The sequence below is a fragment of the Apteryx rowi genome, unplaced genomic scaffold (assembly GCF_003343035.1).
Source record: "Apteryx rowi isolate R43461 unplaced genomic scaffold, aptRow1 scaffold_422, whole genome shotgun sequence".
NCBI classification, from domain to species: domain Eukaryota; kingdom Metazoa; phylum Chordata; class Aves; order Apterygiformes; family Apterygidae; genus Apteryx; species Apteryx rowi.
In genome coordinates this window covers 609381-681469 of record NW_020450671.1, presented here as the reverse complement: position 1 = coordinate 681469, position 72089 = coordinate 609381, and the positions used below count along the sequence as shown (strand labels likewise).

The following is a 72089-nucleotide window of genomic DNA, read 5'->3' as shown; positions in this document are numbered from 1 at the left end:
CCAGAATAAATGATCAAAGTGAGGAATTTGTGCTGAAAACATGGCTAGTGCCTAAGTTTCCCAGGAGATTTAACTTTGTGCAAAATTGTTAGCAAGAGGGCATTGAGGTAGTAAAAAAAAAAAAAAAAAAAAAATGAAGCAAATGTTAAAATTTCAGATCAGGGTAAGTCTGTGCAACCTTTAACTCAAAAACATTATGACAAGTTTTCTTAACATTTTGAAGAAACATTTTGCTTTTTCTCCATGGTAAACATGCCACTTTAAAAACATGGCAATATTTTGGGGGCGTGATATAGGGCATGTAAAATAAACTGGTATCAGACTTCAGGGACACGCTTAGCACATCTGCAAAGTGGGTGGTTGAGGCCTAAAAGGGAAGAGCATTTGGAGGGCCAAAAGACCGTCTGAGGGATGGAAGCACTCTTTCGACATCTTGAAGAGGGAACACAGGATGAGTGAATGACATCAACGAGCAGGATGGACCACGTATGTTGTTTTTCATTCCATCTGAGGGATTTTCTGCCTAAAAATTGGGGTCCCTCAGAAAACTCAGCAAATCTGATGCCTGTAATCTTGCGTGAAAGTCTGGGCCAAGTAACTATGCCCACGGGTAGCTGGGTAAGCAGTCACTTTAATCAAATCTTCTCCTAAGAAAAAAAAGYTGAACATTTAGATACCATATGGGCTCTAATTTTGGTCATTCCTGAATACATACTTAGGAGTGTTAGATTGTAATTTTACAACTTCTCCAAAGCAAAGAAAGACCACTGCATGCTTGCACTGTCCTTCTGGAGAGCCAGAAAATGAATTACTGATCAAGTAATTGTACCTCTGTTTCTATTTTGTTCCTGGAGGCAGAGGAGAAAATAAGCATGTTCAGTTCTTGCAACGTAGCAGTTTAATAATCTTTTGCAGTCAGTGCCCAAAAAGAAGAGCAGAGATCTTTTTGCTACTTCTTTTATGCATATTCACAGAAGGGGATATTAGGCAAATAGTTCCTGATATTCCAGCTTCGAAGAACATGTTTGAACAAGACCAAGCACTGAATGAGTAAAGGAAACAGCAACTCTTTTCTTTTGCTAGGCATTTAAAGCACAGTGACAATCTCATCCTTCCCTGCTAAGTGTCTGAAAAATCTCTTCTGACTCTATTTATGTGGTGTCTGGCATGTAGCTTTACCTGTGGCTGTTCCACTTGTTTGGACCAGACAGCAGAAATAATTTATACTTTATTTTTTAAATGTTATTGAGAGCTTGTGAACCTTTTACCAAGAAAAGAAAAAAATATGTAAGTGCTTTACTTGGAAAAAATTGTACAGTTCTAGAAACTCCTTTTATTTGTTACCCTTGTTACTTAAAAGCATTTGATTTGAATGTTTCCTGAGTGTGTCCAGCAGATTTAGCACCTTGAAAACATGTCTATGTAGACTGCTTCAGCACTTAGTTTTTAATAATGTTTGTCACGCTAGCTTGGCAGGGGTGTGACAGAAGCTAACTCCCAGCAGCTGTCTATAGAGAGTATTGACCTGCACATCTGTTCAATAACTTAGACATGCACTATTAGAAAAATTGACTCTAAGTATCCCAAGAGCACTTTAAAAAGATTTAAATTACTTAAAAATCTCTATCATCTTGTTTATCAAGAAGTACAGAGGAGGAGGAAAATCTCTAGGTAGGGGAAAAAAATGCAGCTATTGTACTATATTTTTCAGGGCTGCTTTAATTTAATTTTCTTGCCGGTATTCATTGCAACATTAGAAGAGCTCTTCAGTAATACAGGGTGATGATCAGCCACCATCTTTGTGAAAAGGCCAGATTCTCTCTTAAGAAACTGCAAATAAGGTCTTGTATAGGGCATTTTAATGGAAGGGTCATTCACATATTCAAACATCACTCTTTATGCAGAGCTCAGTGCTGTGCACTTACTTGGAACACCAGAAGTTTTAAAACAACAGTATGATTCATGTTTTTATATTCATTTTGTTGCTGCTTTTCAGCTTTTTTTCCTGTTGCTTTGAACATTTTGCAGTGTTTCTACATAATTCTCTATAATTGTCTTTTTTCTTAAAGCATTCAATAAACTAATGATTGTGTAATTCTCTGCTTGTTTTCCCTGATTTTAATCAGCAAATTAACGTTGTATGAAACTAGAGTTAATTATATAATTCTACTAATCTGCCTGTGTGCAAAATATGGATAGATCTCAAAGTTTGTTGACAGAACATGAATGCTTTAAAATCATGCTTTAAGTGAATAGTACTTGTGTACTGCATTATGCCATATGGGTTGTGCTTGCAAAAACTACAAAGGACAATGCATGTTTAACTTCTTCTTTTCTAAAAGAAAATAGTCAACCATCTTTTTATGTAAAAATAGCTGTGGACTTGCAAACAAATACGGATGTCCTCAACTTTACGTACAGGTAGAGATCCACGATGTCATTATCTTAACAGTGTTAGTAGCTATGATACTAAGAAGAGGCTGAAGAATACAATACTTTTTTAACACCCAGACTACTTCCTGTAGGAGCAGTTTCTAGACTAGCTTCCTGTAGAAACACCAGGGGAATTGTTCTGCAGTGGTCTAAAATATGGAGGAGCTACAGTGCTTTATGGTGGCCTCAGCAGTWCTCCTCTATTCATCCTATTTCTCGGGGCACTGAGTGCCTCAGCAGGCTCTACCACCTCCTTTCGCCTGCTCTAAGAAGCCTGTGCTCAGGCCAGCTCTGAGATGGTGCAGCTATGTGGCCCTGAGGCAGGCTGCTTGAGAAAAGTCCTCTCAAGAGTGACTAAGAGCTGAAAGCAGCCATGCTGGGCTTCACTCTGATATTCCAGCTTCACTCAGGAGCTGCACTGAAGCTCATGCCCTTGTCCGTGGCCCCTGCCTGAGCTATGCTGCAAGTATACCTGGGCCTGGCCATACACCTTGCTGCTCCTGACCTGCTGACTTGATTTTCCAGCTTGATCTCAGATCTACTTCATCACCATTGACTTGCCTGGTGATCGCTGGACTCTTTGCTGACCCTTTCTGCTCTCCAGCCTGCTCCTCTCTTCTTGCTCGGTATGGTGGGGCTGCACCCATGTCAGTGAGGATGTTGCCCTCCCTGCCTTTTGGCCACCCATGACTCTGGCTCACCTTTCTTTGAAGAGCAGACCAGTCCTGCTGCTTCCTGATGCTATTTGACAGTTTTATGACAACTTGGGACCTCTCCCAACAGAACCCTGCCACAATCCTCCAGCAAGGTCAACTGAGTTGACTTGTAAAGGAGTAAGAGCTGCTCAGTACTGGATCTCTGGAACAGTCTGACCCACAGGACATTCCCAGGATTAGGCCCCTCAGGTAGATTTTATGAGACCACCTCTCTGGATAAATGCCAACATATTTGCAAAGCCTTTATATTCTGAAATATATCTCTCCTATTTGAAAATACAGTAAATAAACACGTCTTTGATACAGTTCAGTAGAGATCAAGGTTACAAATTGCAGCAATTTTCCTATTATAACTGCAGAATACAAATAAACAATATGTAAACTCCTCAAGGACAACATTTAATTATGTTGCATACCATGATAGACGGGAAAACTGAACAAGCTCATTTTAGCTCTTATCTCTTAAGCAAATTTAGTACAATGACTGGCAAAGTCCATTGTGTTGCTGGAGAAGATAGTAGATTAAATCATCTAGGACTTGTAAATTAAGCAGTACACATTTTAAAAACAATGGATCTATATTATGGTGACTGAAAGACTGTATTTGCTTCACAAAAATTTGCTTTGCTATATTATAACTTAAACAAAATGAACCAAAAATAGTGAATAATAGGTTCCAAATAAGTACATTTATAGAGTAACTTGACAAACAGAAATTGGCCAGGGAGCCAAAATTACACAGAGAATTATCCCGAATGTAGCCAGAAGATCTCATGATTTAAATGTTAGTTTTCAAACAAGGTATTGGGTATTAGATTTGTGGGTTCATAAACAATGCAAGATAGGAAGGAGAAAGAATTCAGCCCACAAAGTACTTGGAGTTCAGATTTTTTGAGAGTACTTCTAAACCATGCTTAGTATTCCAGAGGATACAGTATGAATTACTGTTTACTGAATTACTGAATATTGTCTGGATCAATGGTTTAAGATTTTTCTTCTTCTGAAGATTTTCTTTATAGGATCAATAAAATTGTTCATTTTTAAATTATCCAAAAGTAACTAATAGATTTTTGCCTGTGTTACTAGACTCAAGTGAAAATTCATTTCTGCAAATTTTCCTCCTTATTCTGTATAGGTGGTAAATACAATGGTGTTTTAGAGGAATTCAGAGAGAACCCTGACTKGAAGGCTTCAGATCTTGGTTGCTCTGTTCTTTGACTATTCATGTATTTTATGAGTTGTTCTGACAACATATATTTTCATCAAAGGTGTATTTTATGAACTTCTCACTGGCAATTTACAGTAAGTATTTGACTGTACAAACTGCAATCACTCATACACTTTGTTGCATGTCATTTCTGTTAGCTGTTTACAAAATAAGACACTAATTTCTRAGGCAAATATTCCAGCATGTGAACCTTACAGTTAGTTCATTCGACTATTTAGACATATGATTTCAACATTTTCTTCCCCCCAAAAATGTAAATTAATACAGAAAACAGCTATAAAGAGATGCAGGGACAGACTTAACAGAAATCTTTAAGCTATCTGAGTGATCACTGCTGGAGAAGAACTGATAAAAGGTAGAATAGAACTTTTTATGTTCAAAGCATGCTGCGTTCCTTCCTAGATTGTTTGTTTTATTATGATAGTCTTTGTTTTTGGTCTACAAAAAACACCTTTAATATTTTTAATTAAACATCTATGGGATTTTTTTTTACCACCTCCTGAAATAATGTGAATCTTCTTTCCTAGCTGGTAATGAAAAGCAATTAGATTCTTCTGCCCCATTTGATTTATATGAGAATCTCCACAAGGTTGTAGCATTACAAGGGCTATGATACAGGTACAAAAGAGCCATTCATTGTATTGCCACACAGTAAAAAAGCACTTGCATAAATATTCATTACATTCCATTTTTTTACATAATAAGAAGAATTCCATCTGTCACCCTCACTGTAGTTTACATTCCCGGTTTTATATTCTCTATTTTAAAGCAAATAGTGAAAGTAACATGCCACCAGCATAACACTGCAYAGATTGAAATTAAACTACCCAGTATAGCATGCTGTCTAAACTAAACTCATGTAAAGGAGAATGTTTAGGAACAGATTAGCATTCCTATTCTCTCCTCTCAGTAGTGATTTGTGCTGACATGGTAACATCAGCTGAATCCAAGGGCAAGATTTTCTGCACGCTCCTTGGAGCATGCTGTTTTTCAATTTTTGAAATGTTCACAGGTCTGACATGGTTATCCCCTGAGTTTCCTGGTAGCTATRCTACTGCAGAGAGAACCAGCCATTTACACAATCTTTAGTATAGAGCAGGGAGAACTGCTTTCTAGCTGTGCTATATTTAGAGGAAGGGTTCACTGAAAATTAGTACCTGTAATAGAAGACCTGAAGCTCTAGGTGCCTTGAAGGCCTGCTGGAAATAGTCTTTGGCTCAGCATAAAGGTAGTACTGATATTCCCTAGAGCCCAGCATAATCACAAACAAAATATTCTTATGTTCTTGACAAAGTACATCCCCCAAAAAATCAAACTGCTCCAGATCTCTTCCTTGGCTGAAGGAACAATGGCCTGCTCAGAGGCATCATCCACTTCCTCTTCTTGACCAGATGGCCTCTAACATTCTCCCTCCATGATGTCTACGACGTCTTTGATAAAATAACCAGTTATTGAAGAAAGGCCCAGTAAATGACCTAGCTACCACGTTCCCTTGTAAACATTCTTCCTCTCTCTTTATAGCCCAATGAATCTTGACATCTTTTTTGCACTGTGACACAGCATTATGAGGGAGGGTAGATAAGTGTCCTTCATTAATTTAAATGACTTGTAGCACAGTACTAAAGATGTATTTCTGGAAGGATGTAGGTTAGAGCACATTCTCAGAGAAGCTGGTCCTCCCACTTCCTTAGCAAGTGTAGGCTACTTCTAGTAGGCTACTTCTGAAAGGGAGGGCAGTTTTTCCCCTAGCCATATTCTAAAAAGAAATAAGTTGTCATAATTGTGTTTTTTAAGAAGCCCAGTCCCTCTGCTGTGCATTTGGGATGCGCTAAGATCTCTGCTTCTGATAGCTACTTGCTGGACACTGAACCAAACTGGGCACTGAATTACTTAACCATTCCATTAGTCGAGTCTGGTCACATAAAAAAGGGGTACTCTAGGCACTAGAGGAATTTTGAGTTAAAAAGGGAAAAAAACACCACCAMCAACAAAAGATGTTCACAGGTTCAAGACTAAGCAGCTGCCTTTTGGGTGGAAGAAGGGGAGAGAAGTTCAGGTTGCAGTTTTTAATTTGGTACTTAACTCTGTCACAGAAGCCATAAGTCCTGTTTCTGGATTTTATTATAAAGCTTTGTCTGCATTACAGAGTTTCATCCATCAAGACTCTACAAGCACACTTGCATCTGAAGAACCTGTGCTCCATCCCGGCATGGATGGAAAGCTAGCAGAAGCTTTTCTGMCTTTTTATGACTCTGACATAAACTAAGATAAAAATAAAACAGAACTTTTGTCATAACTCTGTTCATGGGAGTTTTGGTAGCAGCATGATGCCAGTTAGGTGGGGTGAACTTTTCATATCCCCAAATAACATATCTGGGCTGGAAGAAGCTCTGTGGTGTTGACCTCACCTATGCTCTTGATAAGATGATCCAGTGGCTCAGAAGGGCACAGACAAAGGAATATGTATTGAATGGTCACAGTTACTTTATTTTTTAAATAAAAATATTAAAGGAAAACAAGATGAAAGGAAGAGCTGGCCAGAGTGGAAAGTGCCTCTGGTCATGCTTAAGTGCAGACCACATATAGGGTTGTCCTGAGAGCTATCTCTAACAGCAAAGTGGAAAAGGCTGGAACAGATGCTGTCATTCTGCCTACAGGCAAATAGGATTTAAGAAATCAGTGAAATTCAAATGGACAAGAAATCCATTTCTTGGTGTCAGCTACATGCACCAGAAAGAAGAAAGGGGAGAGAGAAAGATACAGATTGAGCCTGACACTTTGTAAATGTATTTGGGACATGTAGGCAATATTAGGAGAAGTAAGTGTTATCTGTAGCTAGGCTGGCTGTGCAAGCTTAGTCAGCCTTAGCAGTGATTCCCAAGTATGCAATCCATTAGCCACCCCTCCACACACATGCATGCACCCACACCCACACTTGACAGTGAACATGAAAACAAATTGCAGAAGGGTGCTGAAAACTGCTAAATCACCCTAAATCATGCAGGTGTTCAAGGGCAGGTGAAAACTGTATATTTCAATGATGGGTACAATGATTATGGCCAGCAGTCCTGACATCTGTGTTCTGTCATGCTACAGTGGGAAAAAGAAGACATTGCATCTGAGCACTGTGACTGAGACTTAAAGGAAGTGAGGTGCTTTAGAGAATCTAGGAATGTAGAGAATACAGAAAAGGTCATCTGAGTACTCCTGCTTATCCTTCCTCAGAGCCTTGCCCTCAACAGAATTGGCTGACCCCATATTCAAAGTGGTGAAAGGAATGTGCTTATACACAGCAGCCCTAATCTGACTTTGAAGCAAAAAGTACAATAGGATTTCAAATGCTATTGTAAGAATAATAGAAATATGAAATAGCACAGGAGCCAGCTTAAAATGTCTGAGGGATTCAAACCTTTATGCTCCAGGTTATTCTGTTATACATCAATTACTAATTRCCTGGGTTAAAAAAGAAGCTTTCTGGAGATATGTTGTAGTATAATTATTCATTATCACAGAATCACAGAATGGTGGAGGTTGGAAGGGACCTCTGGAGATCATCTAATCCAACCCCCCTGCTCATGCACAGTCACCTAGAACACGTTGCACAGGATTGTGTCCAGGTGGGTTTTGAATATCTCCAGAGAAGGAGACTCCACAACCCCTCTGGGCAACCTGCTCCAGGGCTCTGTCACCCTCACAGGAAAGAAGTTTTTCCTCATGTTCAGATGGAACTGCCTGTGTTTCAGTTTGTGCCCGTTGCCTCTTGTCCTGTCGCTGGGCACCACTGAGAAGAGTCTAGTCCCATCCTCTTGACATTCTCCCTTTAGATATTTGTACACATTGAAAAGATCCCTTGTCAGCCTTCTCTTCTCCAAGCTAAACAGGCCAAGCTCTCTCAGCCTTTCCTCATAAGAGAGATGCTCCCGTCCCCTAATCATCTTTGTAGCCCTTCGCTGGACTCGCTCCAGTAGCTCCATGTCTCTCTTGTACTGGGRAGCCCAGAACTGGACRCAGTACTCCAGATGTGGCCTCAGCAGGGCTGAGTAGAGGGGGAGAATCACCTCCCTCSACCTGCTGGCAACACCCTTCCTGATGCACCCCAGGAGATCATTGGCCTTYTTGGCCACAAGGSCACATTGCTGCCTCATGCTTAACTTGGTGTCCACCAGCACTCCCAGGTCCTTCTCKGCAGAGCTGCTTTCCAGCAGGTCAACCCCCAACCTGTMCTGGTGCMTGGGGTTATTCCTCCCCAGGTGCAGGACCCTGCACTTGCCTTTGTTGAACTTCATGAGGTTCCTCTCCGCCCACCTCTCCAGCCTGTCCAGGTCTCTCTGAATGGCAGCACAGCCCTCTGGTGTATCGGCCACTCCTCCCAGTTTTGTATCGTCGGCAAACTTGCTGAGGGTGCACTCTGTCCCTTCATCCAGGTCATTGATGAAGAAGTTGAACAAGACTGGACCCAGTACTGGCCCCTGGAGATATAATTATATTATAATTATATGTATTATTATAATTATATAGTTATTATAATTATATTATAATTATATGACCCCTGGAATATAATTATATTATAATTATATGTACTTACTATTGTAAGGATATTGTGAGGAATCTGTACATGTACCCTTAGCATCTAGGACAGGCTGTATACAATACTCATGTGAATTTGTTTTTTGCCTTTTCCTGTTTGTAGTGTACTTCTGCTGTACACAGGACAAGATTTTTTACAAAATAAAAACCAATCGTAGAAAATAATTATTCAAGCAAACAGACTAGGATATACACTTTGGACACAGAAGTACACCATTTTCATTCAAATTTTCAAATTTGCATTACTGTGTTTTACAGCCTTCTCTCTTTTTTTAAATATCTGGCAGAAACTGGTAAATTGCACACCATTAGGAATGTGAAACTACTCCCAGACTGCAGTTTGTACTCTCCCAGTCTGAGAGTATTTTGTTATGTAATGGTTATGTAAACACTTGATGCCAAGTATTTGGTTTTACTCTGAAACCCTGCTGATGTCTCAGGAAATGGAATAAATTTGGTTCCAATCTGTTCCTTTCCTCTTGGCTAGAGGAAAGACTACAGTGTCATAGCACTATATTTAAATATATTTCAGGATTTACTTCCTGTAACATGCAAATGTTACTTTCTTGCTGTTTGCATTTGTTGTACCCTTAAATGCCAAAACATCATTAAACATGATTCTGCAAATGTTGCTCAGCTGTTCCCAAAAACAAAGAACAAGTCTGGGCATATATTTAAAATTGACAAAAACCCTGAGGTCATACAAAGAAGAGTTAACCTTTTATGATGTAAAGAGCATAGTAGGATTCAAAATGCTATCTGAAGATTAACAAATTGATTAGCAGACTTTGGAGATAACTTAAAATTTTGCATCGCTCTTCCTGGTAATCCTCTGGGATGATTTGCAAAGATAAGGGTTACTTTCAAGAACAAAGGTTAAGTTATAGAACTCTGCATTATTATACATTAGCTCAGGAATGACTTTGCTATTAACACCACAAACTGATCAGTGTATTGAACATCCAAGAAATYTGAGCCTAGATATCTAGGCTTACATACTTAGATCTTATCTGAAGTAGTTGTATGTTTTTTAAGTACACTGAATTTATTGCAGTTCCTAAACACCTTGTGCATATAATATAGTGGACTGTAGCAGAAGGGGATGTTGCTAAGGAGCTCTCTTTTGCTTTTACCAGGTAAAGCTAAGACTGGAAGCTATAATTTTTTTTTCTCTTCCTGGCTCCTCATATGCAGCTTTCACTACAATAACGTCTCCTTTTTGTGAATCCATTCTGTGAAACCACTAGTGAAACATGACAGAGAATAACATGAACATATAATGTATGTCTTGACTACAGTATAGAAAACAACTCATTCTTCCAGTTGCTTCTTATCACAGTTACTTTAGGATGTTTTGTACCATCCATTGTCCTTGCTTTCTGGAGGAACTACTGAGAACATTTAAAAGAATTGTGAGCGCTGACCATTGGTGCTAACGGCCTGTGTATGAGCAATTTTCAGAGAGAAAAAAGCCACCCACAGCCAGCCAGTAGGAAATATTAAAAATGGCATGTCTCACCCAGATGCATAAGAGAAAGTATTTGTGGCCTTACTTTGCAATGAAGTACAGTGGTCACTGTATTTTCCTAAGAGTTTTGGCGCTTAGTCTGAGAGATTTCAAACTCTTAACTCTCAAAAGACTGCCATAACTCCCTATCTTGTAAGGCATTCTCTGGCTCTGTGACATGAAGACTTTCTTGGCTAGAGAAGCTATTTTTCAGATCTTGGGATCTGTCCTGTATCATCCAAATGTAACCTGTACAACAAGAACAAGAATGAAGGACTCTCCTTCATCACCAGCAACTACTCTCATTGCTTGTATTGCTTGACCTGGTTTTAAAAGAAATGACAAACACCTTTGCTCTCAACCCAAGCTATGTCTGTAGTCCTGCAGTTAGAACAGGCTCCTGGGAAACAGGAGAATGGATAAGGAAACCGGATGCTCAGAAGCAGCTAGGTATCAGGGCTCTCACCTCCTGTTTGAATAGTGTAATTACAGCACTCTTAGTAAAACTCGGCATCTCTTCTACCACCTGTGTTTTGTGTTGGACTGAATAGCTGTGCCTATACCATTAAATAAAATTTACTCACAACCACTGTGTGTTGCTGCTGCTGCCAGCTAACAGAGAATGGCCTGCAGCCACGCTGTTAAGCTCTCTTACCATCCAGAACAGGTTCACATCCAAACTGCCCTTTAGAAATGCCTATAGATCGCCCTGATGGTCAAACCATGCCCAGGAATTGTTGGGAGTGTGGAGGGAGTAAGTTTCAGGAGGTAGTAACTAACACAGGCCAAAAGTGTGCCAGGGCCATTAACACATTAACAGCACAGATTATCCAGTTGCAGTGCCTGGGAATGTTTCTTGACATCATTTGTTTTACGTATATGAATGTAGCCTCAGAGGGCAATCGGGAAACAGGAGATTTCAATTTTGCTCCATTATGTATAGAGAGGGTGCAGGGAAACTAGGCTTAGTTAGGTGCCTAAGACTAGGAGGTATGAATCCAGGCCTAGCTGCCTACCTGGGACCGGGACAGCAGGCTGGGACATTCGGGAGCATACATGGGATCTCAAGTTTAAATGTCAAGAAAATTTTGCTGACTCAAGCTGAAGTTTTTAAATTTTTTACTTCTAGATAGAGTTACCCAAGTCCTGACAGGACCAAGCACACAGCAGGTGCACTTGTGCTCAGTTCATGACTGTGCTTTGTCAGAATCAGAAACTATCTTCTATCCATGACTGGATTTGGCAGATGTTTTCTGAAAACTCTATCACATGCCCAACATATCAACCCTGATGGCAGATGTTGTTCTCTCTTTATGCTGAATCTGAGACAGGTTTTGCAGCCCATGTAGAGCTTTGTGCCAAAGCAGCCAGCCTGCAATTCTGTGACTGCAGTATAGATATACCTCAGGGGAGCTGCAGGCTTTTCTCATCAGTCTTTTCCATCCATTTTACTAAACAAATGAATTAACTGACTCTGAAATACTCTGAAATAAAGGTCTCCTTGGGTAGCCAGTTGCCCTTAACTTACCGGCTTCTCTGAGAATTGACATTGCTTTGGATCGCTCAGAGCATACTCAGCACCTTGCAGTACTGTGCCCTAAATGATTACTGTGGGTGTGAATTGAATGTAAACAAAGCAAGGCCTATGACGTTATGAAATTTCTGTTGTAGATATATTTTTAAAAGGTCTTACAGAAGCAAGTGCAATCCATTACAACACATGAGAAAATCAGACATCTGTTGAGAAACATAACATCAATCTGGATTCAGCAGTTTGGCTTCAGAGTCACATCTGACAAAGATCAGTGGGGAGAACAAATCTGTAGCTGATGATTAAGTAAGTAGTGAGCATTTTGTTTGTAACAGAGCGGAAGACCTTCAAATCCAAGGTCAGTGAAAACAGAAAAACACATAATTATTAGGGGCTGTGCATATGATTGYGACAGAGTGATTACCAGAGGGGTAAAAAAAAAGAAAACTTAAAAGACCTGAAATTTCAGTCAACAGCTATCAAGAAATATCTACAGTTGAAGTCTGTTTTTATATACATTTATACTAGAATAGACATTTTCTACATCAGCCAACAGGGAAATTGAATATACTATCATGAAAACAACCTATTCCAAAGCCATAAAAAACATATTTCAAGTAATATTGAAAACCTTAAATTAAATAAAATAATCAATTCTGACAAGAACTGTAATAGCAGTACCATATAACATTTTGAAGCTCTAATTCAGAATTTACTGAATAGGCATTTTATTTATTAACTAATTTTGCATTTAAATCAATAACTATTTTTAATTAAGGCAGCCTTATAAGAAAATAAAGAAACTTGACTCAATTTAATTTTGGTTCTGGAAAATCACAGCTACAGTTCAGCAAATATGATGAGAAAGAATCCATTATCAGGATGTTTCCCCCATTCTGTTCTTACCTTTCACTAGTACTTCCCCAGATTTGATTTTAATGAGGTTGTGTCTTCATGTGTTCATTTATTCCTGTAAGCTTGGTTGCTTGTCCAGCAGCAGGGAGCGAATTCCTTTCTTCTATGATCACTTGTTTAGCCTTACCTCAACTTAGGCATGGCCCAGCTTTCTAGATGATTTCTGCTGAGAAAAGCTGATGTAGTTTGAGACTGCTCCCCCCACACAGACAGATAGCTGAACTATATAGCTGAGCACATGGTAAAAAGTTAACCACGGCCACACAGACTATATCTACACCAGCAGCCTTAGAGTCAGAGAAGAGTTTTATTATTATTATTATTATTATTATTATTATTATTATTATCATGCTTTAAGTAGTATGGCTCAGATTGCATCCATATAGCTAAACTCTCTTTTTCTCAGAAAACATGGTGGCCTCATTCATACTGACTTTGTGAGCAGTCTTTGGCCCATGGTACTCCCTGAACCATACTTGGATATTGTCTGGAAGAATTTTAGGTGTCATGGACCAAAACTGTGAAAAGTAACACGCTAAAATTTAAACAGTGCAGATGATTGCATGCCACTGCACAAGCTGTGGATGGTATGTTTAATGCTATATTCATAGTTAGTAAGACACGACATAGAGAACGCTCATATTCCAAGTCACAATTGCTTCCTAAAATAGGTCTTACAATGAAACAGTTATAAATTGGCTTTTACACAAAGACAATATAAAAGATTAGATCTCAGGATTGTGACTGTCTGTCTACTGCTATGTGAAGAACCCTTCAGTCCAGTTTTGTAATCACCCAGTGCTGCAGCTTCTGAGTGCTCGGGTTTTCTTTGTACGACAGTCAGTGAACACCAAAGTCTCCATCAATATGGAGAAGGATTCAGCCGAAGTGTGTACTCAGACCTAGAAGCTGGGAAGTACCCTGGTCCTTCAGCAGCAACATAAACCTACTGACATTACAATGGCTTCCAGTACAATAATCTAGTACTCAATCACAGAAAATAAACACCAAGAAAAAAAAAAAATTTAAAATATAGAGACTAGTTTTTGATGCAAACACAGTGTTTGTAAGAAGGCTCCTCAMGTCACTCAGATGTTCCTGAAGTCCATGGATAGGATTACATGCAAGCCTAGGTATCTGCTTTTATTTAGGTCTCTGCAAAACCTCAGTCTGACAGAATCAAATTTGGGCAAATTGTACCTATCATTTACATGACTACCTCCAGTAAAATGAGACAAAACTAAACAGGCTTCAAACCATAGTCTGTAATGAGTCCACTTTTGTACCTTTTTCCCTCTCTTTCTTTCCTTAGCTCAGCATCAACAGCAATACAGTGAGATTTTCATATGCTAGTCTCTGCTTTGTAGGATATATCACACATGGTAGACTTTCAGTTTTTGTGCTCTGCTTGTAAACCAAAACTTCACTGAAGAGTCTCCCAGCAACTGCCCTCATTCTCTGAGCACTGAGATATGACAGACAGYGGCATACATGGCAAAGTCTCATATTACTACATTTTTATTCCTTTTACAATGTAAAACAGACCATTTATTAGTATAGTCTGAAGATTTATAAATAATATAATGATAGTTTGAGGAAGTTCTCTATTTATTAGATAATAATCATATTCAGGTTAATCTCTGAGGCCAAAAGCCTCAGAGTTTATTAGAGCAGGATAGGATTATTACTGCTAAATTATCTGGAAGCAACCTGAAGCTATCATTAGGATGAAATTTTAATTAAATATTCAATTGTAAATGACATTAAAAAGACTAGCATTAAATGAGCTATCAGATTAGAAGTAAAAAAAGTAAAACTTGGTTTAAATTGTAATTCTATTTTTTGTCTCTTTTTGTTCTCTTCCTCTTCATGTTTTCTGCATTTATTTTCCCTTGCTTTCTCTTTTTATTCCATTTACCTCCCTCCACTCCTGAACCTAATTTGAGCCCTTTTCAGCCACAAAAATGTAATATATTTGGAATGAGATATTCACATCATCTACTTTGTTCTAAACCTTCTCCTGAAGGTCTGCCTCACCAGTAACTATGTGAAGAACCCAGGAACCAATATTTTGAGTTTCTTCATAACACCATTTTTAGATACATAACATGAAAATCATGCAAATATTCCTTCATTATTTATTAGAATTGAGGTGGGACATTAAGGCTGGGATTTCCAAATAAGAAGAAATGTTGCCAACAAACGCTATTTTGGATAGCATTGTCCATCTGTAGATCTCAGTACTCTATAAAGGAGAATCTGTATTATTAGTSTCAAATGCCATAGCTGAAGCCTGAGGCACAAAACAGGGAAATGTCTTTCTAAAAGCCATGCTGAAGATGTGTCCCAGAGTCAGGAACAGGGTTCTCAACTCTAAATCATCAGTCTAATTCCTCATATACTAGACCCAATATCCTCTCCTAGCAAAGTAATATCATAGCTGTTTTGCTTGATAGAAAGGCATAAAGAAGGTCAATATGAGTCTTTTTTTTCCCAAAAGCATGTAAGCATTTTGAAGAATTTGGCCATAAACTATGTGTGCATATCTATGTGTGTGTGTGTATGTGTTGTGTATGTGTGCACGTGCATTATTAGTACATTTTTCTTTTCTTTGTGTAATGCTTTGATTGTTCCAACGGTTAGGAGGCGAAAGCTCAGCAAATATCTTAACATTGTGGATGCAGAGGATACAGCCAAGCAATTAGAAAGGTCACAGTGTATTTATGAGATATGTATTATAGACATGCATTATGCAAATAAGGTATCACATTCAGAAAACAAGAACTGCATCACTTAAGGAAAAAAGTGTATAGGTGTGTATCAATATCTGTAAGGAATGTCTGTTTCTGTGTATGGAAGTTCTGTGTTTGATTGGTCTGGACAATTCAGTATTGCTGATGATGCACTTAAACAGAAATAAATACAGTTCATTTCTGTAGTAGACTATACTAGCGTTTTGAATGTTTACTTGTCTTTTTGCTAATTTGCAGGTTTTAATTATGTGCGATGAGATATCCATTTGCAAGGTTCTGCTAAGCGCAGTATATTCCTCTTTTCTGCATTCTATTAAAAAAGATCATTCTAAATGATCTTTTGCAACATTTTTTGAGAAAAAGCACTATATTTTGGAAGTGAAATGATGTTAACTTAGCTGCCCACACATTTTTAATGCCTCAAGTGTTGTCTGAATTATTAAATAGTTCTTGTTGTTTAAACTGTGGATACTCTTAWTTAGATGAAAAGGTATAAACTAGCCAATTTATTTTTCTTAAGATATAACTTAAAGGGGGAAAAAAAAAGGAATTTAAACCATTCTCCAAATACCTTCTCAATTATGAGACAGAAATATATAATAATTTAATGGGATCTTTGCAAAATATTATATGAAACCCTCTAGGCACTACATATTTTTACAGTAAATGCTGCTGACACTCCACTTAACCAGAGCAATTTAATATATCTCTGTTAATTACTGAATAGATTGCTGAGATTTGCATAGACTATAGTTTGAGGCATTAATTGATTATCAGTTAACAGGAACTAAMAAATAAGAATGTTATTCTAATCAAACTATCAATAGCTGTTACAAGTGTTTTTTCTTGACCACAGTTTGACTTACAGTTTGCTGGTACTTGTATATTGTATTTGTTTCCATTCCACTTTCTTCATCTTTCTGGCCTATGTCAATTACATAATCTTTGGTGAAAAAAATATTTACTCCTCTCTTTTATAGAAGGCAGGGYTGCTTACCTTGCTGCTGGCCCCATTCTATCTGAAGACACTTCCAGGAACTGCCTGGGAAGAAGGTGAAACAGCACCCAGCTCCAAACTGCCCTCTCCTCAGAGTTCTCAGGCCTTGCCCCTCTTGCACACCTGGGTAAGTGCTGAACTGATATGACCTGGGAGCTCCAGAGTTGCTGAATATGTGCAGATAGTGTGGTGCTGCACAAGGCAGGTTGTTCTCCTGAGTGCGAGCCCTCCTGTACACGYGCAGTAGTTCAGTCCTGCGTACAGGCATTGCCTTTGATGCCTCCAGGGTACACAATCTTCTTGCACCCCTAGYGAACAGCTATCCTGTATATGTGCTATAAGCTCAATGTTTCCAACAGGCATTACAGCTATTGCTCATATACAAGTTAATGATTCTACATGTGGGCCATTAACACTGGGATTCCTATGAAGCCATGGCTCCATTGTGCRTTCTCAGTAAACTTATCATATGGCATAGGAGGAGCTGTGGTACACAGCTCTCTCCTCTGTCTGAAAAGGTGGCAATAAACCTGGTATGTTTCTGAAACAGAAAATTGCACAGATTTCATTCTTGCTTGATCCTCAGGCACTGCAGTCCTAAAATACCATGATTACTAGTAATGATAAATAGCAATGAGCTGGCAGTAGCAACCTCAACACTTTACTTACAATATGAACCACAACTCCAGACTAAGCTTCATCTGGACTCAGCAACAAAACCAGCAGAGCTTGTAAAAACATCAAAATTATTTAAACACATTTAAAAAAAGAGAGCAAACTGAAGAACTTGGCTATAATTAGGAGCTAAATAAAAGGCTGTAAAAGACACAAAGAATTAAATGAGTCTCTATATCTATATAAAAAGTATCTACAAATTAGTATCTGTGTGCATAAAGCTACTCTATATTTATGTCTAAAAAGCCATTCATTTAAAAGCTCAATGAGCACAATCAACTATGATTAACACATACAACCAATAACTGCTTACAGTATGCAAGACAGAGTAACATGCTAAAGACATTTAAATGCACAGTACACAATGACCAAATAATTCAGTTCATCATAAGCTATGCTAGGAAAGATGAAACACACCTGGAAATGCAAAAAAGCAGGGCTATTTTATACAAACTGTTTCTGCTCTTATGCAATAGTTCTGGTAACAAGCTATCCATTGTAAAATCATCCACTTAGCAACCTGAGCAAAGAAGGCACAAAGGGAGGAAATGGAAATTGTCATATGAAATTATGTTCTCTTTCCAAATTCTGAGTGTGTCAGCTGCAAACTTCTCAGGAGGCTTTCCCAGTTTTTCCTCATACTTAGTCTAAGYCAGTAATTCAGTTCTGCTGTTTTCTAATGCCCTCCGGGCTCATGACTGCTGCTTCTCTCTCTGTGACACAGGCCTCAGTTGAACCCAACTAATCCCTACAGATTTGAATTCCTGAGTGTATGGACTCAATAAATTGTGCAACCATTGCTATTTCCACAAAGTAAACACTGGCTACAGTGCAGCAGTACTTCTCACTATACTTGCTGTTCTTTCATTTTTCTGACAGTTCATGCCTCAGCCTTATCCTACATCTTTTAATCTGCTTCCTTAGTTCCTCCCACCTGTATTCTGACAGAGTTTCTGAATTCCACTGCACATTTTTTTGTCCATAATGTATTTATCTGAAGTGCTATCTGTGAGCTAGTCTTGTTCATGCATTAAATGCAAATGAGTATGTGGGAAGGATCCCAGTTCAGAATTTTGTTCTTACTAGAAGGTTAATACCTAACCAAAAATTTAAAAAAGCAAAGAACTGTTCTTTCGCTTTAAGCTATTAGCAATTCAAGGTMATATTAATCCTGCACTTGAAACTGGATTTGTCATGCCAGCAAAAATTCTTGTGCTACAGTACAAATTCTTACTTTATAGACTGCAACCATAGGATTTAGTCACGCAGCTAGAGGGCCAATTCTCCCAGGCAATATGTTACACTTCAGTGCTGGAGTTAGCTTCCAGGAGCACAAGCCACCGCGGTTTATACATTAGTGAATGGTCCTCTTTTCTATCAAAGAAAGGACAAGCAGTAATTCTGAATTTATGTTAAAGACCTACTCTTCCACTCCAGCAGGCCCTACCCTTTGTTGCTCACTATAGTAATTTTAGATATTAGAAAATTAAAAAAAACTTGAAAATCCTAAGGGTCAACTGCAAAGTAGGCAGGAAGCAGCAAGAGTGGGAGCTGGTGTGGGGCAGTGAGACAGGAATGGGAAAAGCAGYAAGGCTAGACATGGCAAGCCCTCTCCCCTGTGGACTACAATAGCAGGGCATGAGATAGAAAAGACAAAGGGAAGTTCTTCAGACACCTGAAATGGTGGCTGCAGCTCCATAAGAAGCAATTCTAAGACAACCTTTTCCTAGTATGATCTGCTCATGCAATTTGCACTATTCCCTGAGGCCCTCTGGGCCCCTTATTTCTATCTGCGCTTAGGGAACTGCACTATTTACTTCTCATCCATCTCAGCTGCCCAGCCAGTATAATTATTGTATCTGCTGCTAAAATAGTTCTACTAGCATCATTTTTTCTAGAYTAGGCAAAAAAAGTTGTACTGGTTAGACCACCTATATTCTTGTGCAACAGCATCTAAACCACAGTTTTACCTGAAGTATTACAGCAGCAGCAATGTCAGGCATCTCCAGCCAACATTTCTGTCTGTGAGCATTTTGGCTTATGAAGCCTAGTTATGCTTTAGCAGTATCTAGATGAACATGTGACACTGGCAAGGTTCCCATATTGCTATGCACAAAAATCATCATGAACAACAGTCCTTGTCTGCAAAAATGGTTTTGACATCTGAATAAATCAGACAGCCAAACCATAATAGATAAGGATATTCTGAGTCCTATCTCAGTATCCAAATAAAAAAAAAAGCAAAAAAAAAAAGCACCCTTCCTCTAAGAATCTCACCAAGAGACATTACATGGTTATTTTTCTGTATTCAGGGTGCAATAAAATATGTAAAGATGGAAAGTGAGGGGGAAGGAGTTATAGGAAACATTTATGAACAACATAGCCTCTAATTCCATGAATTTGGATTAATAATGGAAAATCACCATTTCAGAACTAGTCAAGAAGTTAATGCRTATCTTGCACTAAAACATCTCTGGTAGCATCAGATTTACACTACATATTGACATTAAACTCTCTCCTTGCCAATTTTGGCAGAGAAGGCAACATCATCTCCCATTTCTGTTAATTGTTTCTGTTCYCATCTGCTCTATACATCAGTCAATTCAAAATTGGCTGCTGCGCACTCCTTGCTTTTTTTTTTTTTTTTTTAGTTCCCTGCGGAAGAGCTTCTTTTCCCCACCTCAGCCATCTTCCTTGTGACAAACTTGATGTGGGTGCGTGTTGGCTTCCAAAGTACATGCCCTGAATGCATTCAAGTCTTCCTCCTGCTCCTTGTGGAAGCAAACTATGAGCTGAAGATTTACCCATGCTGTTCATTGCAGGCTACATCTTTCCATCCACTACTCAGTAGTTTTCACAGGAAGGTAGGTATGGGGAAAAAGTGCCTTTTTTTGTTTTAGTAGAGTGTTGGTTATTGCAACATGATAATGACATTTGAGTTTTGTTCAGTTGATTTCTATCTTTGATTTCAAAATATTAAATGCTGTGTCTAATCTTAATGTCACTTTGTTTTTGAGGCTGACATTATACTGGTGCTGGCTCAGGTAAGCCAGCTATTTCACCTTCATCATATTGTTTCTCTGCCATGTGGATTTGTGGACTCACATCTTTGATTCAGGGATTTTTTTTTTGTCCTGCATTAAGTGGTTTTGATCCTTGTTTATCTCTTATTTYGCTAGATGGTCTGTCTATATACCTTCCCGGGGCTTTGCCTAATTCTGGTGTTATCAGCAAACAGTAAATGCATGAAAGCTGAGCATGCCATTGTTTATAAACTGAAATTTTAGATTTTATTGTAGTTAAAAAGAAAAGCACATGAATGTTGCACCTAGCCACCCCTGTAAGCTTTCTGCTGACTAGAAACTAGTAGGATTAAAAATATGGTTTAAGAAAACAAAATAAATATTACTCAATTACTCTTTATTTGTTCCAATTTTAAATGATTTGGGCTGCTACTTCCATGCCGTACATAACATGCCAAGTATTCATACTGCCCAAATATAAGCTGGCATCTCTCTTCTTTTAGAAGATGTTAGAAAATTTGTTTAGGGCCTAAACCGAAGCTCAAAATCACAATTAGGCCCAAATTTTCTAATGTGTTGTATACATTACATATTAGCACTTCATAATTTTTTAACTAATGGAATGATTGTGAGCAGTAAGTTAAGCACAGAAATTCTTTATCATGTGATAGCTTTATTTTGTACATTTCACTGGCAGAAAACAAGAATCAAAAATCTAAATATTCTGTATTCACTGTTCATGCACTTTCTTCAGTGGGCTTTCTTCACTAAAGGCAGAATACTGGCAGACAGGAAAAGCTTTCCTAATCATATTGAGGACAAACATTTTGCAAGCTGGTTCTAAGATACTTATGTATTAAATCACAAGACTAACTGAAAAATTCCATCTATTTTTGAATTAACAGAAACCTGGTACAGAAAGGTATTTCAGATTCTGAATTACAAAAAGAGATGCAAGTCCCTGTAGCCATATATTATCATTTGGTAAAGAATGCAGAGAGCAACATGAATATCACTGGAAAAGCACATTGCTTCAGTTTCATCATTATTCATGTGTTTATTGAGTAGATTTGGTTGTATCATACTTAGCAATATAATATTGCAGTGAAAAATTTTCTATTTGCACATTTYCAGGGAGATAAAAGTATGAATTGATCTTTTCAAATGCTGAACAACGCCTCATYCCCCCAGTTTATTGCACATACTCACGCTGCATCTATGGGATGTACAATCCTTCTCTCCTTTTTGATACAAATAAAATAAAACCAATATAGATCCCTACAGTGAACAAACAAGTACTTACACTAAGGAGAGCACACATGGGGATGGAAAGAATTAATTGTGTACCTCGGATTAAGAATGTGGATACTTTTTACCTGAATAAGGATGAAATGAAAAAGGAGAAAATAAGTAGAACCAAAAAAAAAAAAAAAAAGGAATTATTTTACTATAGAAAAACACTCTATAGATAAGTTGTAGTAAAACTTAAGAACACCATTTCTTAAATCCTTAATAAGCACATGGTTCTTTTACCAATAACCAAACATCTTTTCTAGTTTCAGAAATTGTTAAAATAGTACTGAGTGGCATTTTCTGAGATTATTCAAGAAATTTGTTATAAGCAATCTCATTTTTACTTTTAGTGACACCTGAACTTTTCCCCATTAAACTTCAGTTTTACATAATGATGACTAATTTACATGTGTTCAACATGCTAATTATAGCACTGCCATTCATAAAACTAGTTGTTTTTTACAGTTGCCTATTTTCAGAATTTATAAATATGAAAAATATTTCCAAATCTGACATTTAGTTGACAGAGTTGCTAGACTAATCATTAGTTTTTGTAGTTAAAATGCCTCTGAATAAATCAGAAATTTGGTTGAAAACATCTGATTTAGAATTTGTTGAAAGTGAGTAGTTTCAGGTTGCTCCTGTGAAGCTATGTTCAAATGAAGACTTATTACCATTTCCAATCCCATTGAATTTATTTATTCTGGAAAATGAGATTTAATTTTTCACCATTCAGATGCAGTTGAAGATGGCTTAAGACATGTTTTATCTTATGGTAAAATAATCTAGAATTGATCCCACAGTCACTTTGTCACAAATGGTAACTAGCAGTTAGCAGTCTTCTGAGGTCAGTTTTCTGACCATTATAACTAAATAATTTAATTTTTTTCTTTTCATGGGCTGAGATTAGTCACAGGCCAATTTGCAGAACTGCAGAAATATTGCAGAAAGACTTTATGAAACTCAATGACTAGGAGATGAAATGGCAGATGAAATTCAGTGCAGAGAGATATAAACGAGCGTGCAGGGGAAAAACAATGGTTAATTTGTACAAAGTTGGCTGATAATGAGCCTGCCCTTTGCTAAGCAGAGGAGAAATTTTGGGTATATGAAGACAAGTTTACCAGACTGCAGTCTCTGTGCTGGATCCCCTGGAGCTTTATGACTAGTAGTACTCTGTTTGTCCCCTTCATTATCTTTATAGTTCATATTAAAAGGCCCCCTAACTCTTCAGAGTGTCTCTGCTAAGTTCCAAGGGTTAACTTGCTATGGTCTAACTGGTCATCTATAGCACCAGGCTGAAGAAGCTAGTGGAGGGTAGGATGAATTTTTCTGTTACATGTGGGGTCTATTTCCATCTCCTCTTTCCCTTACATGGTAGATGAACTGCAACATCATAATCCCTTGGACGCCTTCAAGAAAATATGGCACTAGTTGGTAGAGCATGCTTGATGTTCCTATGAGGTTCCATAGTTCCAAGCCAACAACTTTCAGCCTCACACTTAAAAACAACAACAACAACAACCAACCTCCCCCTATTCATTAGCTGCTACCACAGATTCATTCCTCCTCTCTTCTGTACTTCTGAGTATCAGCCTTAATTTCAGAAAAAAGCTTAAGCCATTTCTTCTTCCCACAAAGAAATGACTATTACAAAATACCTAAACAAGTATATTAAGTAGGACTTGTATAGGAGGACCTTCTACAAATACTTTATCTCGCCTTCTGGCAGTCAACTGTTCAGGGACTTTTTGAGCCAGAAGTTGCACCTGGACCAGTGTTAAGTAGACAAAGTTTGATTAATGCTACATGAGTTTTTACCTACTGTACTGGATTTCTACAACATCCTGTGGCAATGAGTTTGACAATTTAACCATACTGAATGAAAAAAAAAATCCCTTCTGTTTAAATATGCTATCAGAAAATTTAATTAGATGTCCCTGTTTTGTTCTAAGGAACTGAAAATTGTTCTCTATTCATTTCCTTCCTACCACACAGGAATCCTAGTCCTTCATCATATTCTGAAGCATTTTTTTTCTTTTTGAAGCTGACTATTCTTAGTATTTTCTGTYGTTTAGCTATATTAAAGATTTTGATCGGTATAATAATTTGAAATTACATTATATAGGCTGTATAAAACCCATAGACTTAGTCTGACTACTCTTTTTTATCTGTTTTTCTCACTTTTATGCAGCTTACCTTTTCAATAATGCAGTATCACTTTTATGGATTTTTAAAGTTTTCGCTTCATGCTTCTTTTATAATGGTTTCATAAAAAAAGAAGTGTACAAASAGATGCAACAAGTTTCAAGGGCTAGTAGATCAGGAAGCTTGCCAAAGTCTAGATCTAAATAGAAAAGCAGATGATCCCTTAGTACCTTAACAGTAAGACTAATGCCAATTTCTTTCATCTGTACTTTCAAACATGTTCTTGAAAGTAGATCCTTCACACGCTTACCTGGAATAAAATTTATGCACTCGCAAAAAAGCRTATGGGAGGCAATATAAGGACTGCTGTGTTTCCTGCAGGGCATGTTGCTGACTACTTAATTCTCCCCCCTAAATCTTCATGTTGCTATCAAGAGATTCACATTGCTTTCCAAGATTATAATCTTCTTCTGAGCTCATGCTCAGATATAAATATTCATTGTTATATAACAAATATTTTGATTAGTCATGGTGATATTATGAGATATTGCACTGGTGAAATATCATCTAGGCAAATAAATTCATATTTATCAAACTTTAACTGGGTATCTGATCTTAATGAATCTTACTTTCTGAAGTAGATCCTTAAAAAGTATTTTCTACCACAGTATATGAGACTTTTCCAAGAAGCTTCTATTAAAATAACAGCAGACTGCTAGTCTAATTTTTCACTAGTATTCCAAAAAACAACTGGAGTTCTGGTTTGTTCTTTATTTGTTGAAGCACACTGCAGTTTGAGAAATCAGAGCATTGAGAGATCATGCTGTGTTTCCATAGCAATGACTTCAAGTTATAAAACCAACTCTGAAGACCAGGATCCTACTTTCAGATGTGCACTGCCCATTTCCATGTATTGAAAAGAAAAAAAAAAGCCACAGTGGTTGTGTTAGCTCTACGCAAAGCTAGTAACAGATCTCTAAAAAGGTCTTTTATATATACACATTCTAAATAAATAGAAATGTTCCTTATATATGAACAAAGCAGAGAGTAGAAGCATTTAAAAAAAATTTACTAGCGTTACTCTCTGAAAATGGTTAATCCTCTGTGAACGCAAGAGCAGAGATAAACTATTTAAGCAAAATAGGTTTAGCCTTCTCTAACATGCATTTTTAGAGACAGTCACCCCACACTTTTGTAGCATTAAAGATATTTATGTTAAGAACACTTAATAATAAAACAAATATGCTTAAATGGAAAAGTCTCTAACTATGTGAAGTTCAGTAAATATATGTCCACACTGTTAGATAAAAGATGATAGAGAGTAAACTTGGGTTCCTGACTTCTGATTAGCCACACAGTGCTTAATTGTTAGGGCCAAGAAGGGAGGTATTTTGGATGTCTCCAAGAACACTAACAGGCATGGTTCTGGGAACAGTTTCTTTCTGTCAGCATAGACAAAACTCCAGGAAACTTCTCTTCCCATACAAGGGCAGAGTTATATTTTTCATTAAAAAAAAAGGCAAATATTGTGTGTATAGTAATAGATCTCTTAAAGAGATGTATTTTTAGTAAGATTAGAATGTTTAAGAAAATTAAATAGTCTCCATTTTTAATGTGATAACTCAGCTTTGAATAGCAGCAGTGATAGATTATACATAAAAAAGTTCCCATCACTTTCATTATGATAGCATCATACTGTATAATATAAAWTTTTTTTCTCAACTGTGAGTTAACAGAAAGCCCCCAAAAGACTTGAATGGAATCAAGATTTTAACCTCAAATTATCCATTAAACAGTGCTGATGTTTAAGTCAAAAATCCCCACTGAAAGGTAGCATAGTTGTTTTAGCAGAAGTTTGGAATCAGAAAATACATCTCCTTTAGCAGGCCTCCCTATCCACCCATTTTTTACTGCTGTAACACTTTTAAGAAACATACCTAGATTTATGAAGGTGCATGACGTAACATCATGCCTGCTTACTTTGGAAAGACAAAATACATTAAAACAATTTCAAAACTAGTTCAGGACTTGGGTTCAGTTGTACCAGTATTTATATTTGCATCTACAACCTAGGCTTTTAGGATATTATGTATACAAAAACTTTATAAACCTGCTCACTGCTGCCTGGAGAGAAAGAAAAAAAACCCATCATACTTGCTTGACCAGATCATTAGTGGAAAAGGATGAAGAATTACTAAGGAGAGTTAAAAGAACACTTCAGCTACAGATTCAACAGAGGCTTTAGAATACTGATTTTTCTAGTTCTCCTCTCCTTTATTGATTTGCCAGTTTTCTTAAATTCATGGTATCTGCCTGTGCTAGGCAATACTGTGTAATTAACAGATCACTACAATAAGAGCATGCTCATCCAGCCTCCTAGACCTCAGCTAGTATTTCCACACAGCGCTATGCAATCTAGCTGTTTCAGGGCTACCTTGTGTATCTCTAATGTGAGAGGATTACTAGATTAGTTAAGAAACACAGCCTGGATAGCACCATCTAGTTACTCTGTATTGGGCCCAGTTTCGTGAGAGTTTCTTTCAAAGGGATCCACAGTTTTGAGTCAGGATGTGATTCAAGGTTTCATGTGTGAAAATAATAACAAAAAAMCCCATCCATTTGCAACATCTAAAAYGTCATCTACCATGAATTTAAGTCCACATAGCTCAATAATGCAGTTGTATGGAAAAACTGGAAGTCTCTTCCTCAAGATCGCATAAATTATGCAAAAAATTAGTTCACAAAAATTAGATCTAGGATGAATTGCAGAATTAAATTTATTCTAATCCATACAAAAAAAGCCTGTCACATTTTAAGAGTCTGGTGGCATTGCTGATTATATTTGATACACAAAAAACATTTTATATTACAGCAGCATACTTTACTCAAGACGAAGTTCCATCACTGCAGTGTTCAAAAAGAAAACATAGCTGTATTGAATTGAAACAACACCCCTTTCATTGACATTGCTATCTTCATTTTCTGAGAGTCAGCATAACATACTTGATCACTTCCCAATTTAAAAAGTGAAACAACCTTATTTTTGTTACCCTGGAATAATAAACAGGAGGAACTATCACTACATGTCACAAGACAACAATTGTATCTGCCAGCAAAATCTACTCCCTATTGAGTATTTACTAGCGTTTACCTTTTTTTAAAATGATTTTAAGTAGCAAGCTTCCAACATTTCTCAATTTCTCAGCTTACTGTGAAGATGCATACTCTGCTAATCAACCTAGAACTACTTTYTGTATTTATTTTCACTTATTTTCAATTTTATTTTAGTAAATAATCTTTCTTGTTTTATTCAATAACTGCATGCAAACTTCTATTTTTACCTCTTCTTCACTGTCACCAAGTCTAAGTATCCAACTTGGCCTTCAACGACACAAACCTACCAAGTTCTGATTATCTGACATTTATCTCCTCACCACAAGCTCTTCATTTATCAGTATTCTCATGGTATTTTTTTTTTATGCCACTAAATAGAACCTTAAGAAACGAAGACTATAGGCAGGTGTTTTTACTGTATTGTCTCCTATAGCTACACTCCTATAGCTACCCTTTCCAGCTGAGGAAAAAAATATATGTGAAGACAGTCCTCCTTCCTTATGTTTCACACACAGGACTTACTGAACATACATTTACATGTTGAATAAAAAGACCAGAGGAGCTAAACAAAAAAGACATTAACTCTTGTTTCATTGTTATCTCTACATACATTTACATGTTGAATAAAAAGACCAGAGGAGCTAAACAGAAAAGACATTAACTCTTGTTTCATTGTTATCTCTAATACTTCTCAGTACTAAGTTTAGATGAAGTGACATGACATGAAACCCCTTAAGAGATATTTTATCGACTAGAACAGAAAAGTACTTCACAATCCCCTACTAAAGCATCAATTATATAGCAAGGTATTTATATAAATTCAAATTTCAAGTACACTTTGTGTTGATTACTTTYTGCATTTCCTGACAAACATGCATTTTTTTTTTTTTAACTATACAAAATCATTTGTATTGTATAGCAAAATATTCTACCTTAACTACAGTGGTAAGTCACTTATGTGACAGACAAAACTTGAAGGGGGTGAAATTATTAAACATTTTAAAATACCATGATTCATATATAGAARTATATAGTAATATATGTTTCGATTAATTTTACCCTATTTCTTACCAAGTTTACTGGGAATAACAAAACATACCTTTCAAACAGTAAGAGGATAATTTCACACAAATCTTTTGCTAACTTATGTAAACTGGCAACCCTTACATTCTTGATAGTTTTTCTACCTGAAGAGCATCATATACAATCAGAAGGCAACAACTACTTCTTGGACACCATCCTAGTATTTACTTGTAAACCCTTCTATCGTAAGACTAATTTTATGTGTGCCCATCCATCTTAAACTCCTGTTGAAACTGTAAACTTCAGTTTCACTTTGTCAAAAAACATTAGTACCTAAAGACACAAAGACATCTGTGCATTATGCACTAGTGAACTTAGTAGCTTATCTAGATATAATACAAATAGGCCTAAAATTTCAGCAGTCTTGCCTGTCTAAAAAATAAAAAATAAATGTTGTGATAGGTCTGTTTCCAGTCTTATGCAAATCTAAACCCATATTGTGATAGAGAAGTAGAAATTCACTTTCTAAACTCATACTATTCAAAAAGTGTTATCATACACTCCATTTAAATCACACTTTTTTGGCATTCATTTATTTTTCAGGAAAGTGTTGAATACATGAGCAACTAGGGTCTTTTTCATAAACATCACTGGAAGTTAGAAACACTGCTTATGGGAAAAAGAACTGTAGACTAGATTCTCCTACATTTAATACAAGGATATAGTACTTTAAAAGAATGACTTTATACGCATATACACACACACACACAATTATTTTTATATGTGCGTGCAAGTAAATGCATCTCTGTCACAGCCAGTTATTAAAGCAACTCAAATGTATTTTATTTATCCATGTTCAATACATAAAGATATGTCATCCATTTACAATAAAATCATATCTATACAATATTGAATTTGTATCAGGCACTTCTGCAGTACCAGTAATTTTGTAGATTATCTTTACCAAAGAATACAATTATGAAGTCTTATAATTAGAGTCACTTTAAAAGTTTAYGCAACACTTAGCATGTCGGTCAAAAGTAACAGATGACAAGGAAAGGAATGAAATATTGACGTCATTTTTTCAAGTAGAAGGACCAGGACCAATACTATAATATACCTCAAAGACTGGCAGAGAGATTTTTAGATTACATTCAGTGGTATATAATTTGTCTGTAAATAGTTTATTTCCCCTTTAGTATTTAGGTACACAAGATTCACAAAAAAAGCCCTAACACAGCATGTCTTTGTCCACGTGCACAGAGATATATTCTCCTACCAGGAACACAGTCCTGCAAACACTAACTCCTGTAAAACATTTTCAAGAGAACCCAAGAGCCCTATGCAAAATATGTGAATTCAAGTTATGTACAGTGTTCAGTCTCATAATAAACATAGGTTCACCAAGGATCTTTCTGCTTAAACAACATGTTAAGAGACACATCACTGGCATCTCAAAAGAAAGGCATTAGACAAACGTGATTAACACCAGTACAGAAACTACATTCACAATAATCTACTGCTTGCCACAGAAGTAACAGCATATGCACATGCTCTTTCCCTTGAAATAAAATTCAGTACAAGTTTATAGCTCTGAGAAACATGCACTACCATATAAGATTTAATATAAATTTTGATTTCAGATAAGATTTATTAAGCTTCAGTTCTGAGACAGTTCACAGAACTAAAACAGTTTATTTGCGAACAATTAACAGAACCAGAAGTGAACCTATAAAGCTTCATTTAAAAGCAAGTTATCTATCACCACACAGACYTGCTACCTGTCTCAAGAGATCATTTCCCCCGCTTATTTACCCTGGGCCTAATCAGGCAGCAGTATGAAATGAATAGTTTCAGGTATTTCTATATGGGCAAAGATATAGCATAGCATGATCTCTATTTAAATTTCCCACAGTGTTTCTTGCCTAATCCACATAAATGTAGAATATCACTTACAGTAAAGTTATGACAATATGAGTCAACTGCAATTAATCAGTGCAATGACATTAATAGTAACCATTACATTTTTTAAAAAAATTAGTCAGGAAAAAACAGGGATGTTAAGACAACAGCAAAGTGAGATAGAATCTAGGTATTCCCTTAGATTCCATTTAAGAACTCAACTCATACAAACATTCTTCCCTCTCTCCTGATTTTGGTTGCATATTGTTTTTTTTATTTATTTTTTGTTTTTTTTTAGAAAGGAACTACAAAGCTTGGCGCAATCACCTTCTAAATCCATTCATCATCATTCATCATTACCCCATCTGTCCACTCGTAACAGAGAATCTTATTTCTTTGCATTTTTGCAAATCTTCTCCCATTTATATTTTTAATTACATTTCCAACAAACTATTATGACTGTAGCCAGTAGTCCGTAAGCGAAACTCTTCTATCCCCTAAAACATGAAATAGCACTAATATTTAAGTACAAAAAAAGTATTGGGTAAGGAGGTCGGGTAGCTCTGGCGGCTGCTATTCCACCATCTCTCTAGAGGATCCTCAAATTAAATTCTAAACTCTGAAATACATTTCTCAAGTTGCATATTTAGATTGTAAAACATACTAAGCACATTAGAATACAGTAAAGTGCTCAGCAGCAATCAGTTTCTAGGCACTTAATTTTCATTCTTTTCAGCAGAAATTCAGTAAATTATTCTAAAGATCCTATCAGACACCTATATGTCATAGCCCATACCACTTTATGGCAAGGGTTAAAATATACCTTTATCACAATTATACAAGTCTTTGCAAGTAATGAAGAGCTATTACACAGTTAACATAAATCATATTTTAAATAAAGAAAAATCATCTCAGTTCTACAAAACTCTGCAGAAACATTTGAAATTTATTGTGATCAGCAACACAAGAAGCAACTGTAACCTTCATGAACAGAGAAAAACAGTCACTGGGCAAAGTAAGAAGCTGAAAGCTGAGTGCAAAGTTGTCAAGACTAGTAAACAGTTCAGGCAAGTACACTGAGAAAAGCCTGGCAGAGGACAAAAGTTTGAGCAGGGAAAATAAAAAGACTTGTCCTTTCAAAAGGTTTGAATTCAGAATAATCATTTATAACATATGCTTTCCTAGACACTCCAAAAAGCTAGATCATCCCCTTACATTTAAAATAAGTGAGCTCTCTGGACTGTAAATGAATACAAATATAACAAACTATAAAAACAAATTATGTATAGCTATTTAAGAGATTTATATTAAAAACGGATAAATCAGTTTCCTTAACTAAAGGACAGAGTGGTTAACCTGGAAGGGGTAAAAGCCTAACAAGTGCTTCATATGTTTCAGCCATAATTGTGACACTGTTGTAAGTCATACCAATATCTACTTCAATTTACCCACCTGAGAATAAGTAAAACAAAGTAATAGTAGACATTTCAAAAAAGCACTTTGAAGTATTCAGAAACACAATATGAAAAAGCAAAAAATTATGAAGAGATATTAATAAGACCACAATAACTCCAGAGGTGCACTTCAACATGCCAGGTTATATATGTCAGCCAATTTAKGTACTTCTGATGCAGCTTACATGACACCTCATCTCTTTAGTAACTGCAGAGAAATCAAACTGAGATTAAAGATACATAAACAAATCTTTTTCATATTAGAAGGACTAAAAATATTTGTAGTAACTTGTTTAAATTTATTTAGAATAACACAGGTTCAGGAAAGAAACAAACTTTTTTTTTTTTAACCCACAAGTCCCTATATTCATGTTACAACTTCATGGACAGACTAATGTGAGTAATTGAGTAAACAGTGAGAGCAATTACTCTGAGTAATTACTGTGGGTAATGAGTAAAGAGTTCTGCTGAAATCAATAAGATTCTAGTTGCCACAACATTTCCAGCTACACCACAGAAACAGTACTAGTAGAAAAACATACACGCACACGGATGCGCACAAAAATCAAAGAAAATCATTTTGCTACAGATTAAACACTTGTTGCAAATGGACAAAATATTGCAATTCCTCCTAGTCCAAAGTTTGGGACTTGTTCTACGAAGTCCTACAGAAAATGCCAAAAAATGCGTCCCTGAAGAGATGTATCCATGTGACTTGATACCTTGAAGGTCCACTAAGAAAAACAGCAAACAGCCACTTAAAACATTTGAAAACTGAGACTCTTAGGTCTGAAAGAGTACTGGAAAGTACTCTAATGAAAAGCAGTAGTGGAAAAAAGTGAAAAAAGTAATTTCAGGCTGGAAAGTACTAATTTCCAGCCATGCCATAGGTAGTATTGGTGGGGAGTTTATCTGAATGGTACCCCATTTTGGTTTCTACTGTCCTTGGATATTGGAACAACTATATGAAAAATAAAAATCTCAGATTTCAAATTAGTTATGGGTAAATGCTTCTGTTATTACTGAACTACATTTCTCCTAAATCACAAAAGAAAAAGCATATCCTAAAATTAACCGTAAACTAGTAAAATATTTACTAATTTCAGAATTTTTWAAAATTTTTTTCAAACGCACTAGATCCATGCCTGTGATCAGTTAACAGACATCTTCTAACACTGGAACTGTTAGCATATTTTCCCATTTTCAGCATTGCCCTACCCCCCCAACCCCCTGCCCCCCAATCTTTTCCGTTCTCAGTTTTAGCCAAAATTTTTTTAATTCAAAGTAAAATAGAAAAATCTCTGTGCAATTGCTCAGTATACAGTAATCTGCAGAAGGCTGCATTATGTACTGAACAAAATAAATGAAATTAAACCAAAAAGCTTTCAGCAGCTCTTCGGAACTGAACCAGGAAGGATTTGGAACTGGACAAGGTGGTAWTTATGAAGGGGAACCATGCTTAACCAACCTGATAGCCTTCTATGATGAGATGACTGGTTTGGTGAACGAGGGGAGAGGAGTGGATATTGTTCACCTTGACTTTAATAAGACTTTTGACACTGTCTCCCATAACATCCTCATAGACAAGCTGATAAAAGTGCAGGCTAGATAAGTAGTCAGTGAGGCAGACTGAAAACTGACTGAACTGCCAGGCTCAGAGGCTGTGATCAGAGGCACAAAGTCCAGCTGAAGGCCAGTCACTAGCAGTGTCCGCCATGGGTCGATACTGGGGCCAAAACTGTTTGATGTCTTCATTAATGATCTGGATGATGGGATCAAATGCACCCTCAGCAAGTTTGCAGATGATACAAACCTGGGAGGAGTGGCTGATACACCAGAKGGYTGTGCTGCTATGCAGAGTGACCTGGACAAGCTGGAGAAATGGGCAGAGGGGAACCTCATGAAGTTCAGTAAAGGCAAGTGCAGAGTTCTGCACCTGGGGAGAAATAATCCCAGGTACCAGTACATGCCGGGGGGGCCAAACAGCTGGAGAGCAGCTCTGCCGAGAAGGACCTGGGGTCCCTGATGGACAAGTTGAATACGGACCAGCAATGTGCCCCTGCGGGCAGAAAAGGCTAATGGCATCTTGCGCTGCATTAGGTAGATCGTTGCCAGCAGGTCGAGGGAGGTGATCCTTCCCCTCTACTCAGTACTGGTCAGGCCACATCTGGAGTACTGTGTCCAGTTCTGGGCTCCCCAATACAAGACAGACACAGATCTGCTGGAGCAAGTCCAGCAAAGGGCCACAAAGACGATTAAAGGACTGGAGCATTGCTTGTACRAGAAGAAGCTGAGAGAGCTGGGCCTGTTTAGCCTGGAGAAGAGAAGGCTCAGGGAAATTCTTATCAATAGGTATAAATACCTGATGGGAGGGTCTAAAGATGATGGGGCCAAACTCTTCTCAGTGGTGCCCAGTGACAGGATGAGAGGCAACGGGCATAGACTGAAACACAGGAAATTCCACTTGAACATAAGAAAAACTTCTTTACTGCGAGGGTAGCTGAACATTGAAACAGGTTTCCTGGAGAGGCTGTGGAGTCCGCACCCTTGGAGATATTTGAAACCCAACTGGACATGGTCCTGGGCAGCCCGTTCTAGCTGACCCTGCGAGAGCAATGGGGATGGACCAGATGATCTCCTGAGGTCCCTTCCAACCTCAACTATTTTGTGATTCTGTGAATCTTTTAAATATACTTTTCTTCATTTAAATAAAATCTATTGAAGTCACACCACATATACCACTTTGGTGTTTTTACTACAAACTTGCCATGTATCAATATCTCTAAGTGCAAAGCATACAAACAGTAGACATTGATCATTCCATGCGCTACAGGCATGTATCCTGCAAGAAGCTATCAAGACAAAATCTAGCTTATAGCGTTACCTTGAATAGAAAGGCATCTATATGAATAAAGGAAGTAAATATGCCAAATTTTTCTTCGACTTCAGTCATGTATGAGTTATTCAATGCAGATGAACCGTAAGCTCAGCATGCAAGTAATGGATTAAAAAAAAGCAAGCAAGCATTTCCCTGAATATCCTCAAACATCCAATAAGCTGGAAATGTCAATATTGCTCATTAATTTTTTACTCCTCAATACTCAAATTCAGTAGTAATGCATATACATTCAAAGAATAAAACAATTTGAACATATCTATAATAGAAGACATTTAATAACAGATTTTTCAGCTCAATTTCTGTCTCAATGTATTTGATGTGTTAAGAAAGAACTGCAGTAGCAATAGCTCACATAAGCCACTGTTCTTTCTCTTTTCTATACTTCTCAGACCACTTTTGAGTGAGCTCTAAGTAAACATTTGGTTTATGAGGCTTATAATCAAGGTAAACTACCTGTCCAGTCCGTTTTGGGACAGCTTTTTCAATCTGCGTTCCTTCATGCCACTCATTAAAAGATGTGATAGAAATAATTTCTGGTCGCACCAAAAGGGCTGCACTAAAGGCAGTTTCATAGTACTTTCCATTGACACGATTACGAGTATTGTGGTTGTTCCATGGTCGGATACTGGTATCAATATATCCTGGCCCCACACTTGGAATAAACATTAAGTTGTTACTATCACAGAAGGCTTTTAAACTTGCCCAATTATGATGAGATGAGCCATAAGAGAAGCCATTRGTGGCAAAGTATGTGTACATTCCATCAAAGCCACTTCTGTGAATATCACGCTTATGTCTTTCTTCCACTAGAAGTGCAATGAATAATCCATCATATGGAGTATTTCGAATAGTCTGGGATCCAGAAACAGTTAGCAGATTTGCCCATATTTCAGGAATTGTTACGTAAGAGTCATAAACATAAAACATGGGAAGAAATCTGCCTGTGCTGGTCTTACGCCTGTAAAAGGCTGGATGGCCTCCATATCTATAAAGCAAACAAGTACTGTTAAGTATTAAGACAAAATTTACCAGTTGTAAAATACTGTTTCACAGTGTGGATCAAGAACTTTCCTAAAAATTAATTTAAAAAGACAGTGCATATGCTTCAATACATAGCAATTCATATCCATTATTTAATACTTTACCCTATGTTGGATTAAAAAATAAATCAGCAAAGAGTCTTTAAACTAATACAGATTAGTAATTTAGTGATAGATTGTGTTACAGGTATTATTCTTTTCTCTCAAAGGCAATTTTCTAATTCAGAATAAAAAAAGAGGTCTAAGTAGCACTGATGAACAAAACAACTAGCAGCTGTACAAGATTTGTTAAGCTGAATTAAAATCATTAGAAGTCAACACATTACAGCTATAGCTGCTAGTTTGTTACTATAAAAACTCATTCTTAATTTATATATCTTAGAGCTTAGCACTTTCGCTGTTTACTTTGAGATATCATRGCTTACATGATATTAATAAATGTTGAGAGCAGTTTACATTTGAATATCTACATAAAGTTCATGCTTCAATATTTAAAAACACAGACTTTGTTTTGGAGTTTTGTACCATTCCAATATGCACAAAGTTTCTTCAAGTTTTCCCTCAGTCTCAGTTAACATTTTTTATATATTCTTCAAGGCTTTAGATGATATACAAAAGTTATCTAAACCAGCATGTAACTATACCCAAAGGAAACATTTTGAAAGCACTCACTTGTCAATGATGTATTTGACATTGTTGTACATACTGCGATCATCTCTATCTTTGTAGGGTTCAATATGAAAAGTAACCTGAAAAACAAAAATGTAGTAAGAGCAACATGAACCTTAAATATCATGGAACACACAGGCACTGGTTATTATATGAATCATGTACCAGTCACACTGTTAATGTTATATAAGGAGGAACTATTAAATGTTTTCTTTCACCTAGCTCAAGAATAATCCAAGACTGATTCAACCTCTGGACTGCTAAGATTGGTAGCTTCAGCTCTATGAAAGTTAGTAACAGAGTATGTATTTAATTTTTTACAGTAATGCAAAATACTGTTTTCCTTCTCCTTAGGTTAGAATAATAAGCATGCTTAACAAAACTTAGGAACTACAGCAGATACCAAAAACTGAAATAAACAAAGATTATCTATTTTCATRTCAAAAAGACTAATTAACCAAAGAAATGTTTTAATATTTAACTTCTAAACAACATATTACAGTTGTTATAGATAATAATTCTTCAAGGAAAGTTTTTAAATGGGAAATACAGATTTTGAGATATGGGATATGAAAATTTTAATTTAGAATTTTATAGAATCATCAACAGTAATAAACACTTGGGACTACATCTAATATATTGTATTGCTGCTGCTCTGAATTTCAAGCTTGGGGCTCAGGAAGTTATTTATCCTATACACCTGAACTCATTTTCAAAGTAAAAATCCTGTTGATTTCAACTATTCAATTAAAGGGAAGAATAAGTTACATTAATCAAAGGAGCTAGTTTTTCCACAAGCAATTTTAGAGCTAGAATGCATTTAATAAAAAAAGTGTTCAACCACTCTGCAATAGTATCAAATTTTGCTTTAGATCCAGTATCTCTATTAGGTACAAACTATAGCAAAACACAGTGTTAGATTAACTAGAACTGATGTGACAGATGAGGAGTACTATAATTTTGTATTTCATTTCAACCTAACAAAAACAGGCAAATCACAGGGCATTTCTTTTTATCAGACTTTTATTTAGCAGACATGTCTTATTTTGATAAAATAGAAATGCATTTTGTATGTTGATTTTAAGCTGTTGATATTCCTACCATTTAACTGTAACCATGTGCTTAATAGTGTAAGAATGCTTACAAAAACATTATAAGGAAGGTAACAATCCCTGGTAGTATCTATACTTAATATCTGTATTCCAGTCATTATTCCAAGCAATAACAGCAGTTTTATCTGTAATCCAGGAACATGACAAGTATTTTGCTTGGTAGYTTATTTCAATTTTGCATCGGCTCTTTTAACGTTTACAGGAGAAATATATTGCAATTGCTACAGCCTGTACTGGAAAGCATTAAGAAAAAGTGGTGATCCAGTATCATAAAAACAAACAAAAAAACCCCTTGAAAGTTAAGAACTCTTTTTAGGCAAGAGCAAGCACCATCATATGGACTGAAAATTTGGATGAAGGAGAATACTTTTTTTTTCTTCAATATTTAAAGATATGCAACATTTCACACATACATAGTGTTTCCAAATTACTTCTGTATCTCATTTAGTCTTCCTACTTTCCTGCTGCTTGCTCAGGGAGAGGAATAAACACCAAACAATGAACAATTGGTGAACAACATACTTTTGGCATGAATTAGAAGAACTTCAGAATTTGTGATTCTTCCATTTTCCCTGAAAATCAACAATGATGCTGATGCGACAAGGTAGTATACATTTCTGAGACAAGCAGTAAAAGTAGCTGAACACAGAATTTATAAAAGAAAACCTAAATAGTACTAAGAAAGCCAAAAACCAAAAGTTTAAAAAAAATTAGAGAGCAGGAAATCACATAAGTTAGAATTAAAAAAAAAAAAAAAAATACAATGCTAGTGAAGTTATCAATAACTTGAGACAGCATTTTCACTTGAAAAGTTGGGTATCGTATCTATAATTCTAGCTGCAGTTATTTGTGAATATATTTGTATTATTAAAGAAACTTAGCATGATATTTACTTAGGCCATATTGTCAAAAAATAATCAGAATCAATCAAAAAAATCAGAATCAGTGCTTCTAACTGATAAGAATTATTTTATATTAATAGCACTTCTAAAAAGAGAGCTGCTGCCTCGCCATCAGTTGACAAAATTAAAGACAAGTTACTCAAGAAAACTGACTATTGTAAGAAATAAGGTAACTTTAGTTAAACSAATAGAAAAAAAAGATTTGAAATTACACATTGAAAGGGGCTGAGTTTATTTTATCAGAAGTTCAATAGAAGCAATTCTGTATATTTACAATTAGGACCAAAATATAGTTTCCAGCCTAGTAGCTCTTAGAATTCCGCCACAATTAAAAATATTACTGAACACAAGATAAGAGAAAATCAGAAATATTATTTCTCTAAGATGTAATTTAGGTATCAGAATTATCCCAGACACGCTTATTACCATCTTAAGATTCATAGCATACATATAATACCACTAATTTTAAAGGCCTGGAAACTTTTAGGAGAGAGAAAACATGTTCACCTTGACTGCAGAACTAGATTTCAAGACTGAAAATCATAAATAAAACATATCTAGACAACATTTAAACTTTAACTTCTAAAATTTTTTTCCTCAATCTGAAAGTTGTAATTAATCCTTCACAAACTGTGCTTGAAGATGCTCATGTTTTCTTAACCAAAGATTTTGGAGCCACTTCACTTGCCACATGAAGTAGATTAAAAAATTTTTAGAGAATGTATTCACAGAAGTTGGCTTCATATTTTTCAAGTATATTAGCTCAAATTGGAAAGTTTGATAATTTTTCTACTGAACTGAACTGTTATTTTGGGGTTTAACATACACATTAGCATCTCTCTGCTGATCTCAAACCATTTTTAAGAGTGTATTTTAATACAACATATTGTAACATGCAAACATTGCATCGTTATTTGGAAAAAAAGCTTCCCTCAATCCCTTCTCTTAAAATATAAATTCATAAACAAATACCTCAAAACAAAAGATCTCAAAAATTCAAAAAAGTAGACTTCCAAAGAAAAAAACCTAACAGCACTAGACAAGAAAGAATAAAGACTGAAATTCCATGCATCTTAAAAATGCTTTACCTTTAGATTGTATTTGTGTGCAAAATCCAAAATTACAGGCACCAAATCATCAGTCGGTTCTCCATTTTCATCAGCCATACCCGGTGGGTACCATGAAAGCGATATTACACCTGAAAATACAAAACAAGTTTCAAAATATTATTTTATGTAAACATAAAATATGTAGCTCATTTATCATGAGTTATAACTAAATTTGACATAAAGATATACCTAACATAAATGAGAACTTCAAATTACTTTAATTATGAAATCCCAATATTCTCAGAGTAGATTTTCAACATCTCTACTTTTTTTTCCTTAATAAAATAAACTGGTGGTAGGATCATCTGTCAAGGAAACAGATCTGCGCTCACTGTCCCAAGACTAAAACTTATAGCCGCTCCCTCCCACTTTTCAGTAAAGCATCCTAATCTCTGGGTTGTAACAAGAGGAGAATGCTCCTAAGCAAGGCATCATAGCAATGCTGCAGTATGGGCAGAAAACACCCAGATTACACAGGGTCAAGACAATACTCAAGCAATGAGGACTATACACGTGATGAAAGAGACTATTATTTTCTGAAACTTTATTCCCCACTATATTTCTGCATTATATCTCACGGCTCTATTTCAAAACAACTATTTAGTACTAGAAGCAGTGACTAATCCCACACTTTTCCTTCTAGCTAAAAGCAGCCACTATACTGCAGTCCATACTTCCAGTTTGGATTTATTATCCCCCTCCCAAAAAAAGTGCACTTGAGTAACCCTCAATAAGCTAAGGAGGTTAGAATCTAAGAATCTAAGTAAGTTCCTGTCAAATAAGACGACAAAAAATACGATGCTCATGTGTTGTAAGCTTTCCTGATCTTCTCCATGAAAGAAAAGAACACATACCTCTTCAGAAGGGCTACAAGTTTTCCTTCTAAAATAAAGCTGTCAGATAAATACGTAAGACCTTTTAGGTCTGTAATTAAAATGATGTAAATGTCAGGAAGAAGATAAAACAGAAAGAAATACATGAAATACTGATGTAGAACTATTTTTCTAACACTGCTATTTCAGAAACAGAGAAGTCAGTATGATTGTATACTTAAGTTTTTACCCAGGTAAAAACAAAGACATAAGTAGGTCACAGAGATAGGGCAGTATATACTCTAAAAATTCTACACACTCTAATATCACATTTCTGACTAATCATCTCTATAAAAACAAGCCCAAATTATGACACAGCATAAATTAGAACACACAATCAGCTTCCAATGTCCAGAGAGATTTGAACTCACTATACTGAGGGGAGGTTAGTTCAATCACCTGCAGCATATTCTCTGATCATCTTATCACAGAAAGAATCATAGATAAGCAGTAGATAAATTATCACAAGAGACAATCTGCTGGTAGACAAGAAAAATACAATAATTTACTGCATTAACCATGCTATTTTTGTGCTTAACACAAGAGGGAAGGACTACATTCAAATAAGTAAGATATAAAGGACAAGTAGAACTACAACAACAACAGTCAGATTACCCTCTTCCAGGTACCTGGAACATAGCACCTGCCAAGACTCTTCACAAGTTCTACACTATTAGGAAACGGGGCAAGGGAAGAGACACTTGTTCAGGGAAGCTAATTCACATTTTTTCACTGGTCCTTTCCTGAGAAGACARAACTGTCACATATGTTCTTCTCTGTGGTAAAATGTAATGGACTACTTCAGGAGACTAAAGAATTAAAGAATGGACTAGGGGAAACAAACATACAAACAAGCAAACCACCCACAACACCCAGTAGTGTAATACGTCATTCAAGACAAATGAGTAACTTCAAACTGGAGTACCACCAAAATAGGGTGGTGAAGATAAAGTAAGTCTCACCAGCAACTAAGCAATTTGAGGAATAACAGATGAATACAATGTATTTTAAAATTAAGAAAATTAAATAAGGAAAGCGTTACAAAATAATACAAGAATAATACAAGGAAGCACTGGATGAAAGGCTCCTGCTTCTCCAATTTCTCATATGCCTTTGATCATTACACAATATTTACTGAAAGAATCACTTACATTTTTCTCCTTTTGGAACGTCCTTGATAAAGCCTTTCAAAAAAGGCTAGAAGGAAAATTATTTTTGATAGAATGTAAAATACAGTCATGGCTTAGAAACTGGCTAAGAGACAAAAAGAAAGAACAGGATTGTACATTGTCAACTTCACAATACACCAAAAATGAACAAAGTATATTTCAAATATTGTGCCAATTTTCTTTAAGAATTAATGATCTGAAAAAAGAAATTACTAATGTTGGTCAAATCTRTACTGAAGAGAACAAATTTAAATGCACTGAAAGCCCAAAGTTAAAATGACAGCAGAAAAAAATCCACTTTTGACAAGTATCCGTAAATACATTACAAAAGTATGCTACAGGAAGTATGAACTCACTCATATTGCTGAGTTTTAAGGGAAAAGTAACAACTTCAGGTATCAAAAACTTTATCTGCAAAACATTTTTCCTAGTATTTGGCACCTGTCTACCACCATCTCTGCCTTATTAAACAATTATATTAACTGTACCAGAACTGTCACAGATTATTCAGAAGTTGCAAATGCCATCTCTGCTTTCATCACACTGTCATATATTATTTTGTGATTTAGACAGCACTAGAAAAGTGCCTAATGGCAACTAATTCCTGGGAGTTCTCTGCCAGTTTTCTGACCGTTGCTGGTGTTCCTATTGTCAATAATGGATTTATCCTATTACTGACAAGACTAGGAAGTTTTCTACTTTTGTATTAACCCATGTTCAAAATTGGGGTTAGGTTAAAAAAAAGGGGGGGGGGAACCAGGAAGTAAACACAAGTAAAGACTACTAACAGAAATATAACAAGTACATCAATTCTTAGTTCTCACCTTGAACGATGCCGTAAGCTCTGGTCATGCATAGAAGCAGTTCAAAGTTAAACTATTAGAATATATGACTACCTATTTTAAAGATGATGGACAGAGAACAGGCCACAAAAGCCAACAACAATAACGAATGACAGCAAACATATATTAAATACTCTTATTTATATATTCCATCTAATCTAAGTAAGGGAACCTCAACTTATATTTAAATAAAGATGTTGCTTGTGGACAAATTAGCCACACAAACTATTCTACCTGAGTTCAAGAAGGTCAGAATTAGACATTTAAATAGCTAAAGAGAACACCCACGAATACATTGGATAAAATATAAATTGTATAAAAGCTATAATCCTAAATGTTCTTTGAGGTAAGAATCACTACATAATTGTTATACAACAGGTATTTGAAAAAAAGCATTCCTGTTTGAACAGACTGTTCTATAACCATGCTAACATGGTTTATTGAACCTGTTCTTAAAACTTAAGTGTTCATCTTCAAAGACAAAATACACAGACAGAAAATATATTCTAGTAATGGCATCTGTATTTTCTATGTATGTTATCAATGCTAAACAGCAAGTTATGAAACACATGCATCTAAAGGATTAGAAAGTCTGCAGTTTCTGTGCTGTAACACTCATCAGAAGCAGCTTTGAAGGCCTAGGCTTCAGTTAGGGGTTAAACCTCAGAAACACAAAAACATTTGTTTCAGATATTGCCAGAATTACATAGAAAAGTGCAAGATTTAGTCAGTTCTGTTCATTTAAATATTTAAGACTAGGTAAGTGAACAACATGCTAAAACATTAACATTTATTACCAATTGAGGCTGAACGCATTTGCTTCATGTGGGCTTCTATGACAGAAGGGTCTTTGGAACTGTAAGATCCAAGTTCAGGATAAAAGTTGGCCCCAATGTCCTCAGGAGGATTATGCCTTCCTTTTGGATAATTGTTTGCAATTTTGGGATCCCAATGTGGTAACAATGGATGGTTCCAGTGAATATATTTACCGTCAAACTGTGGATTCCCAAACCAACTGTAATAGAATACATGAAAGTTATAATTAGGAGAAGACAGGTCTTCTTCCATCTTGTTTACAGGAGGCATAGATGCTTTCATAGTATTGATTGCACTACTATGAAAATTATTGATGTGCGTTACAGTATCTCCTTGAACCCTATTTAGGGAATTCTGTTTATTTTCTAAGAGCACTGTCTGTTGTTGAAGTTCAGGCAACAGACCAAGTCCAAACGGATCCCCAAAGCCAGCTCTGTCAGGTCTGAGAGTCTTCAAAGCCATCATTATGGAGCAAATAAATAAAATAAAAAGCAATAAAATGATGCACGTTCTTCTGCGAAATCTTGCCATGATGTCATAGTTCAGAATCCAAATGGAAGGATTTTCGCCACAGCTGATCAAAAGATAAATATTTTAAAGTCAGTCATTTCTTATTACCTAATTCAATAGTATGAAATGCTTAATAAAGTCTTTACATAATAGAAATAATATGACGACAGTTACATGACATTTACACACTGATTGCATAACTAATGCCCCTTTTCTAAGGACTAAGGTGAGGAAAAGGGAACAAAAACTTCTGCATTTGAGAATATGTGTTAGGGACTGAAGTTCTACTATTGATGGATCACATATTTTATATGACATCTCACTTTTAAACTTTGTTGTTTTCCTGACACTATTAAATCCCATGAAATAGAAATTCTGGTTACATTATTTTAAAACTACTGTACTTTGACAAATTTGATAGAAACAGCACAGAAAATAATTAGAACAAAAATGTAGTGACCATGAAAGAAGCATAATGCAGAAAAGGAAGAGTAAAGGATAAAATGAGATGTAACAGAAGCRCAGTTTATGTTCAGAGCACAGGTTCATTTACTAACCTATTTATTGGCTTTGGACAAACCATTTCTTGTTCAGTTAAGTAATTCATTGACTAAATAGTCAGGTAATGCCTTCCAACTTTTCAGATCTAAAATTCAAATTCGTTTTCTGAATTAGGTAAAGATCAACATAGCATTGAAGATGCACCTCAACCAGAAAGCCTAGAAGTTAGCTGCTGGCAGTGTTTTGCTACAATGTCACAGCTGCACGATATTTCATATAGAATTCCAAGACTAAGTTCAAAGCAAGAACAACAGTGCACAGCAAGATGTGAACACTGAAGGAGTGGGGGGTTAGAAAATCAGTATAAAAAAATAATTCTAGATTACTCCAGTTATAACTATTTCCTGCTCAACATTAAAGGCAAGAAAGCAAGAGGAAAAAAAAAAAAAAAGAATTTTAGGTCACCATTGAACTACGCGGAACAAGGCTATGTGTAAAACTGACAACCTTAGAACTGAGAAATCTTGGAATAAATTTCTGATTCAACAGCCATTACAGATAGCATAGCTATGATCCTGTAGCTCTGTCACTGACATCCAAATTTTAAAATCTGATTTTAATCACTGACTTTAGTATACACAGGTCATTTTTATATACTTAGAACATATCTTGCTYTAGTGTCCTACTGATGTTCATTCCTGCTGTTAAAGTATATTATCTTATTGCTCAATTGTCACAACACCATACTTGTCATTGTTGTCTGTGAAAATGATAATTTTAGATGAGGAATTTTAGAATAAGCTTTTTAACACTACAGCCTGAGTTGGATTATGATACTGCTTCCACTTCCAATCTTAACCCATTCATTTCTGCTGCCTATCTTTAGTCAGCCCTGATATTCATCCAACTTTCATTTTTTTTTAATCTTCACTCACACACTAAAACAGCAAAATTCAGTTAAACTCAGAATCAAAAAAAAAAAAAAACCAACCACCTACCTGCTTTTACTTTGTTAGAGAGCTGACTCAGCTATATGAGTATCACAGCACTAATGCAAACAAGTGAGTTAGCGACACAATTGGTGCTGAAGGAGAAGGAAAATGAAGCTGCTCATTTTGCCCAACTGCATTGTGAAACTTATGCACCCTTAGCTACTGCCAGGGCAAATGATTTTACAACATTTATGCTTACAGGACTTCACATTATTTAAGATGTTTTTATTAGCAAATTTCACAGCACTTTCGAATCATCTCAGATTACAGCAGAGTTCTTTTTATATAGCTCACAAGCTCTTAGAATTTTGTCCAAGAAAGTATTTGGAGTCCAGATCTCCTCCAAACCATTCTTCTAATAATTAACTTTAAAACATTCAATCTACTTCTACTATTTTTTCCTGGCATCTTCAGCCTTCTTTCTAGTTTATCATGCTTTTTTTTTTCTAGRCATTTAACTCAGTTTGGGATTAGAGAAATTTTTACTTTTCTAAAGGATTAGTTTTTGTTTTGTTTTTTTTTGTTTTGTTTTTGTTTTTAACGAAGCAATGTTATTCACCTAGTTAAATGTATAAGTGTATTTCAGATTTCTTCAATTCAACTTCATTTGAAGAATGAAGAATTTCATTTTGAAGAAACCACATTTGTAGAATTCATTTTTCAGTTTTCTTCAAATTTAACCAATGTTATTGGTCTTCAGTAAACATTATACAGGTTTGCCAGTGAGAAATTACTTCTGCAATTTTTATTTTTATCTCCTCTGTAAAGATTTCATGACCTTAGTGATTATGGTCTATAATCAGAATGTTCAGGAAGTCTTTCATCTGTGCTCTCCTATCCTATACTGGAAAAACTGCTCCTTCTTATTCTTTGCTTTACATATCAATGATCAGATTCCTCTTCTATTGCATCAAGATTTCACTATCATGAGATGCTTTTTCGAACACTGAGAAAYTGATCACAGTATTCCATGTTCTTATTTCAATAAACATTTTTCCAATGGCATATTTAACATTAAAATATATTAAAAAGCAAGCAGCATATACACTAATTCTACTGGTGGTCTTCAGTTTCAAAGATAAAAATTTGACTAGCATAAGGACAGAGCCTGGTCTACCATGCCATATTAGGAACCTCTAGAATCCTCATATCGAAGCTCAACACCAAATTGTAAAATTTCTAAAACAAAGAAGTGATATCTATGCTGAAAGCTTGTACGGTTTTCTGTACCGTCAGTCTCACTGACTATATAATTCAGCCCTGGCATGGATTCTTAGACTGAAAAGCTGCAATCAAGAGCTACAGGTTGGCCATGCTTGCATTATGTCATTCGATCTTGTTCAGAGCCTGTCTTTAGAGACAGGAACAGGCAAATTATGCTCATCGACACTAGTGCCGTAGCAGAATCATAATATCAGGGAAAGAGACTGAGCAAACCTGCCATGTGAAACAACTAACTGAAGTATGCCTGTCCTTGGGCATAAATCACTGTGCAGCTGGATCTAAAAGCAGTTCCCATCTTCATTAGGAATGAGTTGGCTTGAATTTCTTCAGCTTTATGCAGGTTAGGAGCTCACACACAGTTACTCTAACTCATACCATGACTTGATAACTAGTAGTAGCTTTTGGATCCTAACCCAAGTTTGTCAGCCCCTATCGGTGTACCAGCAATTAAGCCAAAAATTGTGTGTGTAAATAGTTCAAGCTCTTTCTCTTGGCTTGGGAACTCATTTTAAAAGAACAACAACAGAAAAAAAATCTGTAACAGGTCAAGAATAAAGAAYCATTTAGTTTAAATCACCAACATAAGAGAACATCCCTATCACTTTTCCCCAAATAAGGATATTTCTTTGATCAGAGAAAAGCAGTTTAACTACTCTAGATCATTTTGGTCATATACTAAGTCAAGTTTCAACTCATTCCTCCGTGTTTTTTTTACTATTATTGATCCCACAAGGAAAACATGGAATGAAAAGGAAGTATTTCCAGATAAAACGAGTGCATTTGTTTYTGTAAGAACCAGCAAATACTATAGGTTTATTTGTTATAATGCTACTCAAATGGGCCAAATGAAAGCACAATACAAAAGCAAGCTCTGAAAATCCCACTTTCTTGATGTACTGTGAGGTAGGGATAGGGTCATCCAAAAGTCAGTAGGGCTGGTAGCCCATGGCAGGTATCAAAGCTTCTCAGCTTAGATTTCAAGTTCTACCAGTYGGAAAATCTTAGAAGCTAAGCTTAGCAAACTCTGAAATGACAGATTAGATCTGGACAGAGCTGAAGCTTCTAGGCCTTCGAAGTCCTTAGTGTTTGGAAAATCTGCTACCCTTGATCCTGGGCTGTACTCTGGAGCTACAACGCAGCAACAGTACTGAAAACACTATTTATGTTTCCAAGTGATTGAGTAGGTGAGATTTAGTAAACTTCTTTGGGGGCTGATCAGTCTCTCCAGACCACCAGATTTATGTAATATGTTCTGGTCTGGAAAACACAAATAATAAAAAGCAACAGAGCCAGAGTGCCTCTTCCTTGGGACAATCTTGGGAGCGTTTCTAGTACTACAGCAACTAGGAAACTTCTCAAAAACTTATGTCAGTATAGAAAAAGTCTTTTCTACAGACTTTAAAAGAAGTCCTTAAGTCATTAAATATAAAAGAAGACATTATATGAGGCAAGCAAACATTTTATAACTATGTCTACATATGAAAAAAACCTACATTTTCAAGCATTTCCAGTAATATAAGGTTTCTTTTTGATCCACCCAATTTAGAAAAAGGTATTTGACATGTGACAATTCTAACATGGATAGTTTTATATTATACACAAAGCACAGAACATTGTTTTTTGTTAACCTGATTTGAATTCAAGAAAGATAGTAGCAAGAAGGAAAAAGACCTATCTTGCTGCATTTTCTTTTAAATGTGATAAGGTAGTCTTCAGCATTAATTTTAACAACATGACTATTCTCACTAAGTTMTAAGTGAAATAAGTTGAACGTATGTAATAACAAGATCAGAGTTAATGCTTTGCTTGTACATTAAGAGAGCCATAATCTTCTAACTTCAATCAGTGTTTTAAAAGACATAACTAAAATCTTTCAAGTAAAATTTTGATTATAAGAATTTCCAGTTTAGTCAGTGAGTTTTTTCACTTATTTGCACAGGTTCTTCACACAGCTAGCAAATCTAAAACTTTTCTTTTAAACCAGCAAAATATGTCTGTGTAACCAGTATCAAGCAAATTCAAAAACAACTGTGGTAAGCTATTAATATGTAAGCGCACTTGATTTCAACCTGCTAGAGTTCTCTTGCTGGAAGAGACCTTTGAATACACACCTAACTCTGAACACTTCTGGAYCATGAAAAAAAGCAAACTGCCCACCGCTTCTTCATCTGGCGCTAGGTAGACCAGCTAGACGGACCAGCTTCACGGGGGAGCTCACAGCCTCCCGAGGAGGTGGCTGCGGAAAAAACCGTTCAGAGAGAGTTCAAAGCAACGAAGAGGGAGCACAGGCAGCCTCCCCAAGGAAGCCACCCAAACCACCAGCGCTCACACTTTTTCAAGCACCTGAGTCTTTAGCGAAGCACCAGCCCCCCGCCAGGGGCAGAGCACCTGCTGCGGGTGCGGGGCGCGGTGGCCGGCCTCAGCCGGAGCTGGGCAGGGCCGCGCCCGGGAACCCCCCCGGCCCCTCCGACCTACAGCAGCCGCCCGGCCGCAGACTGCGCCATCGCGCCCGCCTGTGGCGCGCGGGACGCCCCCACCAACGGCCGCAACTGGGGGAAGGGGGAGGCCCCGGGGAAGGCCGGCGCTCTGGGGGCCGCCTCCCGCTACTCACCGGTCCGAAGCAGCGGCGCTGCCTGCCGGCTGCAGCGCATTCGGCGGGGAAGAGCTGGGCAGAGCGGCAGCGCCCCGGCTGTCCCCAGCARGGAGAGAAGGCGGGAGGAGGCCGAGACCTCCGCGGTGAGCTCCGCTCCGCTGGGGCGAGGCGGTCCCCATGCGCATGCCCGGGCGGGCGCGCATGCGCAGCGGCAACCCGCGGCTCCGCGCGGGCCCGCGCCGTGCCCGGGCTGCGGGGGCCGGGGGGGACGGAGGTGCTTCCCCTCAGCGCCGCCCGGCGGCGGTGCAAAATGGCGCCGGGGACTGAGCCTGTCCTGCCCGCTCCCCCCTGCCCAGGCCTCAATGGGCGTGCTGCCGCATTGCGGTGTGGACATGCCAGCCGAGGGCCGCGTATGCCGACCTAACGGTGTGGGGGGAGCAGGGAAATAATTAATCAGTGTGTTGAAGTACCAGCTGATGCCCAATTAATCCAGCATTAGCACTGCATTATTTATACACACGTTTTTGGAGGTTTTGATGGTCAGCCAAGTGCACAGTGGTGAGTCTTCAGTGTAGGTTATTTAACGTTTACATAGAGGAAGCCAAGCTTTTGGGCCTATCAAAAGCAGTAGTTCTCAAAAATAAGAGTTGGTAGTTTAGGCCAGAATCTTATCTTTTTATAAAACTGTTACTTTTCAGTGAACAGCTAGATGCCCACTGAGTGTCCGTGACATTTTTTGTGAGGAAAGGGAGTGAATATATTAGACATTTTTGAGTTTTGAAATTGCCTTTTTTACCCCCCAAACTGAACATGTATGTTAAAATTCTTTCCTGGATCGTTGCTTGTTTTTTTTTCATTTAGGGAAGAACTTTTTCCATGGTGATGGCTGGATAAAGCCTGTGGCTTAAATCTCTGAACAAGGGACTATACTATGTAAAAGGGCATCACCTCTAGYAGTGTAAATTACATTTTACCGTGGAGTAAGGTATGTGTATTGCATTGAGGAACTCCCTGCGTTTGTACTCACTTGCCTTTAGATGTCACCTCTATGGAAATAAATTGGAAAAAAAAAAATCTATGGATAGGAGTATGCTGAATACTTACCCTATTATACATTCATTTTGTAATTACATATAATTGCAGCAATATAAAATTGGTTTTGYATATGTTTCATATACTGCTGTTTCAGTTGTGCTTTAGTCTTTCTTTTTTCCAAAACAGTGAAAATGGGCTGTGAGTAGTTGACATAATGAGATTAGTAACCAAATCAATGAAAAAATGTAAAACCGTTTCCCATGCTAACAATAGAAGTGTGTCAAGAAGAACACTTGTTGAGGAATACTTCAAACTGGCTTGATACAAATTGTTCCACTAGATAAACAGCGTGGTTTTCCTATAGAATGAAAACATTTCTTCCCATTTGTGTTATAAAAAAAATGACTGTAACGAGTTGGATCCCTGTGGTGCAGTTTGCATGATTTTGTAAGAACCCCTCTGAGCCCCGAGAGAAACAGAATAGAGAGTGTTCCACAGAGTAACTGGAATTGCAGTTTCGTTGAAATCAATAGCAAAGCTCTCATTGATTTCAGCAGAGGCAGCATATCACCTAGTATGCTTAAGACTTAGAATGAGTATCTCACAGTATAGGCATAAACAAGCTAAATAAATAAATTCAACAGCTCTTGTGGTTCTCTTTGAATTCTGAGAAAATCGATAGGCAAAATTGTTGCATGTTTTTTTTTATGCCATCTGAATGCTCTGATGGGAAATACATTTGCAGTAATGTTTATTTTTAATATTTTTGTGAATATCTGAATAATTTGATTAGCAGGAAATACATTGTAAGTGATTCAGAAATATCATGCTTTAATAATAAATGAGTTTGCATCTGAATAGACTGCAGTCCAAACTTGAACATTTGATATCTTTATCTTTGTCCCACTGTCTCATAAATTTTTTTCTTTTAGTGCTTTTTGTATCTATTTCTTGCTTCCTTGCTCTCTTCCCTTTTTTCTTTCTTCCTCTTTTCTTGTATTTTATAGAGGGCATAACTTCAATTTTCACTCTCTCCTTATGGTGGAGAAGAACTGTTATTAAAACTAACAAAATTTGTTTGAAAATAAAATAGTCAGAAAACTTCAGAGTGGAAGAAGTAAATCTGAAGCTTCGTTTGTGCATGTTCCATTGAGTGTACATTTTTATAGGATGAAAAATTACTAGTGTTAGGAAATAGGCATGAAGGAGACAGCATATGCATCTCATCAGAACCCTTATATCGCACAATTTTCTCCAAGCCATTCTTTCTGCACCATAAAGGAATTAAATGGTTACATTCAGTTTAAGGTTAGGTGGGACACGGGAGGTGAATGTGATTGTAGTGTAATATTGCCAGGTAACTTTCTTTTTTAATTTCTTATGTTACGTCTTTTTTATTTTCTTGGTCTTACACTTACCATTTTTCTATGTTAAACTAAGGTGTACCTTTCCCTGGCCTGCCTTCAGTATATATTCTTATCTCTCCTGCAGCTTCCATGATTTTTTCTCCATTATATTCTCTATCTTAYTTATTCTTTATTTATGGATAGAATAGCTGTAATAGAATGTAATAGAATGTTCTGGCTTCAGAATAAGCACAAAAGAATAAATAGCCTGTGCTTGAAAATAATAAAGAACACTTTTTTTATTGTCATTTCTTTCCTTTCAGTAGTCTTATCTGTGTCAAAATTATGAGTCTCCTGCTTACGCTTCCTTATTTGTACATTTCCTTACTATATACACTTTTTGTCCTAGAATACTTAGCAGATATTTAATAGTCAGAAATAATTATGAAAAATACTTGCCCTTCAGGGCAACAATCAGGTGAGAAGCCGGTAGCTGGAAACCTTGTTGTTCCATCATAGTTCATTTAATGACAGCACAAATGAGGTTTCGAATTTCTGAAGATTATGAAAATGAATCTAATACTGGAATTTAATTCTGAATTATATTCCCAGATTGGAAACTACTCCTAGAGAGAATCCTGCCTTGAACATGGTATGTACATCTCTCTTTTTCTTACCCCTTTTCGTTCTTTTTCCTCTTAATACTAAAAATGTAGAATCAATGCTCAGATCCTGATGCTTCATTTTTAACACACGTCTTTCTGTAGTAAGCATTTAACAAAATAGAATCCCTCTGGACATGAGAGAGAGAAAAATATCTTCATCCTGCATCTCATTCTTACCCCAGAGTTCCTATTTGCCAAGTTTCATGGGTCTCTACTATTTTATCTGATTTGTAGCCACCTCCTTTGAATCTTTCTCTCCAGGGCCTGTTTCCCACATTTTCCTTTGCAAAAGCTAAAGATTAACTTGCTTTTGTTCTACAAAAAGTTGCATAATAGTGATCTATTTTTCACTCTACTAAAATTTTCAACAGCAGCAGAAATACTGTAACATTTTGGTTGGTTTTTGGATTTGGATGGCTCTGCTCTGTTTCTTGCTTGTTACAAGTTTGGAAAATTAATTTTGCTATAGTGGAGACTGGATGCATGGATTGTTTAGAACAATGAAAGCTTTGATTATGGAGACTTCAACAGTACCCAGCTACATTATCTGACTGCATAACATGGATGACTGTAAATCTTTGAGCTGTGAATATAAGCAAGTCTTATTAAAGGTCATATTCTTTTTCTGTTGTGAAACTAATCCCTGAATGTACTGAATGGTTCAGTAATCTATTGTATATATTAGAGATTTGTTCCAGCCTTTCAGCAATGAAACCATTGTATGCATATACAAATTATGTCAAATTTTAAATTAAACTTCAAATCTGGAAAATCAATGTTTCTCTGTAGAAACAGTGAGTTTGCATATTTTTTTCCATTGTGTTGTAAAAATCAAAAAAACAGGATGAACTAGAAAAAGGTAAGAATTATAGCCATTGGAGATGTACTGTACTCACCTCAAAATGTTCCATTTACTTTTTTTATGTCTAAGCAATATATATATTGATGTGAGTAGAAATTCCTTTTACTTACAGAAGGGAATATAGCTAATAATTTTACCATGTCGAAACATTGTATACCTTGTTAATACAGGAATGCCTAACAAGCATATTACACTGTGTGTTGTTTTATATATTGGATTTGAAAGAAGGTTGCCCCATTGATGGGCAATGAATGCAAAAAATATGTTGCATGTAGGTTATGCTAGCATATATTTAGCTCTGCTTTTTCTTTCTTTCCTTCGTTATGAAGTGTTAAGACCTTTTCTGGAGAGGTGTAGCCAGTTAGCAAACTTAACTCTTTCTAATACTTTCCTATTAGAAGCAAAGTTTTATAAAATTCTGAGGAAAAAAAAACAACTGTTTTTTCCCTCTGCTGATACAGAGAAGGGTAAGGAGAGCATTTACATATTGTTTTCAAGATTTTCCCTAGAGTAGTTATCAATCTGTGGATGTATTTGATTTGGAGTCTCATCTTCTTCAGAAATTAGAAGTCTCATTTGTGCTGCCTCTCAGATTAAATGAACTGTGATGAGACAATGATGTTTTCTTCTACTGGCAGAAAATGTAATTCAGAACAGGTAGTCTTATGCACTGATTTTTTAAATCAGTTTCAGCAGAAGAAATAGTTCTTCAAAGGAACATGACGTAAGGATTGAAATATTTAGGTGCAAGGGTGATACATGGTTTAAAAATATCTGAGAKAGATGGTGTTGGCAAGAAAAGGAGCCAAAATAAGGGAGCATTTAAGAAATATATGAACTTGCCTAAACAAACTTAGTCTATAGGTACTCTTTAAAAACATATCGATTTTGATTCAAAGTGTTCCAATACCATTTAACCATTCTTAATTGATTTAGTTTTAATGGAGAAAATAAATTGTCTTAATAGTATGTCATCCCACTTCTAAGAGTAATCAAGCATTTTCAGTTATCAGTCATGCATTAATGCATACAAACTTTCACAAGAATTAAGTACTATTCTTATTGACATGTTAGGTAAGATACAGATAAAATGCAAACATGCATGCATAGATTTCCCTTACTGTATGTCAGAACAGTCTGTGTTCTTACYGTTTTAAGAGGCTTCACTTCAGACTCCCCATTAAGTTTCTCAAGATAAAGCAGCCTAAGGTTAGTGATTTTGATTTGTGGTCAGGATAGCTACATAGGATAAAATAATTTTTTCTAGTCTTGTAAGGAAACCAAAGAAGATGGAGATCACATAACCTACTTCAGAGTTAGACTACTGCCAGTGTTCAAAAGTGTGAGGTTCAAAGGGACCAAGTGTTAATTTCTGAGGCTATTTCTGAGCAAATATATTTTTATAGTTATACTCGTGAATAGTATAATTAGCATGACTTACTATTATGGTACATCAGTGGTGAAAATATACGGTATAAAACAATATGCTATGTTTGCAACTCCAGCTTTTTACTAGCATTTTTTTAGGAATAAATGAAGGACTAATAAGTTTCATCTAGAGGCATAAAACTGTTGTACAAAGGCTACTACGTTTTCATTTTGACCACTGGGTACATGATTAATTACAATTGAATAAACAGCAATGAAATTATTGGAAAAAAAAAGTTTGCTGGTTGAGGTAATTATTTGTCTCATTACCCAGTAAGCATTTATAACAAAGTTTAAATTTGTAGACATTAAGCGTAGATATTGGCTCAAAGTAAATCCAAGGTCTGCAGTATCTTAAATTTCTGAAGAGCATTGCACAGCCTAATAATAGTAGTGTAGCTATAATGACAGAAGGTCTCAGAGAAGCATATATCCTGCCAAATCAGTCTGCGCTTTCAAAGGTGCTAGCATTTAAGGAGTCACAGAGGGACAGGAGGAAATAAGTTGAATTAAAAGATGACACAAGTACTTCCAATAGTGGGATAACTGTGAAGCATAGATTTTACTCRTACGGAAAGATGTATTTGTGTTAAAAATATTCCTGATTCCATTGTATACTGCCTTCCATCCCAGTTAGTTTGAGCTCACAAATGTTGAATAAGATGTCTGTTATCATTTTTATTGCATTGTTCTTCTATAAAACAACACTGATTACATCTGCATATAACCGTGGATGTAAATGAGATGTATAAAATGTTTGTTTTATGTTACCCAAATAAAATCCTTGTTGTTCTTTTAGCCATTCTTTACACAAACTGCAGCTGAAGACCTAGCCTACCTAAAAAATGTTTTTTCTATGTTGGGGGGGGTGTCTCATTTTGGAATGTTKTTAGAATCTGGAGTAGCAAAGCAAGAACATGGAGTCAGGGATACAGTAAGAGGGAATATCAGTTCACAAAAATATCTGTATGCACTGTATAGTTCAGCATTAGTGCCTGGATGGTTGCCAGTGAGTACAGTAATTTCCTTAATTATGCAGTTAAAACTGTCTGCATCATGGAGGCAAGTCTAATTAATTTGAAGATCTTATTGTTTTACGTGATGAGAGGGGGATGAACTTCATGCAGTATTGTTGCACTTGAGACTGTAGATAAACTTGGCAGCTGATTTATCACCAACAAAAAAGAAAGCCTCACTGAGTTGGAAAATCATCAAGCACTGCAGCTTTCATTATTACAATCACTAACAATTTTTTGGCATTAGGTTATTGAAGGAGCATGATTCTCTATTGACCAGTGCTTCCATAATAATAGCAACAATAATTTATTTCTTATGCATGAAAGTGCTTCTCAAAATAGATAAAAAGAAATATTGCCTATCCTGAGGGGCTGACAAACTCCTCAAGCATGATTTGATATAGAGTTATAACATAGAAGCGAGGGAATTAGTTATAAGACATTAATGACTATGCTGTCTTACCATCAATTATAGTATTGGTATTACCAAAGAATGGAATGAAAGGTAGGTTTTAATTGGCTAGCTTCTTGGAAGAGCTGCAAAATAAATTGGTCTGAAGGTAGGCATTAGTGGCTTTGCAGATCCRTTTAGGAGAAAACATTTGTAGAGGGTGTGATATTAGAAAGTATAGATGATTGCAGAGAAGGTAGATGAATATTGAAGCTGGTAGCAAAACACCAATTTAGAGCACGGATTTTTGTCCACTTTTACATTATGCTAAAACAAATGCAGAAGTCAGGTGTGTGGTTATTTCTAGTTTATTCTCTTAGAGCAGTATTGTCAAGAGGTGACATGCAGTTGGTACTTAGTTGGAAATATATAGATGACTTAATATCAGGGCCCTGCAGGCAGCACCAAGCCTTATTGGCTCTGACCAGCCTCATCAGGGGCCTCCACCCCACCCTGCCCATGGCCCAGGACCCCATTTCAGCCCAGCCTGAGGCTGTCAGTCCCTGCCCAGTGATGCCGCAGCAGTGCTGGGCTCCAGCTCTGCCACAGCCCTGCCTGGCCCTGCTGATGCAGRCTCTGACCCGCAGGCTGACTTCCCAGCCTGACCTTGGCCCAGCCCCATCGCCATGGACCTGCCTGGCAATCACTGCATCTGCTTCTGATGCTGACCTGTGGATTGATCTAGCTTGACCTTGGACCTATCYTATCACCACGAACTTGCCTGGCAAGCTCGGCTCTTGGCTGGACCTGATCTCTGTGTTCTCTGGGTCTACCCTGCTTACCTTGCTTGGGTCCTGTAGGACTGAGCCCTGGCTGATGAGGTCCCTGCCAGTTCATGGCCCTCTGTTCCTTAGGGATCAGCTGGCCCTTGCTGCTCCCTGACCCTTGGTTTTGCTAGAAACAGGGAGTGTCCTCTTTCTGGGAAGAATACTTTTCTGTAGTGTCTGCAATGAAACATCCAGAAATACTGGTCAGTCTTGAGCCCAATCTTAAGAGTTATTATATGACTTGCTTTCCACCCACTTCTTAAAAATCAGCTTATGTGAGCCAAGAGGTTAAAGTATAGTTCATAGTACAGAAGATGATTTGAAAATAATTTTATAGTTACTTGCTGATTTTTCTCTTTTATAGATGGTTAGTCCTGCCTAATGATATGGTATTATGCTGCAGACAATGCAGAAGTTGATTGACAGCCCTGATGTAGGGCTAAATTCCTTCCAGATAATCATGGGGGATAATACAAGCATAGTTTAGGGATAAAACATATCCTTTAATTAAAAACAATTCAGTGTGTTTCATAATTTTTGCAATCTTCAGACAAAGAAACAGAAAATTATGATAAATTACTCTCTTCATTTTCCTAARACAGAAACCATTTTTAAAAAGCATTTTATCCACAGGAACCAGCAGATGGACAGGCGTGCTATGAAAAACAAATGCAACTATAAAAGCATTCAAATAATTTGTTTGTCTGTAGGCACATTCAGCCTTGGGTCAAGGGCATTGCTTTACATGCTCTTGTAGTATGAGACCTGAACAGGTGATTAATTCGAATATTTTGGAGGTATACCATTGAGTAGAACACTTGTTAAACAGAGTCATGGATGGGCATCATACTATGTATATAGAGTAGTTCTTTTTCTCCAGGGATGTTTAGTATGTGCTTAAAAAAAGGACTCATTTAACTAGCAGAAATTTATCAAATCTATCTTGCAAAAGGGTATCATGCAAAATAGAAACAATGGGACAAAAAAGGGAAGATGAAAGGAAGCACACAATATTAGCACTGATACATTTCAGTTGTTACCTTCTAAAAATAAACCTTGATATTTTGATATCCTTGTAGACTTCTGTGGTGTTAACATGCTAGTAAAAACAGCATCATGGGACAGATGGGGGATGAAAAGGCAAATAATAATTTGTCATCTTTGCTTTTCTTAGTGGGGYCTGAAGTGACTCCTATTCTCCAGTTGATTCTGAAAGAAGAAAAGTATGTAAAGAGTTCATATATGAAATGTTATCTATTTTATAGGTAGGGTTTTTGTGTACCTGTTGGAACAGGAGGTCAAATACACATTCTGACTTTCTTTTTTATGAGTAGATAATAGTATACTTGGAAATAAGTGATGTAACACTGCTTTAGAAAATAACCCAAAGCCCTTCCTTTCCTTAACCCTTTCCCAGGGCAAGCCCTTCCTTTTTCCTTAACATAAAGTGCATTATTTATCAGAGAAGATGGATGGACAGTAGGAGTTAAAATTTTAGGGGGGTAGAAATTATCTTTTTGTTTTGTACAACCTACTAAGATTTAGTAGGGTTTCATCCTTGATTACAGCCTGTGSTAGCTACTGAAATAAAACCAGAATGTTGTACAAACATCTTTTTTCCTCAGTATTTCCCTTTATTACTTCTGTTTTTAACTTGGAACATGAAATATTACTTTCAAATCCCTCTTCTTTTTGTTTCTAGAAAGTGTTTTAGATGGCATCTGTACTAGCTGTATTTTCCTCTRTCATGGGTATGGATTTTGACAAAAGTGTCACTTAAAAGATTTTTGAAATAAGTTATTAACACACAGAAAGACTTCCACTGTAAAGTATTTACATACTTGTATTTTAGGACTTGCTGATCTTTTGGGAACTCTTATTTTCATGGATAAATAGTTGGAATGCTGATTTAACAACTCAGTGTGTTTTTGAAATATAGAGAGAAGTAACTGAGGAGTCTTCTGGAGAATTTTCTCTYTGTTTTTTTCTGTTGAAATCTAAAGGCAATTGAATTTTATGAATAATTTAAAAGTATAAARAACCCTTCTGTTTCTTTAAATTAGAATGAAACTTAATTGAACAACTATGTTATATTATTTCATAGCATACACCTTTGTGAAACTTTCTTAAAACATTATATACCTGTTCCAACTATACTCATTGATCAAATGTCCAATTGTTTTCTCAGGCATAGTGCATACATTCATTAAGAATTTCTGTACAATCTGAATTAATCCTGACCTGATTTCACCTGTGTGTTTTCAGGCAAAAGAGTCATGAGAAATTAGTGCAACTCTTAACTCGGATAAGGAATCTCCTCTTCCTTCAATAGTCTGATCACAAGTGAAAGAACTTACCTTATACATTAATTCTACTGACTTCTGTGAAGTATCAAACCACTAGTTACTGAGCAAGGTCATACAAATGCTCAACTCAAGGTCAATGACAAGCTCATTTAGTTAAAACTGGTGTTTTAGACAAGGGACAAAAGAGATTTAAACCGTAATGTTGAACTAAGACAGGTACACTGACAATGATGAATGAAATGCTTATGCCACTGAAAGACTTCTCATTCTCATGACCTCTTTCTGTTCAGTACTTTTGATCATGAGGCATTGCTGTCTTACTGGAAGGAAGCAGTAGGAGTCCAAASTGATGCACTATGTTATCAATCCCTCTTCAAGAGCATAAAAAAGAAGTAATGATGGCATCACTGCCTTATGAGGTTGCATAAGGCTCAAGGATTGAATATCCAGTAAAGATATCCAGTGCCATCTGAGATGTACTAGATTATCTGAATTGTCCATACTGATGTGCCACATCACCTACAGGACACTTTTGCCTTCTGGGGAGATGCCCTGAGGAATATAAAACATGACTGGTTGTGTAGGCTGAGGCAGCCGAATCCCACACAACTTGTCTCCCTAGTGCTTTCCATCTTCTACATGGAACTCCAGAGCTTCAGTCCCACTTTCAAGTGTGGCCTAGATATTTATGCAATTCAGAAAATATATGTGCAGTTTCTGCATAACCCAAAGATACCTATACATTGTGGCATGTTTTTTTCTGAACGCAAAATTCACCAGGTGCTTTGAACACTTCAGCCTTTCAGCTTGTGCCTACTGCCATTGCAACTGTCTCATTGAAATGAAAATTCAAAATTCAGTGGGTCAAAGCAAAATTCTTGCTCTGAATCCAAATTTATAGTTAAACTACAACATCCTTTTCAGATATATCTTTATAAGTGTATATATCCTATTACAATCTTTGGTAAATTACTTTCATGCTTAATCATCAAAAGTGTGTGCTCCAGGTTAATTAGCAGTTACATTTTGTTATGTCTTAGTCTGCTGATTTGTAGAACCTATTTTTCTATTTTTGAAATTTCTATCCTCATGGAGGTAGAGAGATCAGGTTCACTCTTCAGTCTTCCCTCTGATAGGTTAAATAGATTGTATTCTTTATATCTGTAGATGGTGTGTGCTCTACAAAGCTTTGATTATTCTCCTGAATCTTCCTTGAATCTTCTTTTCTTGTATCTAGTGTGAACTCTAGACATCAGAATTAGACAAAGTATGGCAGCTTAAACATTTTTTTTCCAGTGGCATTTCTTTCCAGGAAAAAGGCTCACATCCTGTAAGTGTGAACTATATCCTTTGTTCCGTGATCTTCGGAGTCATTATAGCAAATAGGACTGCAAGAGGTTATCTAGTCCATTCCTTGCATGAAGGGAGTATCAACTCTAATCATGTCATTCTTAAGAGATGRTTGTCAAAATTTTTCTTTAAAAGATTGCACAGCCTTCCTAAGCAATATATTCTAATGCTTCACTATCCGCGCTGTTAAAGAAATTGTCATGATTTCTAACCTAAATCCCCTTTTCTTTGATTTAAGCTCACTGCTTTTTATTTTGTCTTCAGAGAACAGAAAGAAGGATGAATATTCTTCCTCTTTATCACTTCCTTTTGCATTCTTGAAAATTTATTAAATCTCTGCTAAATGACTCCAATTCTTTCAATCCTTCTTTCTAGATCAAGCTTTGTAGAGCCCTGATCATTTTCATTGCTCCCCTTTGGACTCTCCCTACTTGCTCCTTATCCTTCCTAAATTGTAGTCCTCCAGACTGCAAAGAGGTCAGCAAAGGCTTTAAGAGTACCGAGTGGAATAGAAAATATATTTGGAATGTTCTAAAGTCAGTGCTTTTGCTTGTAAAAGCCAGGATGGCATTTGCTTTTTATCACAACTGAATGATATTGTTAACCTTTCTTCAGAGATTGTGATCCAGTAACATTAAATCCTCTTCTGTAGTACTGATCGCTGTCCAGTCTGATTCTACATTCTTGCTTACCAAACTATTAAGGTTGCTTTTCTTTTTGTTATCTAACAAGAAGCCATCATTACGGCTAGTCTGCTGGTGATCAGACTGGAGATTTTTTGGCCACCAACAGACTAACAGTAGTGACAGTTTCTTTTAGATCCTTATTTATTTGTTTTAATGCTGAAAGCTGTAGGTTCAAAAAAAAAATCATTTTTAGAGMCCTCTGAAACCTTTTTGGATTGTATCTAATGCAAAATTATTTGATACAATTACATTTGTAATGTAATACTTAGCAGTAGTTTTGTACAGTTCTTTTTTTGCAGAATCAAAATATTAAGATTACAAGTCAAGTGTCATGTTAATAAAACCTTTGTGACTTAGCATCAAAACAAGTAATATCATTAGAAACTTGCAAAACTAGTATGACAAGGGTTTTTTTGCAAAAAATAAAATTGATCTTAATTATATATTCTTTAATTCTTAATCAGTATTTTCAAATCATTTTGCCCTTTCATATCAATGAAAACTTAAAAATCAAAATGCTTTGTTTCAAGCTGCATTTTAAAAATCTACGTTTTATATAGAAACTTAAAAGTAAAAAGTTAAAATGTCTTTTTTTGGAAAGGCCAAAATGTTCTGATATTCTAGTAAATGCTTCCTGTATTTTGTTTCTTCTAAAAATAAACTGTCAAAAGAAACTTAAATAAAAAAAGTCTCTATTTAAACAAAATGGCATTTTCCACTAAAAAAGACATTCATTGGAAAATGGTCTCTCAGTTCCATTTATTACCTGAATTTGTAGAATTGGTATATAGTTAGAAAATATTTTCTCTCGGTGCTAACTGGTGGCTTCATTATTTTTGTACTTAACATCTTCATTTTGTGCTTAATGCGTGCTCACCTTTCATTATCCTTTTTAATTCTTCCAGTTCGCTCTTACTTTAATAGCTTTTTATGTGCTTTGAAACCTTTTTCCCCAAATTGAAACCATCTGTATTGTCAGGAACCTCACACTGGGATTATGGCCCCAAGTTCTTCAGACAAAACTCCATTCTTTTTAAATACCTAGATCATCAATGATTTTTTTTTTCCATGTCAGGACTAAAATCCAATATGGACTGTTCGCCATTTGCTTTGAAGAATTCTTTTTCATTTTTTCCTTGCTGGTACTGAGTGTCTTCACAATTTTCCTCTGTTTTGAGATGGTTAGAATACCCTCTGATAAAGAAATACCTGGTCATTTGCAAACTTCCAATCCTACTGTTTTGCTTCTGCTTTCTTTGGTTCCTTGATCATCAGTTGTTTTCTGAAATATGGGTTTCCAGCTACTGTCTAGTCTCCCTGAAGTTCCACAGGTATCAGAGGTTTGGGCTTCACCACCAGATCCAGACACCTAAATCTAGATGTCAAAGTGTAGGCTTACATGTAAACTAGGTGTCAGGTGACCAAATATTGGTGTCTATTCTAGAATGATCTGAGTCACTGTGTATGGTCCACTAACAGTACTGGCTAGGTTTCCACTGAAGATATYGGGAGCTTAAAAACGTAACTTTCATTGAAATCTCTGAATCTGGAATTGAATTCTGCCTATTTGTCTTTCCAAAATACAAATGTGTTTTTGCAACACAGCTGCTATCTTGTCTGTATAGATAATCCTTCAGGTACAAAAAAAGGAAAAAAAAGGGGGGGGGCCATAAGGAGCACAATAGTTTTTCCATGGCTAGTCCTGTAGGATGATACCTGTGGATAAAGGCACTTACCATTTCTCCTCCAATGTAGACTATTTCCCATCCTGTGCTCTGTCAAAGGTTAACCTGACAAAGAGTTTTGGAAAATACAACTGGAGGACATTGCATGAGTCATGGTCTCTAATCATCTCTGCTTTTGTGTTGCACAAGCAAGTACTTTATAATATCTTTATAGTAAAGTTTTATCAGACATTGGTAGCTAGGAGGGGAATTCTATCAGCAGTGTATGAGAAGGTTTTAATAGTAAAAGGAGCAATCATGTGATTACATGTCTGTCTGTCTAGTCTAGTATTCCAAATGTACTAAAAGTCAGTATCAGAAATTCCTTAGGAAGAAATCAAATTCCCAGTTGTCCAAACAAATGTCTAAGAGAATCTTTTTCATAATTCTCATAATTTCCATATCTGGTTTATGTCATGAAAGGATCAAAATGGCTTTTTTATGACCTTACTATTTTAATCATGGATTCTAGTTTTGACTCTTCTTTCTCATTGCAAGCATTACAGTGCTTTGTATTAAAATAAGCTATAGTGCCTATGCATGGAAACCTAGAAAATAAACACAATTCCATGCTTTCTTCTCAAAAGTTTAAGCTTTTATCTTCTATAATAAAGAATTTAAGCAATGGCAAATGCTTATTTTAGTATTTCTAATAGATTTTCACAAAATAACAAAATTATTAATAAGAAACAGGGTTTTTTTCCTATGCCAGATATGTTTACATTCAGTTATCATCAGAGCTATTTAAAAATGTTAAGTAATGTGAAATTTTTGCTTCTTAAAATTGAAATATACTGGAAGTTCCTTTTTTTTGTGAGATGAATCCCACCCTCTATTTCCTTCAAGGAAGAGTGTCTAAAGTGGCCTTCCTAATAATTTTTACTGCAACTATAACCTAATTAATTTTTAAAAGCACATTTATTTCCATAGAAGTTTGCAGATGCTGTGTTGTCTAAACTGGATAGAACATAGTTGTTTGATCTCCTCTCTTCATATGGACTGAAACCCTGATTCTGCTGAAGTTAAGGATAATAATTTTTTCTAACTTGACTTCGGGCTAAGATTTCACCTTAAGGCTTCTTCCTTTGGAGCTGTTTTCTAAAAAATGCCCGAGCCACTTCAGGTGCTTTTTGAAAGCTCTTATTTTCTAGGTATTATCCTTATATTCCACTTGTTTCTACTCCGCCAAGAATTCTTCTAGAACAGCTGGTACATCCCATTTCATTTTGCTTTCAAACAAAAACAGGCTACCACTCTGTGTAAATGATGGCTGAAGGCAGAACAGACTTTGCTAATATGGAGTTTAATAACTTCTTTCCCAGTCTTGAAAATCTACTGAAGGTATTAAATATGAAGGATCAGAGYGAGATGGGACACTTACTGCTTTCTTTACAGTGGAAAGCACTACAATTACTTAAATATGCAACTTCACTTGCTAACCTAATATGAATAGGAAATACAAGGAATTTTTGTTCCTACAAAGTGCTTCTCCAGTATGTTCAATGCAGTATTTTTTCCCCTTTGCTTGCATGCCAGGAGAAAAGGGAACGTATTCCTCTTCCAGGTCCTCTTTCTGACCTGTGACATCTAAGCAGCTTCTAATACAAGATAACTGTAGAAGACCCAGCCCTGCATCTGATGGAGTCTGTAACTTCCCCAGTAAGCCGTGGACAAAAAGAAATCATAATAAATAGAAACAAATTGCCATGGCATGCTTAGGAGTAGACCCTCTTTTAACAGAGGAGTCAGTCGGGCCGTGATGCTAATCACACACACTGSCAAGACTTTGTGAAAGAATTGTAATGTATTGGTCTAGTCTAAGGCAATCCATTTCCATTTGGTTTGAGTCGTCTCTCCTTGGGTTAGTGCTGCTGGAAAAGCTGCTGCCCAGCAAGCTGCTGTGTCAGGACGTTGCAGCCTTTTTCACATGTTAGGTCAGAGCACTTGATTTTCATCTTTCCACGTGAAAGACAAATCAAGCATATGCAACTCTTGCTCTGTTTTACACTCTACATCAGGACTACACTCCGCATCATTTCTATTTGTAGTGCTGAGGACTATCATGTGCTTAGAAATTTATTTTCTACCTTAATAAGGGATCAGGAAGCAATTTCTTTCCCTCACTTGCCATAAGCAGCCTCCTCCCTCCCTCCCCCGCCACAGCCTATTGCTCCAAATTTGGTAATACTCATTCAGCAGATAGTCCCATAGTGGACTGTTGTCACATGGAGGGCTAGTGTATAGTGTGTACAATCACATGGAGGAATATCCAGAATGATCCATCAAGAACAGGAATGACCATGAAATAAATAAAACTGATAAAATTAGTGACAATGCCTAAAAAGTAAGTAGAAAATATATCAAATTAGACAGTTCAAATAGGCTGTTCTCCATACTGATGAATACCTTTTCTCAAAACAGGGAAATTTTACTTTTCTGGTCTTTTTAGGTGTCTTGTTTATCATGGTTAGCTTTATCCAGCAGAACCTTAAATCATTTTTACTGTATACTAAATCTGCTTTAAATCATTTCTAGGAAACAGGAAATGTATCATGTTGTCCTTTTCTGTCATGATAATAAATAGAAACACAATAAATAAATATGTTTTGTTTTTCTTTTATTTGAAATAGTATGCCAAGGTCTAGTACGGGTAGTTTCATACAATATGCTTAGCACTGTAGTGTCAGCACCTCTTCTGCACAAATGACAAAGAAAGAGGACTAGGCTGTATTTTCTGTCTTTCTTTCATGTGTCTCTTCCTGTCTGGTGATGGTCAACAGATATGTTTATTGTATAAACAAACAAATAAATTAGGCTTAATCTTTTCTTTGGGAAGCTCTGACTTCTTTTCCTTATTCCCATCTGGAAAGTACTCATGGCTAGATTTCTTCAATCCTCAGAACGAGGGATGAGGTTTGGTTCTCCTGGTGCAAGGCAGGCTTGCAGAGCTGCAAGGACTGGTGGAAACCAGTTGCTATTTGCAATGTATGGTTGAAGCAGGCTAGAGCAGAGGACTTAGAGGGGGATAAGGACCTGGGTTATAATAATTCTGAGCTGGGATCCTGACATTCTGCGGCAGAAAGATGGGTGGTCCTGGTTATTGGAGCTCCATGTCTGGGAAAGACTGTCGCTGATAGCACGACTAGGATGTCATCAGGCAAATGAGCTTCTTGAAAATATGTGACACATAAGGCCAACTAAAAAATGTGAGAAGACAGGGGAAGATTTATTTTAGAAGGATCAGTGGTTCAAAAGCAACATAAGAATAATGAATATGAACTGAAACTAATATGGATGAGAAACAAAACAAATGCATTCAGGCATGATAGCCTTCCAGTTAAGATTTCTGATTCTAAGTATTATAAAAAAGGAATAAGAATATTATATCAGGAAAGAGGAAGATAGGAACTGAACTTTTCTGTATTCATTATCTTCAAAGAAGCATATCCTTTATTAATAACAGTCTTCAAACTTTCTCTGTATTACCTTTGCTACTACTGGCACCCTTAATGAACAGCAACCTAACCCATTATGAACTTCTCCAAATATGTATACCCATGATGTGGCATACAACTATGTGGATAGTAAAGGGAATAATAAATGGATCATCTAAGCAAGGAATTTGCATGTTTGCTTTGTGCAGTACTTAGATTTCTCTAACATGGTATTTATTCTGACAGCTTGAAAGGTGAAAAATACAGTATTGCATGGTCTATAATTTCCTACAAGAGAAATCCGAACATTTTTGTTGAAATTGAAACTATAATTTGCTAAGAAAAGCATCAWTAAAATCTACTATTACTGTTATTTCGTAAGGTATTTCATAAAACATAAGTAAAGTCAAGTAGTTTAATGAAGTCATTGTGCCCTGAGAAGCTTCAATATCCAACAGCAGAAAATCTATTTTATAACAGAGTTTGATAATGATTTTCTAGGCCATTGACTTGAGTAAGAAAGGCCTTACATTTTCCTTTTGTCTAACATAATAGATTTCAATATAAAATGGAAGCAAATAAAATATTCTGTAACCTGATTACTTTTTTCACTCTTTGAATCACACAGTGATTATGGTATGAAAAAAGCAATCTGACTATCCTTCAGTAGTTCATTAAGCATTGTGGACACCATTTGTCATGTACTGCTTGATTCCTCCCCTTTTTTTTTCACAAGGAAAAGTGTGTGGCAAGTGGCACATTTTGCACTGTTGTTGGTATTGCAGCTGTACTACTGTTTAATGCACGTGTGGCTGTGTACTAATTTGAGAGAAAATGAGGTCAAAAGAAAGTGCTTGTATTGCTGCCAAATTTTGCAATGGTTTTAGTTCCTGGGGAGAGTTATTTTTCAAAGGTCTGAATTGTGAGCTTTGTAAACCACACATAGGAGCTTTACTTTCATGTAGAAAGTTTTATTGGGCCAAAGACAGCAAACTGTTGACACCAATCTTCCTTCCAGAACTTCAGAAGAGTTTTAGGAGGCATCCTAGATCGAAGCCCTAGAAAATCCTGAACATAAGATCAGACTGTGAAATAATTTGATATTCTGTACTTTATAGACACCTTCTAGGTGCCGCAGGTTTCATGCCGAGGTTTGCTGTGGCAGTCTTGCCTGAAGGGCAGGATGATAATCACCTATACATTCACAAGTGTTAGAAAGCACTATTCACAAAAGTTATTAGAAATCTAGGAAACTTAACAGCCTAACTAACTGACTGAATAACTAAGAATTGAACTGACCAGTTGTAGATGCATATTTTCCTCAGTCTAAGAAAGACGTATTATAAATTGTTTCAATTACTTTCCTATGCCTTCCAGAATTTGAATCTGAAAGAAATCCAGAATTTTTCAGCATTGAGCTGTGGCCAGCCATTCTTCAGCCATGAACTTGACTTGTTGCCATGTAAGAGGTAGTTGTCTGACTATGTATAGTAAATTATCAATAGAGTTGTATGTCATCTGATTACACGTTGTACTTTCGCTTGTGTTAATTTAGGCTTTGGAGTGCTTTTGATGGTTTAACTTGAGAACAGAAGGAATTAAATCAAAATAATATAGCCAAGATCACCAAAAGAAAATGACTATTTTTTAAACTGCTTATTCTAGTATTTCTAATTGCTCTTGAAATCTCTCCTCACTGAGTCTATCGTAATTGTTTTACTCCAGAGGAGGTTCGTGTTAAGGGTGAAATATACTTCTCCACTTGTGCACTGCCAAATCAGTGTGGRTAACGTAAAAATGTAAGAACACTTGTATTGTGACAGACAGCCCATATCCTGTTTTTGCCAGTGACTAGTATCCCAAGGAATAAATGTGTGAACCTATGGTGAGTCCCCTAGAATGTCCTTGTTGTCTCCAGCAATCAGCTGTCCAGAGGACTTTGTGAATGAGAGACTGTAGTCACAGCTTTTCCTCCATTAATTTGCGTGTTTACCTTTTGAACTTGTTTATACCTGTGTCTGCTACAAGTTTAAGTGGTAATGCAGCTCTACAATTTAACTACATATTGTATGAAAAATACATTCTGTTTTTTTGAAACTATTGCCTAATAACTCATGGATCTTTTTTCATGCTTGCACTGTGAGAAATGGAAAGTAGCTATTGCTTTAGTACTTTACCATGCCATTCATGATTTTATAATTTATCATATCACCCACCAGGTACCTCTTTTCAAGGGTCATTATCTATGCAATCCTCCTTGTAAAAAAACCTACTGCTTTTCTTAAAACATCCTTGTCACCTTTGTACTTTTTCTAGTTCTATTATAACTTATTCAAGATGAGGAGATCAGTGTTTGCCACATACAGTGTTTGTCATAGGCACTCATCATGAATTAAGTTAATTTTTTTCTTACAACTATGTCTACTGCCTCTTTCCTTAGTGTTAAATAACTTCTTTGGAGCTGAGCACTGGGTATGTATAGTTGGAGTTTTATTTCCTTTTTGAGTTTATGTTTCATTCCGTTTGTTTCACTATGCATTTATTGACGCAGAATTTCATCTGTTATTTTATCTCCTACTCAGCCATTATTATGAGATCATAGGTAATTCTTTGTGGTCAGCTTTCCTTTTTACAATCTCTGTGATCTGTATGCCCTATGAGTTAACTTTGTCACCTCGTAAGCTATGACCCTTTTCAAACCATTGATGAACAAATGGCATGGGCAGTAGTACAGATTCTGGTTGTCCCCTTCTGTTGTGGAACATGACCAGTTGTTCTTATGTTTTGCTTCCAATCTTTTAACTACTTAGTAATCAATGCTTATCCACAGCAACCTAATTTCTTTAAGAGCCACTGGTGCAGTACTTGAGCAAAACCTTTTGGAAATTTACGTTCACTGTACTTTTCTTTCCTAAGCTGATACCTTACTTTTTTTGGTCCTAGATACTCCCTTGATATGCAGCTTCTGATGTATTTGAAAAGTTTTATCACCTTAGCAAATTGTTGCTCAAAAATGTTTTTGACCTCTCTCATTGTAGCTTTTATTTAACTTGTCAGAGCTTATGCTGTTTTATATCTCATGGATTGATCATAATTTCTATTTTTGAAGGATGTCTTTGGTATCTCTTTTGTTTAACCAAACTAGTAAAAAAAGGCTGATACAGTTATCTTTAAAAGATCTTATTGATATTTTAATATTCATTTACTCTCAGCTTCTAGATGACTGTATTTGAGCAATCTCTAAACCACCTACATTTTTACCCTCTTAGCTAATTCTTTAAAATCTTTTTAAAATCCAAATTTTTATAGTTCCTTCTTTCTAAATGAAATATTAATATAGTGCATATTTTTTACTTTTCATTTCTCAAATGATACTGAATTTGAGTGTACTGTGGTCTTCAGGGTTAGCATTCCATACCAGATGTTATGCAACACTCAAGAGTAGCCTTTCTTCTTGTGGGTTTCCTCACTGATCACTCCAAGGAGGAGTCATTTATAGTAGACATAAATGTCACGTCATGAATAGATGCAACATTTATCCAGCCTACAGCCAGTCAACTAAATCTGACATTAATATTGGCTCTTACCTCATAGCATATGCCACCATCTTGGACGTGGAGGCAACACTATAACCCTAAGTATTTTCCTTTATCTATACAGTTATGGGTTTCAGTGCATTTAGATTTTGTTCCTTGTTGATAGAGTTAACTTACAGTTAACCTGATTTAATATATAGCTCCTTCATTCTGGTGGTCTAACCTGTTTGTTGTCTCTCTATAATTTTTACTGTGCTATACGGCTGATTATCACCCTTTGGCAAATTTGTGAGATGCCTTATAAATATTAGTTAAAACCACTGATGTATAAAATCTTAAAATCTTTAAATGATAAATAAATTCATAACATATGCAGACTTTGGTGTGAATACACTGATTTTTTAAACCTTTGAARCTGGATTTGATCTTTGCAGCCAGACTCTCTTTCATCTATTAAGTTTTAATTGAAGAATAGTTTAGACAAAGTAAATCTGTCAGATGTAATAAAAATAATTTCTATAGCTGGTTAAATTGGCCCAGTTTAACACATCTAGTGACATTATTATGTAAAACTCAAATTAGTCTCCCAAACAGAAAATCACTGAGAAAACTGTAGGAACTGACACCTGTACTAAAATAATTCTTCAGAGGGCCATATGTTAAGCAGTACTTTTCTCCTGTGTCTTACAAGGCTTTCTACTATAGCTGTCATATACAACAATAATATTTAGCATTTATATAGTTCCACATATCTTCAAAATGTTACACAAACAGTACTAATCTTCAGTAATTCCTTTGAGGTAACTATATGCGTTATTAAGAAGTTTTTAATTACAGGATTACAAGATATTCTAATAATGCAGTATAGTATCTGGCAATTGCATGTGCTCATTTCTTGTGCACTTGGATGTTATTTCAGATTTTGTTTGACATTTTTAACTATTGGATGACAAAATGATATCTTTGTTTCTTTCAAAACCAAAGGAGAAATATTCAACATGCTTCTCCAAAAAACTGGGAAAACATTTCATCAAGAATGAATTGTTTTTACTAATCTATCCAGGGAAAAAGCCATCTCATCAAGTCAGATGGAAAGAAACATTCTTTTATATATATTTTGATACACACACACACACACACACACACACACTTGTATATATGTATGTATTTGTGTGTATATGTGTGTGCATGTCTATATATACAAACATATATATATATTTATATATGTTTCTGAAATATTCACTGAAATCTCTGCTATCATAAATGTTCACTGAAATCTCAGCTATCATTAGTATTTTTTGCTAGTATCCAGAACTGTGTTTATAAAAGCACAACTATGAGCAGTAGAGGTAACTAAGAGCTGAGTAATTACAGGATAATATTTTAAATAATTAGAAGTAGAAAACAGTTTTAAAATATTAATCATTTCCCTTTACCTCACTTTTTCCCCACTGACAATAACCAGTTCCTGCCAGAAATTCAGCAATTACCCGTCCGTAAAGCTTTTTGTACCATGCTTGATTTGCAAATTTGAAGTCGGGAATAAGGAGCTAAATGTTGATCAGGGAGATAAGCTCCTCCATATCTTGCAATCCCTTTGAAGGAAAGGAGCTTCTTGCAGCATTTTTCCTAAGTTTCTAACTGTGTTTGTAAGCTGGTCTAGATGACTGCACAGGCACTTATGTAAAGAGATTTTTGCCCTCTGGAGTTATAAGGACTAGCTTTGAAGGTTTTCAAAATGTATGTTGAAACATCACTGTAGTGAAAAAAATACTGAAAATGTAAGCTGTGTTTGGTCAGTCAAATAATATCTATCACAGTTTGTAAAATCTTTGTGTATGTGTATGGATTCACCAAGGTGGGCATACCAAGAGTAATCAGCAGTCACTGCTTTCTCCACCCCCACACACCTGGTTATTGAAGTGAGGGCCAAGTCTTGTGATGGCCAAGTCCCTTTCTTGAAAAACTGCAGCTCTCCTTCAGACTGAGAGATAAGCCAAGCAGCTCATATTACCACTCAGATAAGTAGAGTAGTACATAAAAAAAAAGGAAAAAAAAGAAAAAGTAAAAGGAATGGTACGGAGAAGATTAGCACGGTAGCCATTCAAAGGTTGCATGCAAATTCAAGGACGTTCTCTGAGCATGGCTGACCCTGCTTACCTGGCAGAATCTGCTGAAAAAGACAGGTTGCCTGGGTAGAAATGACAGAAGTGAGGACTTTGCAGCAGAGGTGGAGAATATTGAATTGAACAGGGAGAGGACACAACTAGGTCTCCGAGGTTTGGGAAGGAAGTTTTCTGAGGGTGTGGAAGGTGACTGGAGAGAGTTTAACACCTGCAAAGGCCCTGGCAGTTCCTTGGGTTASACTGCCTCTGCAAAAGCTCAGGTAGGTCTGGATAGCTTTGTTTTCAAATCTCTTCTTGGCCTGTTTTAACCAGGAGAGTCATGCTTTCTCCATTTAAAAGATAATATATTCTAACTTGTATTCTAATGAAAGCTGGGCATTAGAGTATCCTATTGCTTTTGCTGTGYTTGCTTTCTGAAAAAGTTGCAGGCATTTCAGCCTATCCATATGATCTGTGCATATAACAAGATTCTTTAGGGTGGAAGTTACAGCTTCTCTGTGTGATGATGTTTATTAATCTTCTCTACCAGTAACAGCAAATGGAAACATTAGACATTTCACTGTGCGAGAGAGACATCATCTCTTTCCCTGGCTCAGGTAATGGAGTTTCGTGATTGCCTTAATGCTCCGAGGTGCAGTGCGTTGCCAGTAAGGAGAGAATGCTGTGAAGTAAATTAGATGGGAAAAAAAATCAGCAGTTTCATCCACATGAAGTTATTTTAATAATGATGCATTCACTGTGAGAAAACAGACTGGCTGAGAAATCAGTAAGATGGATACATTTTGTTTCTTGTCCATTAAGTCAAAGC

At 36.4% G+C, this 72089-nt stretch overlaps 1 protein-coding gene and 1 long non-coding RNA gene across 3 annotated transcripts; both read right to left on the bottom strand.

Annotated features, from left to right (window-relative positions):
- Positions 1-26558: 26558 nt before the first annotated feature.
- LOC112971018 lies at positions 26559-33654 on the bottom strand. The gene is made up of 2 exons (XR_003255225.1): positions 32768-33654; positions 26559-31507 (listed from the first exon to the last, which is right to left on the bottom strand). It is a non-coding gene; the product is annotated as an uncharacterized LOC112971018 (long non-coding RNA).
- A 381-nt stretch (positions 33655-34035) lies between these two features.
- On the bottom strand, positions 34036-48725 carry MANEA (mannosidase endo-alpha). 2 transcript variants are annotated; one of them, XM_026076024.1, is made up of 6 exons: positions 48568-48725; positions 48114-48192; positions 42711-43303; positions 39010-39119; positions 35911-35987; positions 34036-35201 (listed from the first exon to the last, which is right to left on the bottom strand). In XM_026076024.1, exons 2-6 carry the CDS (start codon positions 48122-48124, stop codon positions 34547-34549), a joined length of 1446 nt encoding a protein of 481 aa, XP_025931809.1. In that variant the 5' UTR covers positions 48125-48192; positions 48568-48725; the 3' UTR covers positions 34036-34546. The 2 variants fall into 2 exon arrangements, with proteins under 2 accessions (XP_025931809.1, XP_025931811.1); XM_026076026.1 differs by having other exon boundaries at positions 34036-35183.
- Positions 48726-72089: the final 23364 nt, after the last annotated feature.